This window comes from Lithobates pipiens, unplaced genomic scaffold (genome assembly GCF_037356315.1).
Source record: "Lithobates pipiens isolate NorthernLeopardFrog02 unplaced genomic scaffold, aLitPip1_a1.2 Scaffold_22, whole genome shotgun sequence".
In the NCBI taxonomy this organism is placed as follows: domain Eukaryota; kingdom Metazoa; phylum Chordata; class Amphibia; order Anura; family Ranidae; genus Lithobates; species Lithobates pipiens.
Window position 1 is genome coordinate 325,945,538 of NW_027507784.1, and position 72,089 is coordinate 326,017,626.

Below are 72,089 nucleotides of genomic sequence, written 5' to 3' on the forward strand. Positions count from 1 at the left end.
GACTACCAATGTAAGGAGCATTCTTCCCACTGACTACCAATGTAAGGAGCATTCTTCCCACTGATCACCAATGTAAGGAGCATTCTTCCCACTGATCACCAATGTAGGGAAAATTCTTCCTACTGACCACCAATGTAAGGAACATTCTTCCCAGTGACTACCAATGTAAGGGGCATTCTTCCCAATGTCCACCAATGTAAGGAACATTCTTCCTACTGACCACCAATGTAAGGAGCATTCTTTCCACTGATCACCAATGTAAAGAGCATTTTTTCCCACCGACCACCATTGTAAGGAGCATTCTTCTCACTGATCACCAATGTAAGGAGCATTCTTCTCAGTGACCACCAATGTAAGGGGCATTCTTCCCACTGATCACCAATGTAAGGAACATTCTTCACAGTGAACACCAATGTAAGGAGCATTATTCCCACCGACCACCATTGTAAGGAGCATTATTCCCACTGACCACCAATGTAAGGAACATTCTTCCCAGTGAACACCAATGTAAGGAGCATTCTTCCCACTGATCACCAATGTAAGGAGCATTCTTCCCGCTGTCCACCAATGTAAGGAGCATTCTTCCTACTGATCACCAATGTAAGGAGCATTCTTCCCACTGACCACCAATGTAAGGAGCATTCTTTCCACTGATCACCAATGTAAAGAGCATTTTTTCCCACCGACCACCATTGTAAGGAGCATTCTTCTCACTGATCACCAATGTAAGGAGCATTCTTCTCAGTGACCACCAATGTAAGGGGCATTCTTCCCACTGATCACCAATGTAAGGAACATTCTTCCCAGTGAACACCAATGTAAGGAGCATTATTCCCACCGACCACCATTGTAAGGAGCATTATTCCCACTGACCACCAATGTAAGGAACATTCTTCCCAGTGAACACCAATGTAAGGAGCATTCTTCCCACTGATCACCAATGTAAGGAGCATTCTTCCCACTGATCACCAATGTAAGGGGCATTCTTCCTACTGATCACCAATGTAAGGGGCATTCTTCTCACTGATCCCCAATGTAAGGGGCATTCTTCCCACTGATCACCAATGTAAGGAGCATTCTTCCCACTGATCACCAATGTAAGGAGCATTCTTCCCAGTGATCACCAATGTAAGGAGCATTCTTCCCACTGATCCCCAATGTAAGGGGCATTCTTCCCACTGATCACCAATGTAAGGGGCATTCTCCCCACTGATCACCAATGTAAGGAGCATTCTTCCCAGTGATCACCAATGTAAGGAGCATTCTTCCCACTGATCCCCAATGTACGGGGCATTCTCCCCACTGATCACCAATGTAAGGAGCATTCTTCTCACTGATCACTAATGTAATAAATAATATGAATTATATGTTTAATATATACATGTTTATTTTATTATAATAATAACAATTATTAATAATTTATACACTTCTATTGATTTTTTGTTTTATTATAATATCAATGATGGTACAAAGAATAATAATAATTGTATTCATTTATATACATTTTAATATAATAATAATAATAATAATTTACATACAATTTTTATTTTCTCTTGTTACATTTTGTCAGGGATGGTGCCCCATGAACAGAATTCCTCTGTAGAAGGCATATACAATATATGAATGATCTTTTTAGTAAGGAGCAGATCTTCAGCTTCCCATTTTATTTTTATTTTTTCCTTTACGAATCCCTGCCTATCAATACTTCCGAATATTTCTTCCTGATAGAAGAGGACTGAGCTGCACTAATTACACACCATCTAAACCCCTCTTCCCTCTCTCCCCTCCATCCTCTGACTCTCCCACCACCTTCATTATAGGAGAAATGTCAGAGCAATAAAAAAAGAGTCAGCCTGGCAGGAGGAACAAAATTCCTCTCCAATTCCACAATCCCACTTCAATGCTGCTGAACATCTGGACAAGGATACTTGTAACATGTTTCACCCCCTCTCTCTCTCTCTCCCTGCTTTGCTCTTTAATTGCATTGTTCTCTGGTTACCCCTGTGAAGGGGGATGGGACCGAAACTTCTGCACTCTCTCCTTCACTTCTGATTGGCCAGACTGCTGCTTTGCTCTGGTTGGCCGCCTGCAAATTCCACACTACCCCCTCTATGGTTACTTTTCAAACCCCCCCTCTACTCTGAATGTCCTGTCCAAGGATTTCCCAGAGCTAGGACTAGAGTGAAGGTATTCTGGACATGTAGGGGGTCCCATCACTCTAGGAACTGGATTTTCCCATGGCTGGTGGACATTTAAAGGGACTGTTTAGAGGAAAGTCAAACTAAGTCACCAGAACTGCTGGCCATGAGCTTCATCTACTGAGCTAGGAGAAGTTTTGAAGATGCTCAACCTTCTTCTGTGGATCTCCTTACTTGGGACCCTCAACTCTGTCCACTGCAACCCCCCTGAGAATCAGTGTAACTGGAGAGGGAGGTAAGTCACTGCCATTAACTGACTTACCCTACTAACTGGCTAAGCCAGAGACAGAAAGAAAGAACTAGGTGTAAATTATACTGTTATTTTTTATTTTTAAAGTGTGTGTATATATATATATATATATATATATATATATATATATATATATATATACCTTATAACAATGTTTTTTGCTGTTTTTTGGGGGGCTTTGTTTGTGTTCAACTGCGTTTAAAATAATTACATATAGTATTATGTTACTGCTGTTAAGTTATGTGTAGGGATTAAGTTACTTGTTGTTGCTTTTGCTTGTTGTCAGTAACAGTTTATTTACACACACACACACACACACACACACATATATATTATAGCTTTTTTTTTTTTTTATCTTTCTTGCTTTCTGTTTGTAACTTTTTTGCCAACTTGATTGATTTGTTGCTACTTTTTTTTGTTAAAAATAAATAAATTGATATATATATCTATCTATACATATACATATATATACATACATATATATATACGTGTGTGTGAGAGAGAGAGAGAAAAAAAAAATATATATATATATATATATATCTCAATTTATTTATTTGTTATGTTTACTTTGCTAAAGATAGCTTTTACATTGGTTTGTAACTTTCTAGTTTCTAACTTTCTCTATTTTCATGTTTCATTATTTGTTGCTGCATCATTTCTTTTTTTTTTTTTTTTTTTTTTTTTTTTTTTACTGTATCGTTTTTTTTTTAAATTCTTTAGAGTTTCAGAACTCTGCTTAACAACGAGTTACTTTTTACAAGCTTTTTATTTGTTACTTTTTTCTTAATTTACTTGTTATTGTTGTCTAAAGTGTTTGCTGTATATTACACAGGGCAGATGCTTTTTCTTCCTTGCTGTATAAGCAGTTATTTTTGTTGTTGTTGTTGTTGTTATGGCTGTATAAAATGCGGTTTTGTTTTGCAACAAAACATTTTTGAAGTTTATTGAAGACCACAGTCTTGGGGGGGTCTTTTCTGTGGTTGGCCAATTGGCACAGTTTAGTTAACACAAAACATTCCAGTGATTTATTTATTTTTTAGTTACATACATTTTACAAAAGCTGTGTCTGAATTTTTGTTTTTTGACATCTGTCTTTGGAAATGAACACATTTTTGGACTTATTGTTTTGAAACAGATTTTTTGTGGCTTTTGGGTGCATTTTTTCTTTTTTATTATTATTATTTTTGATCTGCAATACATGCAGGATTCTGCATCTTTAAATGCTGATTGCTGTAGTATGTTTTGGAAACATACTGACCTTTTTTTTGTTGTTGGTTTGCTATTGATGTATTTTTTTTTTTTTTTTAAGTTGCAGTGATTTTATTTTTTTTTTTTCTTACTTTCAGGAAAGGGTGAGTTAAATTGCATTGCTATCTGGAAGCCAAGTTGTCTGACTCAATAGCCACCTAATGACCTTCTGTAGAACTTTTAAGACTGTAATACATCACTAGAGACAGGCAGACTCCCAGCATGCATCTCTCTGCTGGCCTGTTAACCCTTTCAGTCATGTGATCAGCTGATGCAGAGCTGGATAGTGTGGGCGCAATTCTGTTGAAGCAAGCTGTGTGAACTTTTTATGTTATTGTCCTTTTTTTTTTCTTTTTTTTTTTTTCTGTTAAGCACTATTTTACACCTAAGATGGTCAGACAATGTATTTCAGTTACAGCTTTAGTTACCATTCCTTTTTTTTTTTTGTTTAGCATAAACCATTTTAGAATAATGTGTATATATTTTTTTAATTATATTATATTTAAATAATATTTTTTACTTTTTGTTTTTTTTTAAATATATACTTAAACAATATATTTATCTAAGCAGAGTTAAGAACGGGCAACAATATAGACTAGATAATAATAATAATAATAATAATAACAATAATAATAATTTGTAAAAAAAAAAAAATATATATATATATATATATATATATATATATATATATATATATATATATATAATATATATATAAAATTATTATCTAGTCTATATCTTTGCCTGGAATTCCGTGTTAACTCTGCTTTATAGAAATATATTATATATATATATATGTATGTATAAATATAAATATATATATTGAACAGAACTCCAGGCAAAGATATAGACTAGATAATAATAATTATATATATATCTATGTGTATATATACACTAAGTTTTTTTTAAACACTGAGAAGCTACACTTTGGCATATCCGTACACATAACAACTATGGTGGCGCCAGAGGGGGCGGAGCCTAAACAAATTGGCACTATAGTTCCTCATTAGGGCTTGATCACACAAAATCATGCTGTCTTCTGCAGACTTGCATTCATTCTTGACGGCACCCCCACGCATCTGGCAAATGTGGGTGCATTTGCAGCCGCCAAAACGCATGGTCAGATAGTAGTGCCGTGCGATTTGGTGCAGCGCCATTATAAAAAGAAAAAATGCTCCTGCCCTACTTTTTTTTTTTTTCATGTTCCCCTGCATTTGGAAGTCTATTGAAATTCATGGGCTGCCCTAAATGCGTCGTGCAGAAAACAAGCAAAAAAGCGCAACCTCAGACGCACCTTTATGGTGTGGACGAGCTCTTAAGGTGGACTACAGAACACCTCCCCTATGTTCTGGAGAACAGAATAGGGGAGGTGCTCTGCAGTTCTAGCAAACTTCCTGTTCCAGGGGTGACAACGCTGTTCCTCCAAAGATACAGGGTGAGTGAGCGTTGTCACGCTAGGGCAGGAAGTGTGATACTGGCAGGATCACCAGGTGAAAATAAAGGAGAAAAATCTGAAATAAAGCCTAAAAATAAAGCTTATAGCAGACCTAGAGCTCAGTATGATGGTACTCACTAGTCCGGGGTGCAGGGATGGGGCAAGGCAAGTGCAGAACTGCAGTCTATGAAAGGCGTTGTCGCCCCCCTACAGCCATATAGCAGTGCAGCCGTGGGTGCATTGGCGGGTAAAGCAGTCCCTGTATTTGGTGTCAGTTTGGCTGGAGTTGTCCTTTATTAGTCCATCAGACAGATCCCTCTTTCCGGAGCAGGAAGCAGAATGTCATCAATAACTCCTGTTGGAGGAACTGAAGACACTGGATGAGGCCCGGGGCCCCTGAGCTGATCTCACTCAGGAAGTCATAAGCGGCTGTTATATCATTTATACATCCCGGAGTTTGTTATTTTATCTTCCAGAAAATGGGATGGAGCCATGACGGAGGACGCGTCTGCTGCCTGTGGGACAATAACCGGAGACCTACTGGCCCCCTGCGTCCAAACTATTGCCCGTAGCATCCCCGCATCTCATGGGGGCACCTTTTTTCGGGCTTCTTTACAAATGCATATTTTCTGCACATAAAGCAATTTCTTGCTGGCGGAAGATCCCGTGTAAAATATGCATCCGGGCGCTTTCAGACACGTACAGTGTTTCGATGTGCGCAATACTTTTTTTCAATTAAATGAATGGCTATGCATTTCCGTGCGTACACATTTAGTGACTCCAAGGGTATTCAAACCCAAGAATAAAAATGTAATACTACATTTCAGCTTACCAGTCCTTAGGTGTGTTGGCGGCACCATTATTAGGTGTGGTGGCAGCACCATTATTATTTATTTATTAATTTTTTCAGTTTTGTTTTTAGGTTCACCTGGTGATCCTGCCAATATCACACTTCCTGTTATAGGGTAATGAAGTTAGAGAGAAAATTTTCCAGCAGCAAATTTTGCCTTTTATTCAAAAAACAGGATCACAATATACAGGCCACAGCAGGGCAGTCAGTAGAGGTGACGCGTTTCACACTACAAACAGTGCTTACTCATATTGCTTTGGGTAAGCACTGTTTGTAGTTACATAGTTACATAGTTACATAGTTATTAAGGTTGAATAAAGACACCAGTCCATCCAGTTCAACCTGAGTGAGTGTCTACAATTGTCCCTATCCCTTTACATTGCACACTCACATTGGACCCTACCCTCAAGGAGCCCACAATCCAAGATCCCCATTCGTATACTAGGGCCAATTTTAGACAGAAGCCAATTAACCTACCTGCATGTCTTTGGAGTGTGGGAGGAAACCGGAGTACCCGGAGGAAACCCACGCAGGCACAGGGAGAACATGCAAACTCTAGGCAGGTAGTGTCATGGTTGGGATTTGAACCAGTGACGCTCTTTACTGCTAGGCGAGAGTGCTAACCACTACACCACTGTGCCGCCCCAAACGCATCAGCTCTACTGTCCGCCCTGCTGTGGCCTGTATTTTGTGATCCTGTCTTTTGAATAAAAGGCAACATTTCTTTTTGAGTGCGGCTGTCCAGAATTTCCTCTCTATCTTCATTGCTACATGCATTGCCAGCACCTATGGGTTCTAATACTGGAGGAGAAGTTTCAGTTTCGGCCGACCTACCTGGAGCGGTGGTGTTTCTTTCTCTATCTTGATCTCCTGTTATAGTGTGACAGCGCAAACTCACTGTAATGTAAGGAAGAGCAGCGTTGTCACCCTGGGACAGAAAAATTTAGCTAGAACTAAAAAAAAACACCTCTGAAAACATAAGAGGGGGGTGTAGCCCACAGCATAGGCATGCGCACAGGGTATGCCGGGTGGGCCTGGGCACACCCTAATCACCTAATGCGCATTAGTATTATCACTCTGTGCATGGGAAAGATCTCCCTCTTACCGGCTTACCATAAGTGAAGTGCTTACATACTTCTTTCACTGTGTAGGCAGGGAAATCAATGTGTCGGGGTCATATATATAGACACAAACATGCGCATGCGAGTTTGAGTTTGGGGTGCACACCCTAATGCAAAAGGCTGCACACACCTATAGTCCACAGACATAGCTTGGAACAATGTTGACTGATGTACTGATAAGAATGCAGCCCAGCTAAAGAGTTTACAGGAAGGTATCAGTTCACAAGATTTCTGGCAGGATCAACTACTATTTTTTTTTGTTTTCGTTTTTGCACTTATCGAACAGATATAAAAAAACGTTTTTTATTTAACAGATTAAAAGGGATCACTATGACGCATGACGCCAGGCATTGTGCATATGCTTTTTTTTTTTTGCGCACTTTCATGCTTGGGCAACCCTGTGGCCGCTGTTTGGTTGCTTTGGATAATGTTATGGATACCTAAAGTCATCAGTTTGTTTGGAAATGAATAGTGGTACCTACAGATAACTGTTGCAGTATACTGAGGGAAACAATCTTGGCCACACACCAGTCTGAAGACCCATAAGTTTACCATACATGGTACAATGGGTTAGTACAATCTCCTTCAGATCTACCTACAAATATTTAGAGCAAGAGCTTGCCTGATCAAATACACATTAAAGGGATTGTTCGAAAAGTCTTTTGCTGGTTAATAAATCTAATTGCGATTGTACAGAGATTATACAATCAAATTGTAATCTCTACGGGAAGCTTTGATTGTGGTCTGTTTCATTGGCTTTCAACCACTGGGCCATGGCCCATTGCCAGGTCATGGCCTCTCTTCTCCTGGGTCAACAGTGAGCTGCAGATCCCCTACCCTACCACAGTGCCTCCCAACTTCCATAGTGCCACCCAACCTCTCACAGTGGTCCGCAGTGCCCCCAACCTCACACAGTGCCCCTAGGCCCCCTAAGAGCCCTTAGTTCCCTCAGTGTCACCCAACCTCTCAGTGCTCTGCAGTGCTTCTTAACTTCACACAGTGCCCCTAGACCCCCTTAAGAGTCCTCAGTCCCCTCCGTGCCACCCAACCTCCAATAGTGGTCCGCAGTACTCTTCAACCTCACACAGTGTCCCTAGGCCCCCGAACAGCCCTCAATACCACCCAACCTCCCATAGCGACCCACAGTGACCCTCAAACTCACACAGTGTTTATAGGCCCCCAAAACATCCCTCAGTTCTCTTAGTGACACCCAACTTTCCATAGTGGCCTGCAAGGCCTCTCAACCTCACACTATGCCCCCAGGTTCCTCAAGAGCCTTCAGTCCCCGCAGTGCCTACCAGCCACCCACAGTACCCCTAAGCTCTCTAAAGTGCCCCACCCCCCCTTCATAGTGATAGTGCCCCAACAGTGTCTCACAGTCTCCCACATTGCCCCTGCAAAACCCTCACCCACCTGGAGACATCCCAAGCCCCCTCCAGAGATCCCATACCCCCACGGTTGCCACTAGTTCCTTCCAGAAACCTCAACCCCTACAGGGGCACCAAGTCCACTGTAAAGTCCTCTAACCCCCTTCAGATATCCCATTCCCCACAGTTGTCTCCAGGTTCCGTCAGAAAATGCAAGCCATTCAGGGCCACAAATCTGCTGCAAAGTTTCCCAGCCCTCTCTAGTTTTCCCATTTCCCACAGTTGCCCCCAGATCTGTCCAGAAACCTCCACCCCTAAAGGGCCACCAAGTCATTACTCTTTTTGTTACTGCTGGGGCATGGAAAGTTTTTGAAGAAATTATTGGGGCAACGGTCTCCTTGAGGTTGATAACCACAGGTCTATGCTACCAGTAAAGTCAGCCATGCGTATCAGCGGGCATACCGGATGCCACCATGATTTACAAAATAACTGATAGGGCACGGTCGGTTGCAGAATTATTATTTTTTTTAAATCAACCAATCAGATTCCAGAGGCCATTTTGGATCTGTTGCTAGGGGTAATGTGTTTGTGGTCTTTAGCAGCAGTCTCTATCACTGGGACCTATTGCCTCTTTTAAAGTAGATCTGCCATGAAGAAATACGGGGGTTGCCTCAACTGGCCCTTTAAAAAAAAAGAAAAATGCTTCTTGCCTGGCTCTTACACTCAGCCGCTGCTTTGACTCAGAATAAATATGCAAATCAGTCAGGGAAAAGTCAGGAATACTTATTGTTTGAGGGGTCAGTAATGAAACTAGAGGTTTGGAATGGCAGCCAGCCAGTTGGCATTTTCTGGAAAGCAATGGTAGCATCCGCACTTCTCAGATGGCCAATTTTGTTTAATGCAGCATGTTGACACCAGTGGTTATTTTCTCCTTAGTTAATGTTTTCACACACAGCTAAAGCCTTTCACCCTAAATCAACTCCAACATCTGTCACGCTGCACCTTTAAGGATGTTGCCAGCTGCTGTGCATGTCTTTCATTGAAGACTGCGGCCAATTTCTGAGCTGACAACTCTGCGGGCCCTGGGTTACACGCCAAGGGTCAATTGCTTTTCCCAGAACGCCAGGCAGCTCATCAGTAACCCCTTAGCGGCTAAAACCGCCCGCAGCTGTGAAAGCGATCGCAATATATATAGTATATATAAAAAACAATACAAGTTTCCCTTCGGGCCCATTCACTCTGTGGCCCTTTGGGGCATATACACTATATTGTCAAAAGTATTGAGACACCCGCATGAGCTTTAATGGCATCCCAGTCTTAGTCCGTAGGGTTCAATATTGGGTTGGTCCATCCTTTGCAGCTATAACAGTTTCAACTCTTCAGTGAAGGCTGTCCACAAGGTTTAGTAGTGTGTCTATGGGAATTTTGACTATTCTTCCAGAAGCACATTTGTGAGGTCAGGCACTGATGTGGACAAGAAGGGCTGGCTCACAGTCTGCGCTCTAATTCAACCCAAAGGTGTTCTGTTGGGTTGAGGTCAGGACAGTTAAGTTCCTCCACCCCAAACTCTCTCATGCATGTCTTTATGGACCTTGCTTTGTGCTCGGATCCAAATCATTTGGTGGAGGGGGGATTATGGTATGGGTTTTTTCTTTTCCCGGGATTGGGCTTGGCCCCTTAGTTCCAGTGAAGGGAACCCTTATGCCGTGTATACACGATCGGACTATCCAGCGGACAATCCAACGGACTTTGCAGCTGAGGCCTGCCGGACTTTCAAGCAAACGGACTTGGCTACACACGATCACTCCAAAAGTCCAACGGATTCGAACGTGATGACGTAGAATAAAGAAGCTCATAGCCAGAAGCCAATAGCTGCCCTAGCGTCGGTTTTAGTCCGTGGGACTAGCACACAGATGAACGAATTGTCCGCTAAAACGTGAGCCCAGCGGACAATTTTGAAGTAAGTCTTATTTCTAGGTCTGCTGGACTTTTGGGAAGAAAGAGCCCACACATGATCGAATTGTCCAGCGGAAAGTCTGATCGTGTGTACGCGGCATTAAGGGTATCAGCATACCAAGACATTTTGGACAATTTCATGCTCCCAACTTTGTGGGATCCATTTGGGGATGGCCCCTTTGTGCACTGGTGTGCAGTCATGTTGGAACAGGAAGGGGACATCCCCAAACTGTTCCCACAAAGTTGGGAACATGAAATTGTCCAAAATGTCTTGGTATGCTGCCGCCTTAAGAGTTCCCTTCACTGGAACTAAGGGGCCAAGCCCAACCCCTGAAAAACAACCCCACACCATAATCCCCCCTCCACCAAATGATTCAGACCCGAGCACACGCAAGGTTCATAAAGACATGGATGAGCCTCCCAATACTTTTGACAATATAGTGTATGTAAGGCAGTGAATCTGACATTCACCAAACATTAAGAGCCCATTAGTGCATGTGCGTAGAGGTGCATTATTTGTAGCATTGGTGGGTGCACTGTCAAAGTGCCTTTTCTTTCTTACATTGACATGCCTTGTTGATGCATGTTGACACAACGTACAAAAACGCAAATAAAAAGATATTTTTCAGAACATACTACACTGCAACAGAGAGATAGGAGCAGGCACTATTTTTACTTTAGGGAACCTGGGCATATGGACTTCTGGATTCCCATCTTTACATTTTTGCTTGATGGGTTTTCCATTGACGCACAACGGGAAGTGAGAGGGAATCTCTCTAAAAGGCCACAGGAACAAATGTCCCCATTGGAAGGTTTCTTTCATTCCATTGACAACTCAGATTTAGGATTTTCCATCATGGAGACAAGAACAAAGAGTAAATCTTCCTAATGATGACAGAGACAGCAATAGAAACCTAGTAGAGATTGTAACCCTTTCCTACCCCATCCAAAAATATAAAAAATGGTTTAGATAGACTTTAAAGGTCAATAAGTAATGAATGAATAGCTCCAACGCAACATGTGTCTATTTTAAAGACACATGCCTATGTGGAAATGGGTCCAAAGGTGTTCAGCTCTTTTTTTTTTTTTTTTTAATCTTCCATTTATTTTATACTGTAATGAAGGCAACGGGAGTTTAAAAAAAAATTCCCCCTGTAGTAAAAAAAAAAAAAAGCTGGGCTGACCCATTGGGACTTTATGAAGCAGAGAAGCCCACCAACCTCCTCCCAGACCCCAGTGTTGACTGACCCATTGATGTAGGATTGCTGCAAACATCATTTAGGCCATCATTTCTCAACCTTTTTACCCCAGAGGAGCCTTTGAAATCATTTTCAGATCTTGAAGAAACCTTGCTAAAACGAATTCTTTGGGGATCAGTGGGAAAACACATTTGTGGTCAATGATTTATTTTATTTCAGGTACTTATATAGCGCTGTCTATTTACGCAGTGATTTACATATACAGTGTACATTCACATCACTCCCTAACCTCAAGCAGCTTACAACCTAAGGTCCCTAACACACATTCATACATATACTAGGGCCAATTTAGACAAGTTCCGATTAACCTACCAGCATGTCTGTAGAGTGTGGGAGGAAACCGGAATAACCGTAGGAAACCCACACAGGCACAGGGAGAAAATGAAAACTCCAGGCATATGATGTTGTGGTTGGGATGATAAGAATGTTCCTTGTATTGGAGGTCAATGGGAAGATTGTCACCCTTACATTGGTGATCAGTGGGAAGAATGCCCCTTAAATTGGTAATCAGTGAGAAGAGAGCTCCTTAAATTGGGGATCAGTGGGAAGAATGCCCCTTAAATTGGTGATCAGTGAGAAGAGAGCTACTTACATTGGTGATCAGTGAGAAGAGTACTCTTTACATTGGTGATCAGTGAGAAGAGTACTCTTTACATTGGTGATCAGTGGGAAAAATGCCCCTTACATCGGTGGTCAGTGGGAAGAATGCTCCTTACATTGGTGATCAGTGGGACGAATGCTCCTTACATTGGTGATCAGTGGGAAGAATGCCCCTTACATTGGTGATCAGTGGGAAGAATGCCCCTTACATTGGTGATCAGTGGGAAGAATGCCCCTTACATTGGTGATCAGTGGGAAGAATGCCCCTTACATTGGTGATCAGTGGGAAGAATGCCCCTTACATTGGTGGTCAGTGGGAAGAATGCTCCTTACATTGGTGATCTGTGGGAAGAGCACTCTTTACATTGGTGATCAGTGAGAAGAGCGCTCCTTACATTGGTGATCAGTGGGAAGAATGCCCCTTACATTGGTGATCAGTGGGAAGAATGCCCCTTACATTGGTGATCAGTGGGAAGAATGCCCCTTACATTGGGGATCAGTGGGAAGAGTACTCTTTACATTGGTGATCAGTGAGAAGAGAGCTACTTACATTGGTGATCAGTGAGAAGAGTACTCTTTACATTGGTGATCAGTGAGAAGAGCGCTCCTTACATTGGTGATCAGTGGGAAGAATGCCCCTTACATTGGTGATCAGTGGGAAGAATGCTCCTTACATTGGTGATCAGTGGGAAGAATGCCCCTTACATTGGTGATCAGTGGGAAGAATGCCCCTTACATTGGTGATCAGTGGGAAGAATGCCCCTTACATTGGTGATCAGTGGGAAGAATGCCCCTTACATTGGTGATCAGTGGGAAGAATGCCCCTTACATTGGTGATCAGTGGGAAGAATGCCCCTTACATTGGTGATCAGTGGGAAGAATGCTCCTTACATTGGTGGTCAGTGGGAAGAATGCTCCTTACATTGGTGGTCATCGGGAAGAATGCTCCTTACATTGGTGGTCATCGGGAAGAATGCTCCTTACATTGGTGATCAGTGGGAAGAATGTTCCTTACATTGGTGATCAGTGGGAAGAGTGCTCCTTACATTGGTGATCAGTGGGAAGAGTGCTCCTTACATTGGTGATCAGTGGGAAGAGTGCTCCTTACATTGATGGTCAGTGGCAAGAATACACCAATTTTCATGGTGGTTAGAATGACACTCTTACAGGCAGCTAAAAAGATACAGTAGGTGTCATGCTGCTGGCTCTACCAAGCAGTGTTGGCTCTGGAACTATGCAGGTACCATCAGATGGGAGGCCAAATAGCCACTGCTATGGAAACACTAACAACATTGGAGTAACACTGGTGACTGATTTAGGATAATGTCTGCACCAATTTCCATAACACCCATAGCATTTGACATTGTAGTTACAATACATCTGCTTGTAAGCTAGGCTGAGGTTACTGTTCTATGTTATTAGCAATTTGGGACTCAAGGAGGCTCAACACAGAATGCCTCTGGTCAGTGGTATTGATCATTGCGGGGAAGTCTTCTATGTTTGAGAAAATATCTTTTTCTGTGGCACAAATATTTTTGTATGCTCTTATATACTGCTAAAATCCTCCTCATGATAATTGCTCTAGCACAAAAACACAGTTTAAGTCAGTCTGCATTGTTTCTTGACAGAATTGGTCAAACACGTATTTAGTTGGACAAAAAGTATCCTTTGCTAATTTTATGATCACATTAATTATCACATATCAAGAATGAAAATGAAAAAAAAATCTAAATTACTCAACTCTTTCTAGTACAATAATGTCCACTTTAGATTGGCTTGTGTCCTTTTTTTAGGGAAAACACTTTCTTCTATTTTCCCTATCAGTGTTTCCTCCTGTCCCCTATTACTCTATTACTTGCCCCTAGGTAGAAAGAAGGTCAATGTTTTCATACACAAAGACTGAAGAGCACACAAGGATGCTTGTGTGTCTGATAAATAGAAAGCTTCTCCTTTTGTTTCTGATCCCCTAGACATGGGGTGCATTTCAGAGGTAGTAACTGTAGGCTTGAGACCTGGTACGCTTGGCTGGAGACCTGGGACACTTGGCTAGAGACCCAGGGCACTTGGCAGGAGACCTAGGGTTCTTGGTTGGAGAACTAGGGCACATGGCTGGAGACCTTGGGCACTTGGATGTAGACCTAAGGTACGTGGCTGAAGACCTGGGGCCATTGCTCCAAATGCAATGGCTTAGCGAAGTCCCTTGCATATGATTACCATGGCAACATCATTCTCAGGTTGTCATTGACAAAATGAATCCCTCTCCCAGATATTTCATTTTGCCAGTTGCTTTGTTTTATGGTAATTAGTCTACCCTTTGCATTTCAGAGGTAGTAACTATAGGCGTGAGACCTGGTACACCTGGCTTGAGACCTAGTACGCTTGGTTGGAGACCTTGGTCTCCTGGGGCACTTTATATTATTCTTTATTTTTGCCAGTTGCTTTGTTTTATGGTAACCAGTCAACCCTTTGCATTAGACAGTAGGATGATGATATAAGGGCTATGCTATGTCATCTTTATGAAACAGTAAATGAAGCAGAAAGTGATTTAGTTTGGGACAATGATGATCATCAATTCAAACTCTTATGCTTTTCCATCTTCTTTTATCTACAGTGGTCTGTCCTTGGAACCCAGATCTGTGGAGCAAGTCTTATTGCGCTGTGCAGAGGGAACAGTGGAATGGTTGTACCCAACAGGAGCTCTACGCCTCAGTCTGGAACCCCGCCAGCCCTTGGGCTCTCCAGGGTCTGGGCCCAGCCGCTTCACAGCCTGTATAAAACCGGTAGCCACGTTCCGAGGGGCACAGCTATACTTGGAAAAAGAAGGCATACTAAAACTACTGCTATCAGAGAAAGGCCCTTCTCCACATTCCAAGGTCCATTGCTTCAGTTGGCATCCCCACCAGAAGGTAGCGCTATTTCTGCAAGCCACCCCTCACCAGGACATTAGCCGACGCATCGCTTCTTTCCGATATGAGCTTAGAAGTGACTGGGATGGACAGTTAGCTCTACCTCTTAACAAGCTGAGCATGGAAGGTGAGTTGAGTGTTAACTTCTTCCTCTCTGCATTCTTTCCGTTTGCAATATATTATGGATTAAAGCGTATATAAACCCTAGAAGAAAAAGGTAATCTATTGCAAGCTTTTTGGCCCCTTTCACACAGATGGACCCTTCGTCTGTTTTTCATCCATCCGTTAAAAAAAAAAACAGATCGGACAAAAATGCATGTAAACGGATGAACGGTCCGTTTTTGCATGAAAAAATGCCTCAGGGACTCAAGTGGTTGAGGACTCTAGCAGATGTAAAAAAAAAACAGATGAAAAACTGATGTTAACTTCATTCGTTTTTTCTTTGAAAAAAATTGACTGAACTGATCAAACGAACGGTCTGTCTGTGTGAAAGGACCCTTAAGCTTATTTCTTTTGTTTTAACCTGGTGATCTTACCAGTAACACACTTCCTGTCCTAGGGTGACAACGCTCATTCACTGTATCATCTGTAAAGAAACAGCGTTGTCAGCCTAGGACAGCAGTATAGAACACTTGCCTCTCTACTCTTCTAAAGAAATGTGTGTGTGTTGGGGGTCGGGGTGTCCTGTGGTTCACAGAGATTGCTGGGAATAATGTAAGGCTGGTCATACACTCCTAGATTTATCATCATTCCCTCCATCCACACTAAACAGTACAAATGGCTGAATCTCACCCACACATAGATGAATGGGGACTTTGGGTTTGCATACGTTTTAAAGGTCAACCTCACGCAAAACTCAAATTTCAGTTTTGCGTGGGTGTTGGTAATCTAAACCACATACTGAGTTCTGATAGCTCTTGGGACCCCAGTGGTGAAATATTCCTAGCTATGCATGGGACAGCAACAATAATTCACACAGTCGGGTGCAATGCAAAACTTGTATTGAATTAATGTAGAAATAGATCACAAAAAATCCAGCGGGAAGGCTACCCAGCCAGGTGCACTCACAGTTTCTACGTGAAGGAGCAGATTTCAGCCATACTGACAACGTCTGTTGAGTGGGAGCAGAATGCGGCCTGGCCAGTTGTGCCCAATCGGGAAGGTGTCCAGAAGAGATGGGAACCTATGCTTTCCCTCCTCATCGGGAACCTTTCCCTAGCGCTAATACTGTCCCTACTTTACCAACTCACTAAATGCTTGCCAAACCTGGAAGTCAGGACCTTAGAAAGGCTCTGCCCCAACCCAAGACTGTCGCCAGAGTCACATGAAATGGCAGCATCCAATCGGATTGCTTCCCCAGTGACCCAGTAAACCATAAAGGAACCATGTTTCTCCTAACTTCCTCTCTAACTGCAATACCACTGCGGATAGAGCTATCTGCAGTTGAGAAAGTAGACTGAACCTGTCTACATGCGTAACTGAGGCAGCCATAGCAAAAGGAGCGGAACCAAGAACCTTAGGAAAATTTCAGCACTGATGACTTTGGCCAGAACTAAAATATGATATACATTTTCAAGAAAATAATTTATATTATGATTATTTGAGTCTAAGTGGCTAATATGGGCCTACCAATGCTCCAGGAAGACTCTTGAGACTTTCCAAGCATGGGTGCTAAGTAAAGAACATAACCAAGAAGAAGATACAAAGTTTGCATTCTGCCCCCATACAGCAGCGTAATCCTTTACCGATACCGGCATCCTGGGGTGCGACTCTCACTAACATTAGTAATGCAAATTTATCACCGCTTAGTGAATAGGTTTGGGCTTTAACAGCAGTCTGCCAAGTGAAGCCATCACAGCCTGGTGGGGGGAGGTAGAAGTGTTTTGAAGTTTCTTCCCTTCCCCTCCCCCTTTTGCTCTCTAAACAACAGGGCAGTGTCCTGCTGGGCCTAAGGATATAACCATTAACCCCATTAATTAGCCAGATAAGAAGCAGAGCAAGGGGCGTGCTACCATGACAACTGACAGGTCTTTTGATTTCCAGCACAGATACTTATTCAGTCCTAAAATTAGCCAACATGCAAACCTTTGTTTGAACATACAAACCCACTCTGGTGTGTAAATGGAAGCTCAAGGGTTGACTAAAAATGTAATGTTTTGGCTCGGCATGTCAATGCAATATGGTGTCCGTCATATCAAAAGTGAGGACCACTGAAAGCTGAATCACGGACGCTCCTCCAACATCAGTGTAACATTTTATGAGAACCCCCGAGCTATCAGTCCCTTATTGTTTTAGAATCTCCAAAATGTGTAGAACCATGTAAAATATATGGATGGTTTTAATGTAAGGAGTGAAGACCACAATGCATTTACTTTACTATTACTTTACTGAAGCCAGAAAAGTAGGCTGGATTTTTATTGACTGATGTGCTTTGCTTCTTGTTTCTTGGTTTACTGGGTAAATGATCCAGAATTCCCAAAAAAGGGCCCCCAGTTGGTGTCCTGACTATCAGGTTCGGCCCCTAGATGGCCATGAGGCCTTGAGTCCTTCAATGAGGTCACTTTACACCAGAAAGTTGCCAGTATTGTTTATCGTTGCCCTAAAATTGATCCACAGGAACAGGCAAGTAAAAAATAAGAGTGTTGAATTACGCAAAAAAATAATTTATTATAATAATAATAATAATAGTAATAGTAATACTGTGCACCATACAGTCATTTATCCAAAATGTATCCAAAAACAGAAAAAATATTTGAAGTATTTAAAGCCCAACTCAAGACTATGGGCTAAATTAACAAAAGATTTATTTATGGCATGCAAAATCCAGATAACCACGTCTATGTACCTTCCTTTATCTAGATGGCAGCTCACCTCCCTCATAGAAGGTTTGGCAAGAATGATTCTTCATGAATCCATGCTGATTACTGCTAATAATACCCTTTTTATTACTAAAATCTTGAATATAGTCCCTTATCATCCCCTCCAAGAGCTTGTAAACTATTGATGTAAGGCTAACTGGTATACCAGGGATATATATTGGCCCTTTTTAAATATCAGGGCTACGCTGGCTTTTTTCCAGTCAACTGGTACCATTCCAGTCAGTAGACTGTTTGTAAAAATTATTAGGAACAATGGTCTGGCAATCACTTGTCTGAGTTCCTTAAGGACAGTCCAGTGTGAGCCATCTGGTCCCGGTGACTTATTAATCTTAAGTTTTTCAAGTCTTTTTCTAATTCTATCCTCTTTTAGCCATGAGGTTTCTTCCTGTGATGTGTCATGAGGACCTCATGCAACACTGAACATTTCATTTCACTATCCCTTAATGCTGTACTTACCTCAAAAAGCAAAAACACTGGGCAAATACCACATAATACAGTATTAAAGTCAATTCACTTAAGCAAATAATTAAATGCATGCATTAAATAAATAATGGTCCAGGCATGCGAAACTTAAATGTATACAATTTCAGGTGGTTGTTAAGGAGCCGGCACCCGCCACGTCCTTAACAACCAGCTATTCACTGGTTGTTAAGGAAACCAGCAGTTGCCACTAATAATGTACTGTCGGTTTATAATAGAACATGCAGTATTTTAGTAGCGTTTATTTATTTTTTATTTTTTAGTAAATGGCAAAAAAACTTTGAGAAACCCAATGAGCTATTTTACCGCTGATCTTAAAGCAATAGATACCATTTCATGAATTGAGCCCACTTATGTTTTATTTCAAACCTGTTTACTGCTTAGTGCTAACACTTGTTATATCATGCATTAGGGTGCATTGAATAGGCATTAAATGGATGGCCAATGCACCCTAATGCCGCATACACACGATCGGAATTCTCATCGGAAAAAGCTCTGATGGTTTTCCCGATGGAATTCCGACGGAATTCGGCTCAAGCTGTATTGCCTACACACGGTCACATCAAATTCCGATTTATAACGCAGTGACGTACAACACGTAGGACGGGACTAGAAAAAGGAAGTTCAATAGCCAGTAGCCAATAGCTTCTGTCTCGTAGTTGAATCTGAGCATGCGTGATTTTTGGCATCTCGGAATTGCATACACACGATTGGAATTACCGATAGAAAGTTTTTCCATCGGGAAAATTGAGAACATGCTATCAATATTTGGCTGGCGGAAATTCGGACAGCTAAATTCCGATGGAGCATACACACGGTCGCATTTTCCGATGAAAAGCTCTCATCTGTCTTTTTCTGGCCGGAATTCCGATTGTGTGTACACGGCATTACGTGCCTAACAGTGCAAATTACCATTTTTTTGTAATGCATCACATTACTATGCCATACAAAACGAATGGCAATACAATGCATGTTACCACAATGCCAAACTGTGAATCCGAGCTTATTGTTGGATGGGGCTGGAGAGGGGGTTAGGGCCTCTGCATGACTTTATAGCCATCTTTATCCCTATTGGGAATGGTCTGTGCTGAGACAAAAATCTTAAAAAAAACAAAAACACAAAGACAAAACAATCAAAAACACAAAGGGCAGATTCTATGGACTACTTAGTCTTCTGCTGTTACTCTTCTATGTTCCTAATTCACCCTCACTTTATGCCAGGACAGGAAGTGACGGGAAACCTCTCTAATGGGGACACAGAAGAAGAAGAAGATTATTTTTTTGGTAAAGCAGAGAAGTGTTACTCCTTTTTTATTGCTGTCCATGCCTTCTTGTCATGTTCACAAGTGCTCTCCCCACTTTCTGTACATGTGTCGCAAGAACAGTATGTGGGGAAAGATCTTCCTAATGGGGTCACAGAGATATAAAAACCTGGCAGTAAGGTTAACTCTTCCCCCGCTCTATCCATAACCAAAAATAAATAGGTTAAAGAAAAACAACCTATGACCTCCCAGAAAACTTCAGTTTGTTATGTCTGCTCTAGAACAATGGGTGGCACAGCCAGACTATTGTAAATGGAGTTTGTTCTCTTACACATCAGCTCCCATTGGACATGGGAGTTGTTTATTGTGAAGTGGGTGGAAGCAACTGCATTTGTGTGCTTTTGAATTGTAAAGCCTCATGCACACGAGACGCAGTTAAACGCGCGTTCAGATGCAGTTGGACAGTTTTTTCAACTGCACCTGAACTCATTCAATGTTATCCTATGTGTCCATGCACACAGTCTCGTTTTTTTCCGTTTATATGCAGTTGCGTTTAATCTCGTTTTTCCAGAAGCAAAAAAATGCGTTCAGAAACAAAAATTTCTGCGTTTCAGACGCAAAACGCGGCAAAACGCGGCAAAACGCCGCTACCGCGTTTAGCCGCGTTTGCGTTTATATGCGTTTTTAAAGGTGACCTTTTTTTTTACATTAAAAATCTCAAAAATGATTGCAAATGATGAAAAACCATTAGAAAAATATTTTAAACAATTGCAATTGCAAGTGGACAATCCACAACTTGTGGCAAGTGACGTGGCAAGTGGACAATCCACAACTTGTGGCAAGTGACATGGCAGGTGCCAAGTGATGTGGCAAGTGGACAATCCACAACTTGTGGCAAGTGACGTGGCAGGTGAAGTGGCAAGTGACGTGGAAAGTGGACAATAGACAACTTGTGGCAGGTGACGTGGCAAGTGACCTGGCAGGTGACGCGGCAAGTGACTTGGCAGGTGACGTGGCAAGTGGAAAATCAACAACTTGTCGCAGGTGACTGGCATGTGACGTGGCAAGTGGACAATCCATAACTTGTGGCAGGTGACGTGGCAAGTGACGTGGCAAGTGGACAATCCACTTGTGGCAGGGGACGTGGCAAGTGGACAATCCACAACTTGTGGCAGGTGATGTGGCAAGTTATGTGGCAGGTGATGTGACAAGTGGATAATCCACATCTTGTGGCAAGTGACGTGGCAGCTGACGTGGCAAGTGACGTGGCAGGTGACGTGGCAGGTGATGTGGCAAGTGACGTGGCAAGTGGACAATCCACAACTTGTGGCAGGTGACATGGCAGGTGATGTGGCAAGTGACGTGGCAGCTGACGTGGCAAGTGGACAATCCAAAACTTGTGGCAGGTGACGTGGCAGGTGACGTGGCAAGTGATGTGGCAAGTGGACAATCCACAGCTTGTGGCAAGTGACGTGGCAAGTGGACAATCCACAACTTGTGGCAGGTGGCGTGGCAGGTGACGTGGCAGGTGAAGTGGCAAGTGACGCGGCAAGTAGACAATCCACAACTTGTGGCAGGTGATGTGGCAAGTGACGTGGCAGGTGATGTGGCAAGTCATGTGGCAAGTGGACAATCCACAACTTGTGGCAGGTGATGTGGCTGGTGACGTGTCAAGTGGACAATCCACAGCTTGTGGCAGGTGGCATGGCAGATGACGTGGAAAGTGGACAATCCACATCTCGTGGCAAGTGACGTGGCAGCTGACATGGCAAGTGACGTGGCAAGTGGACAATCCAAAACTTGTGGCAGGTGACGTGGCAGGTGACGTGGCAAGTGACGTGGCAGGTGACGTGGCAAGTGACGTGGCAAGTGGACAATCCACAATTTGTGGCAGGTGACGTGGCAGGTGATGTGGCAAGTGGACAATCCACAACTTGTGGCAGGTGATGTGGCAAGTGATGTGGCAGGTGATGTGACAAGTGGACAATCCACATCTTGTGGCAAGTGACGTGGCAGCTGACGTGGCAAGTGACGTGGCAGGTGACGTGGCAGGTGACGTGGCAAGTGACATGGCAAGTGGACAATCCACATCTCGTGGCAAGTGACGTGGCAGGTGATGTGGCAAGTGACGTGGCAAGTGGACAATCCACAACTTGTGGCAGGTGACGTGGCAGGTGATGTGGCAAGTGACGTGGCAGCTGACGTGGCAAGTGGACAATCCAAAACTTGTGGCAGGTGACGTGGAAAGTGACGTGGCAGGTGACGTGGCAAGTGATGTGGCAAGTGGACAATCCACAGCATGTGGCAAGTGACATGGCAAGTGGACAATCCACAACTTGTGGCAGGTGACGTGGCAGGTGATGTGGCAAGTGAACAATCCACAACTTGTGGCAGGTGACGTGGCAAGTGACGTGGCAGGTGAAGTGGCAAGTGACGCGGCAAGTAGACAATCCACAACTTGTGGCAGGTGATGTGGCAAGTGACGTGGCAGGTGATGTGGCAAGTCACGTGGCAAGTGGACAATCCACAACTTGTGGCAGGTGATGTGGCTGGTGACGTGTCAAGTGGACAATCCACAGCTTGTGGCAGGTGGCATGGCAGATGACGTGGAAAGTGGACAATCCACATCTCGTGGCAAGTGACGTGGCAGCTGACGTGGCAAGTGACGTGGCAAGTGGACAATCCAAAACTTGTGGCAGGTGACGTGGCAAGTGATGTGGCAGGTGACGTGGCAAGTGATGTGGCAAGTGGACAATCCACAGCTTGTGGCAAGTGACGTGGCAAGTGGACAATCCACAACTTGTGGCAGGTGACGTGGCAGGTGACGTGGCAAGTGAACAATCCACAACTTGTGGCAGGTGACGTGGCAGGTGATGTGGCAAGTGACGTGGCAGCTGACGTGGCAAGTGGACAATCCAAAACTTGTGGCAGGTGACGTGGAAAGTGACGTGGCAGGTGACGTGGCAAGTGATGTGGCAAGTGGACAATCCACAGCTTGTGGCAAGTGACGTGGCAAGTGGACAATCCACAACTTGTGGCAGGTGACGTGGCAGGTGACGTGGCAAGTGAACAATCCACAACTTGTGGCAGGTGACATGGCAAGTGACGTGGCAGGTGATGTGGCAAGTGACGCGGCAAGTAGACAATCCACAACTTGTGGCAGGTGATGTGGCTGGTGACGTGGCAAGTGGACAATCCACAGCTTGTGGCAGGTGGCATGGCAGATGACGTGGAAAGTGGACAATCCACATCTCGTGGCAAGTGACGTGGCAGGTGATGTGGCAAGTGACGTGGCAAGTGGACAATCCACAATTTGTGGCAGGTGACGTGGCAGGTGATGTGGCAAGTGGACAATCCCCAACTTGTGGCAAGTGACGTGGCAAGTGGACAATCCACAACTTGTGGCAGGTGCCGTGGCAAGTGACACGGCAAATGCAAGTGTACAACTGCTCTCTATGCTGCTGCTGCTCACTCTGATCAAAATAGCAGAAATAGTTAAAAAAAATGCTTTGAGAGCTTGGGGAGGGTCTACATGATGTTATCTTTATAAACGCGTCTAAACGCAAACGCGTCTAAACGCGTCTAAACGCGTCTAAACGCGACATGCAAACGCGGCAAAACGCGCGTTTCTAAACGCGCGTTTCAGCTTTTTTTTAACAGAGGTTTCATCTGCGTCTCGTGTGCATGAGGCCTAAGAGGAGATCATAAGTCAGACGAAGCCCCTGGAAGCTAAAAATCTATAATTAAACACGCAACTCGTTTTACTCTGTATCCTGGACTTAATGTCTATTAAACTCTTTTTTTCTTTACATTTTTGTATAGGTGCCTGTCGACCCTGCAACGACACGGAAATCCTAATGGCTGTCTGCACTAGTGACTTTGGTGAGTAAATATCAAGTTCACTTCTTGCATAGTTTCAAAGTAAACCTGGGATTGGCCCATACTAAGATAAGATACAGGTGCCCTTTACAGGAGGGGTCATAAAGACATACGTTTACCTACTCACCACCTCGTTCTGCTGTCAACCTAACTAACATTGCTGTGTTCTGATTTGATTAGAAAGTTGAAACTTGGGGCCTTCTGACTGGCCACTCTAGCACCAAGCGCTATATTATGGGAGGACATTTTTTCCCATCAGGTATTGTTCATCCAGTCTAGGGGCCAATTGAGGTGGTGTGGAGAATAAACTCCTTATGGTTCCTCCTGTAATATAATACTTTGCCTAGTCGTATGTTTCTCTAATACAGTAGAATTTGGGGGCTACAGTGTTGGCCAAAACTAAAAGATTTAGTGGTGCTTTTTCCAAATTATGGCAAAATGAGCAAACAATGTGACAGTGGAAAATAGTGAAAACCTAACGGTGGGCAAAGCAAATATAATTCTGAGGTGCATCGCTTGAGGGGTCACCAGCAGGAGGAAGGAGGCCCTATTTCTCCTTTATAGATCTTCAGTTATCACTAGAGTGGTCACCAGCAGAGGAAGGAGGCCCTGATTTTCCAATACAGACCTTTAGTTACCACTAGAAAGATCACCAGCAGGAGGAATCGGGTCCTAGTTCCCCTAAACAGAACTTTATATCACTAAAAGAGTCACCAGCAGGAGGAAGGAGGTTCTAATGCCTCTAAACAGATCTTTAGCTATCACTAGAGGGGCCACTAACAGGATGAAGAAGGTCCTCCCCTAAACCAGGGGTCTCAAACTGGTGGCCCTCCAGCTGTTGCCAAACTACAAGTCCCATCATGCCTCTGCCTGTGGGAGTCATGCTTGTAATGGTCAGCCTTGCAATGCCTCATGGGACTTGTAGTTTTGCAACAGCTGGAAGGCCGCAAGTTTGAGACCCCTGCCCTAAACAGATCTTTAGATATCACTAGAAGGATCACCAGCAGGAGGAAGGCGGTCATGATACCCCTATATAGATCTTTACTTATCACTTGAGGGATCATCAGCAGGAGGGAGAAGGTCCTGATTCCTTTTTATAGATCCTTTGCTATCACTAGAGGGATCAATACTAAACTATTGTGTTCTAACTGTCCCCCTTGAGAACACACCGGTCAGCTCAGTGCTCTCAGCCATTGGTTGCCAGAGCGGATCGGATGCCGATCAGCAGATATTTTTCAACTCTGGCCCTTCAACAGAAGCTGGACGTTTAGGCAGCTTTTGTCAGACAGGCTGCCGTACACACAAGCAGAATGTCGGGTAGTTTTTGAACCGGCGGATACCGGCCGATATTCAGCCCATGTGTATAGGGCTTTAGAATACTGTGTGCAGTTCTGGAGACCTCAATTACAAAAACTGGAGAGAGAGACTGGAGGAACATCACATGTATGGCCTTGAAGAAAGAAGGAAAAGGAGGGGGGCGTAAAACCTTTGATTGCAGGAAGGGTGTAAATAAGATTTAGAAGATCCGAATTTTCAATATGGAGCTAAGATCATGGACATTGAGACATGACCACAAACTAGCAGGAGTAGAGTTCAAAAGTATTAGAATTATCAAAAGAGTCTTAAAAAGTATTATTTTACAGAAAAAATAATAAATCATTCAACAGTTAGAGAATTTAAACATGCTTGGACATTCATAGATCTATACTCGGACATAAAGGTTAGAGAGCACTTGGTCCTTTTCTGCTGTCACTCTTCTATGGTTCTATGTTCAGTTTAAGCCAAGTTTTTATAACATAATGAAATTATTTTGGCCACTAAGCGTAAAAAAATGTTGGATGCATCACTTGACAGGAACAAAGAGTATTGCCACCATTCTCTCATGATATCCTGCATACTTTTTTAATACCACAAATACCGAATGAGCGATTTTTAAGAATCTCTACAAATTAGCTACAAAGCAAGTTGTCCTTTAATGTCAGTAAAGCCTTGAACGCCAACTTTTTAGCTGTTATCTCATCTCCAATCTCATACTGTGCTGTCGTCCACTTAAAAATAGATTTAACATTAGTTGTTAGGCATTTTTTGACAAAACCCTCCAGCATGAGTAGCATATTTTGTAGTCTTAACTGATGGGCTTGGCTTGGCTTGACTCAGTGGAATGCAATAATGACTTAGTCAAGCGTTCAGTCCATCCCCAACCCCCTATCGCCTATTTTCTTCTGAGCTCTTACCTAAGCCTCCTTTGCCCCCTGCTGAATCCTAATAAAGAGTGAAGAGAGATTGTCTGTGCAGAAGGGGGGTATCTGCAGAGATCTAGTTTCCTTGGCAATGCCGGCCTGAGGCTTAAACCTTCTGTGTAGGCCTCAGGTCTAGAATGTATAGGGATGGTGATGCTAAGAAGTCTAAAAAATAGATTTTCTGATTTGTTTATTAGTTAGGACAGACAAGAGAAAGCAATATTATTCTTTTTTTATTTTCTTTAAAGTAGATCTAAACTCATTCTCTAAAATCTCATACAAGCCTTGATATCTTAATATAATTTCAAAGGAGATGATAATCTTATTATTATATATGCATACCTGATTTTATGTTGAACTATGAAAGCAACAGCAGCAATCTGTTGAATATTTCAAAAGCTTGTAATTGATGTGCTCACTTTGTTTACTTCTTTTCACAGTTGTGCGTGGCAACATCCGAACGGTGCTCAATGACATGGACATGCAAGAATCTGTGATCGCAGTCAGTGTCACAAGGGTCTATCGCCAGAAGTTCACATTATTTCAGCCCCGAGGACACTCTGTAAAATCTCTCGGAGATATTAGGACACCTCTCAGCTGCGGGGTCCGACCGGGACCAGGCACTTTTTTGTTTATGGGATGGGTACACTTTGGTGACGCCTGGTTAGGCTGCGCGCCACGTTACAAGGATTTCAAAAAGGTATATGAAACAGCCACGGAGACCCACGAAAACCCATGTGAGATAGCACTAGAATGAGGTTACAATGAAAATTTGGAGCATTGTCTAATCTCTACAGAAAAGGAAGGAGTCTATTGTATGGCTGGATAGAATGTTGGCCATCAACTTAATCTTCAGAAGCTTGCAAGAACTTCACAGCTTTCATGAATCCAAGGCTAACACCCCCCCGCCCCCCCCCCTGTTAGCTGAAGTATGACTCTTCAGGTCTTTGGACATTACCCCTACTACACAAGTCTTGAAAGACTGGATAGTTTATCAAGACAGCCTTCAAAGTCATGCTATATTGTGATTCAAAGTTTTTCAGAGTGACTCCAGCTACTATGAAAATATGACCTCTGGATCATTTTCTGGGCTTAAACCAACCAGAAGAATTTATTTAAAGCCTAGAAAGAAATGAAGGACTTTGAAAGGTCTTATTTCTCTGAATTCACAAGTGGTGGAGAAGCCATGAACACGGAGTCTTCTTCAGGACCAACTGATTTCCTTCTCACAATTTGCACTCCTAAAGAGACGTTAGAGAGAACTGAGCCAGTTCTTATATTCCCTTTATTTGTTAGGGAGTACTTTATTGCTTATAGCCACATGCGTCCACCTCCAAGATGGTGGAATGGCATGTATCTCTTCGAAGAAACCTAATGGCAGCTTAAAACGAACACTGAACATATTGTGGGTGCCGAAGCCCTCAGTATCTATGTAGCACTCTCTTTTTTATTTTTTTTATTTTTTGTGATTCAACCAGTATTAAATGAAAGCTAAAAGGGAAAATAAAATACTAGAGTGTGGACAGGCCCCTGGTTGGCAGGGCATTCTGGGAATTCAGAATTGGTAGCATAACTGGGATATCGAGCAATATTATTCCCACTGCTTTAAACTGGAGTTTCTGTGGCAGTGGAGTGAAGGGGATAGTTTTATATTCCCACCTTTCTTTTTTCTAATAACGTATCATACAAATATCAGCATGTGACTGCTTCAGCTTTAAATAAACAGATGACCAGTCATTTACGATCGTCTGACTTGCTAAATAATGAATTGTTTTTTTACAAGAGAAGCTCATTTTAACTGCCCATTTTACAGTAATCAGTCTTATATTATTATTGAGCATTAATTGACTAATGGTGGAAAGATCAATATTAAGAATATCTGGCCTTTGTTGGAGACTGCCCTGGACTGAATGGATTAGTCACTGGTCGTGGGTGGATATTTGCATGGCCAAATAGGAAGAAATCCCTTCCAGTGGGTTGTGCCTGATGATGGTGATGGACGCTCTTAGGGCTTGGACCTTTTCTGTATGACCTGATGGTTGTTTCAGCATGTAGACTTGGATAAGAAGGGAGGAGCACCCAGTGTCTATAGAAATTAAAATTCCAAAGTATAGTTCAAAGGCGTTTATTAAAAGTAGCAATATGTACATCAAATCAACACGTTTTGGGGGAAAGGAGTCCTTTCCCCCCCAAATGCGTTGGCTTGATGGAAAATGGGCTACTTTTCATAAACACCTACGAATCATACTTTAGCTATGAATCATACTTTATTATGTTTAGGCTGTGGCAATAAGCCACAGCTTAAGCAACCTCTCGAGGAACCCTTGGGTTTCACGGAACCTTGGTTGAGAATGGCTGGTCTAGCCTAATATAACGATCATAATTCATTACTGTATTGCTCAGCAAACAAAAAAACTGCTTGTTGAACATGTAGGGCTCAAAATATCAGGAAAACCAGTACTGGTTTTATAAGTAAAAAGAAAATTGAAATTTACCATTGGCATTTAGGACACAATTCTTCAAACACCATGTTAAAAACAGTTGTATTTAAAAAATTATTTTTTTTTTTTAACAAATGCATTATATTTACCGTGCTTTTGTGCACAGGGCAGCTTCAAACCTCCTCTTCTGCCCCCCCCCCCCCCCCCCGGGACTCTAGGCTCCTCCTCTTCTTGGTGCGCCACCATAGGAAGCTGCTTCCTATGGTGGTGCACCTAAGGGCAGCTTCTGAGCTGGGATGTGTGTGTCCATTGCCCCACCCCCTCCTTAAATGATTTGACTGCCAGCAGCAGAGCTAATGCCCCCCACTGCCCCAGCAAAGCCTATAAGAGTGGGGTTAGGGGAGAGATAAGCTACAGATGGGCAGCTGCATTAAATGAGGACTCGAGTTGGGGGGAGGCAATACTATTGCTGGGACATTTTTTACCTTAATGCAGGGAATGCATTAAAAGAGAACTATGGACTTCTTGTTTTTTTTTTTTTTTGCTGAATCATACTTATCTAGGTGGAAGCTGCATCTGTCGCCCACTGGCTCTAACACTGAGAACCAAGACAACTTCCAGAGCAGAGAGCTACTGCTCTGCCCCAACATGCTCACTGAAGCACTAGGTTGTGGAGGGCCCTGAAAGGCAGAGCTGGGTGCCGATCCAGGCACGTGGGTGGATCCCGACTTTATTGTCGTGATCTTGCCCGAGCCTGGACTGGCTCTGTGACATCAGCCGACAGCAGGCTTCAGCCTGCTGTCTGCTGAAAACGGGTTCCAGGAGTGCAGAACGAGAGAAGTACAGCAAATGAGCTTTGGCTGTACTTCTCTTTTAAGGTGGACACTGCCTAGTCTTTAGAATCACTTTAATGAGGCTCAGTATGAATAATTCATGTAGTAAGATTGGTCAGGGAATGAATTAGCATATGTAAAATTCTTGACATTATTTTTAATTTTCACGATTTTTATTTCCAGAATGAAATATTTTCTGTGAGATTGATACCTCCCGAAACTTTCATGAGCAAAACTGGGACACTAGGAAGTCAGAGTACACTGCCGTCTTGCTGAAATGGGCACAGTTGGGAGGTTACAAATCACACAACCCTTTTAGGGTGGCTTTGGGTATTTCTAAATCTGACAGTCACTTTTGCAGAAATAAATCCCATATCTCAAAAAAAAAAAAAAAGAAAAAAAGATTGATACCATCCTTGGCTCGGTACATTTTTATGCTACAGAGCAAAATCTCAAAGAGGTTATTTTTTTATAAATGCATTTTTATTTATTTTCTTTTATTTTTGTTTCTTTTTCTAAATTCGAAAGTGCACTAAAAGAGTTCTTTTTTTTCTTTATTTTTTTTTTTTTAACAATACCAAAATTTGTGTTTTTGTAAAGCAGATTCACAGTCATCTTTTTGTATTTATGTCTTTTATGATTTTTTTTTCTTGTTTTGTTGCCTTTTGCATTATAAATGTTAAACAGGGGCATTATACCATGCCAATAAGAGGCTTTTCTTATAATAATGAATAAGAGGTTCTTTTGTTTTGATAAGTCTCTTTTGCATTGTGGAACCCTCTTGAAAACACCGGTCATCTCTTTACTGTACATTATGATGGATCTGCTGGAAAAAAAAAATGTATATTTGTAACAAAAAAATAGTTTTTTGATACTGCTGCAATGAAAGCTAGGTCACTGCCAGACTTGATTCCATGGCCCTCCCATGCACCACATTGACAGCAAAGCCTTGTGGGGGCACAGAGGGTGGTCATAGGTAATCCAGTCACGTAGCCTGCAATATATATGAAGAACCAATGTAAATAATTGTTCAAAAGACAGAACTTTATGTAAATGGTTTGTACATTTTAAATGTGATTTTTATATGTTCCTTCATACATGCTTTGTGATATGCGTTTTATATATATAAAAAAAAAAAAAGTCTCTCTTGTTTTTATTTTTTATATTTTCACTCTAATATTTTTCAGTTACAAAACAGTATTTTGAAAAAAAAAAAAAAAAAAGCTTTACTCTTTATAGAGATTTTTTTTATCTGCCTTCAATGACATGTTTAAACTTCCTAGAAAATTTGATTACTCCAAAAAAATTATTTTCTAGCATGCAAGATGGCTTCCATCTTGCATGCCATAGCCCTAAATTTATTTTTTATTTATTAAAACTTTTTTTAATTCATATATACAGTATCTCACAAAAGTGAGTACATCCCTCGCATTTTTGTAAATATTTTATTCTATCTTTTCATGTGACAACACTGAAGAAATGACACTTTGCTACAATGTGAAGTAGTGAGTGTACAGCTTGTATAACAGTAACGCACAGCCATTAATGTCTAAACCGCTGGTAACAAAAGTCAGTACATCCCTAAGTGAAAATGTCCAAATCGGGCCCAATTAGCCATTTTCCCACCACGGTGTCATGTGACTCGTTAGTGTTACAAGGTCTCAGGTGTGAATGGTGAGAAGGTGTGTTAAATTTGGTGTTATCCCACTCTCACTCTCTCATACTGGTCACTGGAAGTTCAACATGGCACCTCCATGGCAACTCTCTGAGGATCTGAAAAAAAGAATTGCTCTACATAAAGATGACCTAGGCTATAAGAAGATTGCCAAGACCCTGAAACTGAGTTGCAGCACAGTGTACTCACTTTTGTGAGATACTATCTATCTATCTATATATATATATATATATATATATATATATATATATATACACAATTAGAAAAGATTACAATATGAAACAAACCACAAAAAAATACGATAAAGATATAAATACAAAACAATACACATTAAACCCGACATTACATAAACAAATACAAAACAATACACATTTTCATTCATCCAGTCCCATCCCTCTGGTCCAAGGAAACAAAAAGGGAATATCTCATTTTTATCTGTGCTGGCACAGCTCTGCCCCCCCCTTCCTCCACCGCCCTTATTGGATGCGTTTCATCTAATCAGACCTCATTAGAGATGCCCCTGACGACGTCTGATTGGACAAAATGCGTTGGGTAGAGCCTGGACATGACACTGCTGTATTCATGGACCGCGCCCATTTTATAGGTTGGAAACATCCTAAGCTTTTGTACATGACATGCTTAACTTTCACCATTATTATGTGAGTATTCTGGATTTGTTTTGATACATTTTTGAATATTACTGACCTTATACACTATGAGGAGGTTTCTGTTCTTACTTTTGGCACATCTAACCTGTGGAGAAACGCTCTGAGAGGGGACAGCTGGATTTTAGTTTGGTGCATTATCTGGTGAACAGGAGTGAGCCTGAGAAGTGTTGTCAGACCACCTATAATCTAGTGGTCCACGCTTGAGGGTAAGAGGCCTGGTGTGCTGTGGTGTCGGTAGAGGAATATTATCTCACCAACAACTGTATACATGTGAACACAATTTGGGTGTTCTATCAGATTTATGGACTGTATTAGAATGAACTATAAGCACTGAATAAGTACAGGAAAATACCTCTGCCTGAAATCCGCTCAGCTCTTAAGTCCTGTTGTGGACTGAAAACACTTTTTTTGTGTGGAATAAGTGGTGTCAGCCCTGCCCAATTTTTTTTTGGATGAACTACTCTGACCCATCCTCTTCCATTTCCACAGCTAAAAGCTAATCCTTCTGTAGTCCCAAGGTAAAAATAAGGAGGGACTAATTACTATCCTTGAGATAACACAGGGAGTGTAGGCAGGTGCAGTTAGCTTGTATTTCACTAGATGGCTCTGTTCACACTATAGTATGGTAAGGGAAACTTGTAAGTGGATGTTAGGTCCCCTTTCAGTCTCACCTATAGTGATTTCATGGGTGTAGTTAGTGCCCAAAAAAATTCCAGTTGTAGGAGGAGCCTAGTGGTAGTCGGGGCATGGAAACCAAACACGCCAGCGCTGATGAGATACAGTCCCCATACAGAGTGGGTAACAAGGGTCCTTTGCAGGGCTGAAGTCTCAGGCGCGGTGGTCCAGTACTCAGTAGGAGCAGCTGTAGTCGAACTGTCTACCCTGACCTTCTTCTGCAGGTCCTGCAGTGGGGTTCATAAGACCTTGGAGGCCAGGCAAGAGTCCTCTGATGTGAGTAGTAGTGAAGCCTTCTGTGCCATCTGGGAGCGTGCGTGGCTGGACAGAGCTATGGAAGAGATGGGTATACTAATGAGGGCACCAAATTCATGGTGCTCTCAAGGAGAGTAAGTACAAAGGGAAGATGTCATTTTTGTGCAGAATACATCATTTTACGCCAACTACAGATTGCCTATCCCTGTGTATGGCGTTTTGCACTGAAAAATGTTGCTAGTATGTCAGTGTGATGTCACCGAAATCTTTTGAAGCTACAATAAAGTGTGGAAAGTGCAATTTATATGTGGACATTTGCTTTATTCTTACATATTAAAGCCTATGGTCGGGAGCAAGGGCTTGCTAGGTCTGCAAAAGATCTGGGGCTAGAGCCCATAGCAGCGGTCGCCAACTTGCTTGCAGGCCCGGGGGGGGGGGGGGGGGGTTAGTAATATTTCATGGGAAAAGGAAGGCTGCTGTTGGCGTTTCAATCATCATGGCACCATGGTTGATATGGTTCATTTTTTCTATTGTTACATTCTAATATATAATGAAGTGGTTCAACTCACCACAATGCAGAATCAGTGGGAGGCCTGGGTGTGTCACTTGGCACGTCACCTGCCACCAGATGCATCATGTCATGTGCCACCATCACCTGTCACCAGTTGCAACTTTTTAACTTGCCACTAGATGTGGACTGTCACTTGCCACATCACCTGCCACCGTTTGCAGATTGTCACTTGCCACCGTCACCTGCCACCATTTGCAGATTGTCACTTGCCACATCACCTGCCACTAGATGTGGGTTGTCACTTGCCATGCCAGCCATTGACACCAAATGTGCATTGTCGCTGCATTGGTGGCAGGCTGGCAGCACTGGTCCATCTAGTGAGGACAGGAGAGCAGAGATGCGGGGCGGGCAGTGAGAGATAATGTAATCACTCTGCTCCCCGCCGCACATCGCTCCCACATTGAAGTGGCCCAGCTGTGAGGGCGGAAGAGTGGTGACATGCGGACGGAGGGAGATAATGTCATCTCTGCTCTTCCGTCCGCTCATCTCTCTCCTCCATCGCCAATGCAGCCCGCCTGCCACCGCCACGACCCGCTGGTTAGGCAGGGTTGCCAGAGACTCTTGGCTATGGGCTCCAGATTCGGGGCTGCAGCCTCGATAGCCACCTCCTGGCGATGCCTATGGTCGGGAGTATTGCACAATATGGCACCATCACTACAGGAGGTTTGCTGTCCTATTCAAGAAGTGGAATGGGGGCTTACTCAGTTTGGCACCAACACCTGCCCACTTGTAGCCCCCCTTATATGTGCACAGGACACAGGGCAGCTCTGAATTTCTCAGCAGTTTTTTTTTTTCATTGTTAGAGTTTACATACACTTTATGTCAAATCTGTCCACACGTCTCCCCCCTTTAACCGAGTACATACACATGTTCACAATTGCTCTAAAAATATACATTGTTTTCAAATCCGTCCTTCAAAGTGAAATGCTTCTGACACGTGGAATGTACACTTTGTTCTGCGATTGCTTCATAGAAGCTTTTCTGCTTCATAGCATGTTGTTTAAAACAACATCTCCTGGTAAAATGTCTCCTCCATTTATTTCCATCACTGTCACTCGTAGAATGTACCAGCAGCACATGCATACCTGTAAACGCATCCCTCGCAGACTCAAGGCCAGAACCATGCAGATGGTCTACATAAAGTATAAGCTGACAGAAATAAAAACACTCAATTGTATACCCCGATATAAAGCAAAGTTCTTAAACATTTATAAATATATTGTACAAGGTTATACATAGATTCTCTACAAATACATCACACCAAACTCTTGTATATGTAAATTTTAAACCAACATATTTTCTGGAGTGACTCCACACCTTGAAGGATGCCCATGCAGTCCAGAGTACTCAGAGTGAGCCTTGGTCTTATTTGGCTGTATGCAGTATATAAATTTGCGGTGACCCAGCATGGCGCCCATGCCCCAGAAGACGTCCCCTATGATGAAATGCATAGGGTGGAACTACGTGCTGACATCATCGCACAGCCAGACGTGGGTTCCAAAAGGGAGTTTATGTCGACTGGAATTATTTTTTGCTGCGCAGCTATCTACATTTTAATTGTAGCTGCATTAATGTGTATTAATACATTTCAGTCCTCAGATCTTACATTACGTGGAGCCTTTATTTTTTAATTCTTCTCCGACCATACAGTATTTTGTGTGGTGGAAGTGCACACTCTGGGGGTCCTTTTACTTGCAGACCTTTGAGGATTCTGATGGGAGGAATTGGAGTCTATACCTGTGGCTGATTGCTAACATTGACTTATTTATAACATAGAAGTCATGATCCTCCAGTAAGCTTTCATTTTTAGCTATCTGGTGGTGGAGATCCTCTGGCGTGGAAACACACATTTGTTCTCTGCGTGATCTTTAACAATAACTCATGGGACTTTTGCACATTTTGGTTGTTCATACTTTTTTTCTTTTGATAACTGACTATAGTGCAACACAGTGTTTATATATTATTTGGTTATTATGATAGATATCTTTGTAGCGGCTATAACCCTCGATAGGGCGGCCTTGACTTTTGGGCTTGCCGGTTACCTCCGCTTGGCTTGTTCTTCCATGTCTAGGGGTTCCCAGGGTTGGTACCCAACAACTTTGGATGCTGACACCATAAAAGTCCTTTAGAAAGGTTTTTATTTGCAGGGGTAACATCCAACAAACACAGTCTTGTATGGGAACAGAGGGCAAGGGTGAATAAACTCAGGCACCTTGAACTGCTAACCACCAGAAAGTCTCTAATACGACCCAGAGAGTAGCCACTCACAGCTGGGCGCTTCAAGGCTGAACAAATCTCTAGCCAGAGATTATGGCAGTCAGCACTCTGATCCAGAATTTACAAAGTCTTTGACCTGGGATGCCAGCTTGTTGGCCCTTCTCCGAAGAGTCCTCCCCCCAATCACTTACACGGGCTGTGGTGCCCCTCCAAGTTGAGAGCACACCCGGACACCTTGAATCCTCCTTCAGTTACTGCGCCTCGGACCAGCCGGTTCTGAGACTCGGGAACAGATGGATCCTTACCCCAGACCTTGCGGGTCTAATGGGGCTAGTCACACCGACCATGTTGCGGGGCGGCACGCGCTCCGGTGACCTGGACCCCTCGCGGGGCTACCCCGGTCCAGCTCCAGGAACAGGCAGCTATGGCCTCACGAACGAACTTTGAACACATGACTTCAACATCTTAAGTACCCTTCCCCAGACTCCTCAGCGGAGCCAGATGCACCCACTGATTGGCTCCGGGGAACGCTGATACCTAAAATGTCCAACCAGGCCTGGTTCTGGGCCTGTCATGTGCACCTAACTGTACACATGGCTAGGCAGAACTAACACAGCCCAGCCAAACTGATGACAAAGTTAAACCTACATAATCAGCCCTCAGAACCCCTTTACTGTTCTGAGGAAAAAAACTAAATTTGTACATGGCAGACACCTTGTCCAAAGTGTCGCCGCTACATATTATAGTGTGGTTGCAGCCTCCATTTTTTCTTTTTTGTTGTTCAAAGCACAAGCACAGTTTATTTTCTTTTTTTAACACACGTTTAGATGATAAAAACAATCTTGTAACTTGGATCATGTTGATTATATTACATCCAAAGCACCTTACTAAATACAGTATATAGAGCAGCCATTTTCAACTAGGGTTCCTCCAAAGGTTACTTTGGGTTTCTTGAGCTGTAGCTGATTGGCCACCCAACTGATGGCCCCACATATTCCTGGCTCCAATGCCTCTTGGCAAAGCCAGAGGATCAAAATATTTTTTTTAGCTGTCTGTAAGGGTGGCATTCCTACCACTGACCACCAGTGGAAGGGAACTTCCTCCCAATGACCACCAATGAATTAATTTTAGCAAGGGCTCCCTAAGACCTGAAAATGATTTCAAGGCTTCCTCTGGTCTAAACATGTTGGGAAAAGGCTGTAGAGTATCAATCCCAACCCCCTTCTTTGGACAATGGTGCTAGTTCTGAGGAATCGATCCAGCACAGGAAATGTATAAGAAGTTCTTAGGGTGGATTGTCCATAAGTGGAGCCATTCCACCCAGTTTCCAAGTTTGCCCAGTATAATGCCGTGTACACACGACCGGACTTTTCGAGGGACTAGGTCTGGCGGTCTTTCCGACTGAGTTTTGGCGGAGTTCCGACGGACTTTCCGAATGAACGGACTTGGCCACACACAATCACACCAAAGTCCGACGGATTCTAAGGTGATGACGTACGACTGGACTAGAATAAGGAAGTTCATAGCCAGTAGCCAATAACTGCCCTAGCGTCAGTTTTTATCCGTCGCACTAGCATACACACGAACGGATTTCTCAGTCCAGCGGAGTTCCGGTGGAAAAATTTAAAACATGTTCTATTTCTAAAGTCTGCCGGATTTTTGGCAAGCAAAGATCCGATGGAGCCCACACAAGATCGAATTATACGATGGACTCGTTCCGTCAGACCTTTGCTGTCAGAAAGTCCGGTCGTGTGTACACGGCATAAGACATACTTTGTATATCAAAGTCTGTTTTTAGCGCCATGTTCTCAACTTTCACTTTCCCTTTCATGTAGGTCACCAGTCACTTTGAACCCAAAGTACACTTCTTGAAGGATGCATGTGCAGTTCGGATGATAAAAATAATCTTGTAAATAGGCTCATGCTGATTATATTACATCCAAAGCACCGCTACCAAATATATAGAGCAGCCATTTCAACTAGGGCTCTTCCAAAGGTTGAAGGGGGTTCCTTGAGCTGTAGCCAATTGACCTGATTGGTCCTACATATTTCTGGCTCCAATGCCACTTGGCAAAGCCAGCGGAATTACATACATTTTTTTTAGCTGTCTGGAATTAAAGGGGTTGTAAACACGCATGTTTTCTCACCTTAATGCATCCTATGCAAAAAAAACACTGGGCAGTCATCGGCCCCCAGCCCCCCATTTTACTTACCTGAGCCTCTTCATCTCTTCGTCGGGGATGCGCTGTCCCTCTCTCCACGGGATCCTGGCTCTTGATTGGATAGATTGATAGAAGCGCAGCCATTGCCTCCCGCTGCTGTCAATCAAATCCAATGTCGCGGGTGTTGGGGGCAGGGCCGAGTCATTCGAGTCGAGGCATTCGTGTCTATGGACGCCGAATGCTGGACTCGGGAGCGTGCCTGCAAGGTAACACCCTCGGGAGAGTGCTTCTCCTAGGGGGTTATCTGATGTGGGGATGAGCCACGAGAGCCAGTGAGGGACCCCAGAAGAGGCTGATCGGGGCCACTCTGTGCAAAACGAGATGCACAGTAGAGGTAAGTATAACATGTTTGCTATTTAAAAAAAAAAAACAATCCTTTACAATCACTTAAATATTAGTAAGCATTCCCCCGAGACCTTAAAATTATTTAAAGAGCTCCTCTGGGGAAAACATGTTGGGAAAGGCTGTAGCATATAAAAAAAAACATTCTCTTCGGGCAATGGCACTGGATCTGGGGAAAAGATGCAGCATAAGAAATGTAGAGAGGTCTTTGGGTGTATTCCTCATATTCTTCATATTCCTCATTTTCGAATAAATTACATTTTAGAGAATTAAATGTATGTATAAGCAAAATGCCTGAAAAGTCCCATCCAAACATAGTAAGGTATAAGCCTCCTCCTATAAAGTCATAACGACTCCCAATTTATTTGGCATGTGATCCAGTATTAAAAAACTGAAATGTGGGTTTTGAGTGGAGAAGACGATCGAGCCCGCCGCTGTCATTAGCGCCGTCCTCCTAAGAGGAAGTGACTTTTTAATTACGACGTTATGTGTTAAATACTTTTCCTTCCCTGTGATCCCTTAATCCTATTATACTGCTGTCATAACTCAAACCGCACATCAAAGGGACATTTCTCAGAGCCTTATTGCTATGGGGATTAGTGTGGGACGAGGGCTCTTGTGGCTCTGTACATTTATTGCTGAAACGTGCTCGACCAACCGGTGGAGCGACCACATAATGTTATTTAATCTAAGCCGACTTAAAGTGGACCTGTCATCTAAGTCTAAGAACGCATTTTTCAAAATAGGGATTTGTTCGCTCTTGTGTTAAATACCAAAGGGAATGTTTGTAATTACAGCTTAAAGGAAGGTAAGGGAGGGGGGGGGGGGGGGGTCGATGGTCTTCTGCAATTTTAGAGATGGAGGATTATTATTTTTTAAAGTTTGTCCAAACAGAGGTGGACTTTGGTCCTAGTAGTCTGCCGGAACCGCTGTCCACTGTTCCCTTAGTCCATATTGAATGTATAGACACGGGCGGGAGTGCACGCTCAATGCATATCCAGGTGCATTACCAGCGACCATAATGGTGAGACATACCTCCCAACTGTCCCTGATTTGGAGGGACTGTCCCTGATTTGGAGCAATGTCCCTCTGTTCTAGGGTTGCCACCTTTTCTTCAAGTCAAACCCGAACACTTTAGCGATGTACAGCAATCTTTTTAATTTTATGAACTATACATATATTTTGCAATTAAATAACATTTCTAATCAAATTAAAGTGGAGGGCCACTCTAAAAAAAAATAGCATAAAAATGTTCTTAAAAAATTGGGGGGAAAAATAAAAATGTTTTAATTTACCAGAAATGCCTGTTGCTAGGCAGATCATCCTAATCTGCCTCTTCCTATTCCGCGGTGATCTTCAGTCTTCTCCTCCTCACGTCGTCTTCTGGGGAATGGGGCACGGCGTGTTCTGGGAACTGTGTGTGTCCCAGAACACAGCGCGCCCCATTCACAAAGTGCTGCGAGACTCGCGCATGCGCAGTAGGAAATGGGCAGTGAAGCCGCAAGGCTCCACTGCCTGTTTCCCTTAGTTGGAATGGGGGCGCCGGGACCCGAGAGTCGAGGGATGGTCGGCCTCAGGTGGCCGACATCGTGGGCACCCTGGACAGGTAAGTGTGCTTATTAAAAGTCAGAAGCTACAGTGTTTGTAGCTGCTGACTTTTATTTATTTTTTTCCCGGCTGGCCCTCCCCTTTAAGTTAATCAAAAGAGTCCTCCTTCACATCCGAGTCCACAGAGTTCCTCTTTTACATCTGCACTCGCAGAGTTCACTTACACTGTAAAGGGGGGACTCTGCAGACTCGGATGTAAGGGAGAACTCTGGGGACTCAGATCAGGGTTCCCAGAGCATCCCTTATGTCAAAGGAGGAACATTGAGAATTCTGATGTACGGAGAAGACTCTGATGTAAGGGGGAACACTGTGGCCTCTGGTGTAAAGGGGAACTCTGATGTAAGGGATGCTCCGAGAACCCTGATTTACCTTAGTGTGCTCACTCAGAGGCAGGAGAGAGAAGTAGAGAGACCTTAGTCACAGACAGGGATGGATGGTGAGCTCATTCACCCCTTGGCAGTCAGCACCTCTTATCCAGATGTAGCTGAGGTTGCTGGAATATAGGTAGACACAGAGTTGTAGGGGCAGGAGGAAGAGGAGCAGATCAAGCCCCTTCTCCTCTCCTGTCTGTGTGTGTGTGTGTGTGTGGGGGGGGGGGGGGTAATTGTTAGTGTTGGCTTTGGGCAGTGTGAAAGAGAGTGTAACAGACACTCTCGGCTTGTACAACTGCAGCCAGCAACCCTGCTGGGAAGCCATGGTCTGGTGTTGAAACCCAAACGCATGATTCCAAACCCGAACCGTCCGGTTGAATCCCGGACAGGTGGCAACCCTACTCTGTCCTCATTTGTCCCTCATTTTGGTCTGATCTATATAGTTGTATATAAAATGCACTTTTTATCTATCAAAAATTGTTTCCCAGTGCTAAACCTGTCATCTGATTTCTAAATTGCTGCATTTGTAAATTCCAAAAGCCAATATAAAGGAATAGTAGTGGTAAAAAAAGCACTTGTGGGTTTAACCAATATTGTTTTTCTGTACAATTCTCCTTTAAGGGGGGCGTGGCAAGGGGGTGTGTCCTATGCCTGCATACTTTTACTGATAGGTGTCCCTCATTCCCATCTCAAAAAGTTGGAAGGTGTGGCTAAGATAATGTAAATCATAGTCCTAGTATAATAATACCAGTGCACCACAACGATAAAACAAAAATGGAACCTGCTAATATTTTGACTCCTCTTTTCTCGCCTCGTCAGCATGCTGATGACATTTTTAAAATAAACTCCCTGTCTTCATTACATACCTTATTTTAGACCCAGTGATGTCATCAATGGATCTCTGTGGTTTTCTATACAATGCAGGCAGATCATAGCTGGTGGACGGGGTCAGTGGGTTGCTGTACATATCTTCTTGTTATACCCTGCCTCAGGACTCCTCTTAAAGTGGAGCTCCACCCAAAAGAGGAAGCTCCGCTTGTTCGCTCCCTCTCCTCCTCCACTGTAATGTTAGGCACTTTATGGGGGGGGGGGGGGAGTGGGTACCTGTTTTTGAACCCCTCCAACCCCCCCCCCCCCCCCCCCCGCTGCCTTCTGGAACACACACAGGTCAAAGAAGACTACAGGACCATTCAGAAAAAATAGTGCAACTCGCGCATGTGCTGTAGCAAACCGTCAGTGAAGTCGATTTCCCTTACTTACAATGCCCGCACCTGCACCCGAAACTGATTGACTAATCGGCTCAGGGTGCCGACATTACAGGATCCCTGGGCAAGTAACTGTCCTTGTATTAAAAGTCAGCAGCTACAGTATTTGTAGCAGCTGACTTTTATTACATTTTTTTCAGGCTGGAGCTCGTCTTTTAGACCCCTTTCACACTGGGGCGCTTTTCAGGCGATACAGAGCTAAAAATAGCGCCTGCAAAGCCCCCCAAAAGAGCCGCTGCTGTGTCTCAAATGTGGAAGCCCTGAGGGCTCTCACACTGGAGCGGTGCACTGGCAGGACGCTAAAAAAAAGTCCTGCAAGCCGCATCATTGGAGCGGTGAAGGAGAAAATTGAAATCAATGGGGCAGCGTGGCTATACCGCTGGCAAAGCGCTGTTGCAGTGGTTTTAACCCTTTCTCGGGCGCTAGCAGGTGGCTAATGCCGTCCCGCTAGTGACCGAATACCGCCGCTAAAACAACGGTAAAGCGTGATAAAAATAGCACCGTTTTACTACTGACGCCGCTCCCAGTGTGAAAGGGGCCTAAGAGCCCTCATCCCTGATGCAAGTTCTGGGTTGGCTCTCGGGGAGGAGTTATGCAAATATTAAAATGTCTTGGGCTGGGATAAGGGGTGGGCACGAGGGACAGCTGCCCTGGGCACTGTGGTATCATGTGAGGTGGAGGGGCACCACAAGGAGGTTGGGGGGGGGGGGAGAATTTGTGTTGGGAGTGGAATTTGGTGGAGCGGCAGGGGATAAGAATTGTTCTAGGAGGGTTCATTTGGGAAGGTGTGCTAGGAGTGGTGATTTGAGGGGATTTATGTTATTGGGGGGGGGAATGGGGGGAAGAAGATTTGTACTAGGAGGTGGAATATTGAGAGGTTTGTGCTAGAAAAGGTAATATGGTGGAGGATTTGAGTGGTAAAGGATTTGTACTAGGAGGGGGGAATGTATTTCAGGGGGGTGGATTTGTGCTGGGGCATATGGGGAACGAGTGGATTTGAGCTGGGGGGGCAACGATTGCTGGGAAGGGGATTTCAGCAGGGGGCAGATTTTAACTGGGAGGGGGGATTTATTCTTAGGGGGATTCGTGCTCAATTCTTTTTTTTGGGGGGATGGGGTGGATTTTTGCTGATACATATTGCTCATACATCTTTGGGGGGGCGCTATTTGGCATGTTCGCCCCAGGCTCTAGAGGACCTTGTCCCGGCACTAGTCTTGATAGGCAGATGTCTGGAGGAGTGTAGGCAGGTGGAGAGTGCAGTATATCCTCCAACCTGAAGGTGGCACTGTGCTGTTCCTTCAGGCTTGGCAGGAGCCCATTGAGGACTAGTTGTTCCCTGCTATGGGCTCAAAGCATTAGACAACTCATGTAGGGTTGCCACTTTTTCTTTTACTTTTAGCATACACTAGAGCAGTGATGGAGAGCCTTGGCACCCCAGATGTTTTGGAACTACATTTCCCATGATGCTCATGCACTCTGCAGTGTAATTGATCATCATGGGAAATGTAGTTCCAACACATCTGGGGTGCCAAGGTTTGCCATCACTCCACTATAGGATTGTAACAGACCTGGGACACCTTTGGGCGCTCCAAAGAGAATAGTAATGCGGCGCATATAGTGCCCCCTCACCCTCCTGTCAGGCCCTGTTCCCAGCCACATTCCTGTCTGAATATTGTGTCCGGGGTTCAGGCGGACTGAAACCTGGACACACGATTCAAAACTCAGACTGTCTGGGTAATTCCCGGACAGTTCGGGTGAATCCCGGACAAGTGGCAACCCTAAACTCATGTGTTGCTGAGCCTCCATGAGTGAAAGAAATGAAATACAATATGTAAAAGGGGAGGACAAGGGACAGTCAGGCTGTGTTCAAATGAAATGTGATATTCTAACTAATAAGCTTGAAAGCAAAAGGCAGTGAATAGGTGCACTTGACCTGCTTTGCCTGCAGTGCCAACGCCTCTCAATAGGAACGGCCACAACCAAAGAAACGCAAAGAAGACGCAGCCTTGGAATTGTCATGCACACAACACAGCTGAAGTCAATTGAAATCAACTGTGAAACTACCAGTGGTGGTCGGTGTATTAGGGGCACAGGAGCGCCGCCCCCCTAATCCATGCGCTAGCCCCCTATTCTACATGTAGGGCGCCGGACGCATGGATTTCAATGTGTTTTTTTTTTCTTTGAAACACGTGATTAGAGCCGGATGCTCTAATTGGCTTTAAAAAAGGTTAGGCTTGGGGTGTAGAGCGCTGTGCCCCGAGTCCACCCACTTGTGTAACGTTAGCTAATTAGTATTTGCTAATGTCTTCCTGCTTTTCCTCCCGGCAAATCAGGTAGCGGCTCCTGAGACCCGATTAGCTGAGAATTTTAGGACGGGTCTTAGGACCTGCCTCCTGTTTTGCTGGGAGGAGAAGCATCGGCCCTGTCACTGGAAGCAGTCTCTCCAAGAACCCCACCCCGGATTGATTCAGTAGTGCACCACCAACTCGCGTCCTCCTCTCCGCACCTCTCGCTGTATAAGGTAAGGAGGCCATGGATCACATGGGGGGTGGCAGTAGTACAAGGATCGCCGCCTATCAAGCCAAGTGGTGGTGTGTGGTGCGAGTAGATCGCCTCTGTAATCGACCGCGAGCCACGCGGGGGGGGGGGGGGTTCTAGTGCGAATGAGGGGGCCAGGTCTGTTTGCCAAACCCACCCGATACAATTTTGACCACCAGCCACCACTGCAAACTACTGAACTGCTGTCTACTGCCCCAGGGTCAATGGGACCACTGGGCAACCACAAACCAAACCCTTGAGCGACATTTCAATCCAAAACCCAACTTCGGCTGAAAAACAAAAAAGAAGCAATTCTGGTGGCAGGATCTCCTCCTGAACGCCTGGTAGCCATTGCTCTACTGCCGCCTGCAAAGCGCTCCACTGCAGAACGCTTTTTGGTGGGGGGGTAGAGTTTGCCACCCATCTAAACAAAGATAGGAGATAGTGGAGCAGAGAGAGATTTGACGGCCAAAACAAAAACGAGAAGTTCAGTTCACCAGGTGATAGCGATCGTTACAACACGCATTACACATGTACTGTAGCTTAGTGAATTGAGCCTGACATCCAAGCTCCCTGTCTCCAGTGCTGCTCTTCTATCAGCTGTACGGTCAGCCCATCTGGCCGACCTTGGCATGAGCAAGAACGATGAATGCTCCCGGGGAGGTTGGCTGGATATTCCCACTGAGGCTGTCACACATAATCCCCGTCCAACAGCCCAAACCAAAACATCCCATTGTGCTGAGCCGGCCCTGCATACTTTCCCAGCTATACAGCCACAGCAACCCACTGCAGAACCTGGCGGGGGCACAATGATATCCTTGGCATGTAACCCTCCGGGACCTTGCCTTAACCCCTTCCACCACAGAGCTGCTTTGATGACTGGCGGGCATTGTGTGCCAACGTTTTGCAGAGGGCGACCTCGGGGAACGGCGACCCATGCTTGGAACGCGGGCTGAAAAATTTCCAACGCATTCTTAAAAGAATTTATTTATTTTCAGATACATGAAAAGTCACACTTTTAATTTTACTTTTAGATAAATATGTGAATGTAGTTTAGTGTAAATTATTATTTAAACTGTTTTTATTATAAATAATTTTTTTAAGCATTTGTCTTTACAGTTTGTTTTTATTGTGCTTGTGTGGGTGTTTTACTACTGTATTTGGTTTTAACATCTTTATTATCCAAACAATGTCAAACTATACCAAAATATATATAAAAAACAAGACAAAAAAACCCAAAAACAAATCAAAAGCAAGCAAAAAAGATATATTTTTTCTTGATTTTGGTATATTGTTATATTATTTGGATAATAAAGTTGTTGTGATTGAATATTTCTGAATACTATATATGAAGAGGTGTAAGGTGTACAGGTATAAAGGTTCATGTCTACTGCTCTAGACCAGTGGTCTTCAAAGTGCAGCCTGGGGGCCGGATGTGGCCCTTTGCTTGCCTTTATCCGGCCCTTGGGACACAATTTCTCCCACTGATACAAGCCACTATTTCTTCTACGCCAACAATGGGGCACTATTCCTCCCAATGACACCAATGATGGGGCACTATTCCTCCCACTGACATCAATGATGGGGCACTATTCCTCCCACTGACACCAATGATGGGGCCCTATTCTTCCCACTAACACCAATGATGGGGCCCTATTCTTTCCACTGACGCCAATGATTGGGCCCTATTCTTCCCACTGACACCAATGATTGGGCCCTATTCTTCCCACTGACACCAATGATGGGGCACTGTTCCTCCCAATTACACCAATGATGGGGCACTATACCTCCCACTGATACCATTGATGAGGCACTATTCCTTCTACTGACACCAATGATAGGGCCCTATTCTTCCCATTTATTCCAATGCTGGAGTACTATTTCTCCCGCTGACATTAATGATGGGGCACTATTCCTCCCAATGACAGCAATGATGGGGCACTATTCCTCCCAATGATTGGGGCACTATTTCTCCTACTGACACTAATGATGGGGTCCTACTCTTCCCACTGACACCAATGATGGGGCACTATTTCTCCCAATGACACCAATGACGGGGCACTATTTCTCCCACTGACACCAATGATGGAGCCCTATTCTTCCCACTGACACCAATGATGGGACACATTCCTCCCACTGATACCAATGCCGGGGCTCTATTCTTTCTACTGACACCAATGATGGGACCCTATTTTTCCCACCGATACCAATGATGGGGTACTGTTCCTCCCACTGATATCAATGATGGGGCACTACTTCTCCCACTGACACCAATGTTGGGCACTATTCCTCGCAATGACACCAATGGTGGGCAGTATTCCTCCCAATGCACTATTCCTCTCACTGATAGTTAAGATGGGGCACTACTTTTCCCACTGATACCAATGATGGGGCACTATTCCTCCCACTGACACCAATAATGGGGTACTACCTTTCCCACTGATACCAATGATGGGGTACTATTTCTCCCATTGATACTACTATTCCTTTCCCTGACACCAATGGTGGAGCACCGTTCCTCTCAATAATGCCTTTCAATAATGCCAATGATGGGGCACTATTCCTCCAGCTGATAATTAAGATGGGGCACTACTTCTCCCACTGATATCAATGATGGGGCACTATTTCTCCCACTGACACCAATAATGGGGCACTATCTCTCCCACTGATGCCAATGATGGGGCACTATTCCTCCCACTGATACCAATGATAGGGCACTATTCCTCCCACTGATACCAATGATGGGGCACAATTTATTCCCCTAATACCAACAATGGGGCAATATTCTTCCCACTAATATCATTGATGGGGCATTATGCCAGGGCATTTTCTGATATACTGGCCACAGTCCGACCCTTCAAAGTCTGAAGGACAGTATACTGGTCTTTTGTTCAGAAAGTTTTGAGACCCCTGCTCTAGGCAAAAAGCAATTTGTTCTATTTGTGATCCCCTTGGGGTGACACCCATACAATAAATAGGGGGAGATGGTTGTCACTGGAACAGGAAAGAACAGACAGGAGTAAAAGCATTGTTGGAAATGTTAACCCTTCCTCTGTCACATGTCATTTGCTTTTGGCTGTGACTCCATTTGAGAGATTTCCCACCAATTCCTGCTTGGAGGAAGGGAAAGCAAATTTCTCCTATAGGCACACAGAAAAAAAAAAATAACGAAGGTGCTAATCCTTCCCTACTTTATCCAAAACGAAATAGTGTCTTGAGTTGGGTTTTACTGAACCAGATTCAAGCTCTGCTTGTGCTTTAGTAATAATGCACAATGATTGTGTCTAATAAGGAAAAACAACAAGGTGTTAAAAATGTGAAAATCAGGTTATAAGAAACCATGTCAGATAAACACCAGTATTTCATAAAAATAATAAGAGTGAATGTGAAGAGCCTCTGGAAGCTCTCTGTACAGAGGGGGTTATCCAGGACCCCGACCCTGACCTCACTCTGGTGGATGAACCCAAATCATCCATGACCATGGTAGACATGGCAGCTCCTGTGGACACCTACCTCTCTGAGAAGATGGACAAGTATCGGCAAATGTATCCAGTTGTGCTGCTTCACTTCCTGCCCACCGTAAAAACGATTGATTCTATCGCATTCAGTGGGCAGTATGCCTGCCGAACGCAACCTATTCAAGTGGATAGGAAATCGCCGCGAACATGCCCACGAGAACGTGCAATGCAGGGCCGTCTTTAAGGCAGGGCAAAAGGGGCAGCTGCCCTAGGCCCTGTCATTGTTTTGGGGCCCAAAGCAGCTGCCTCATACTTGTCAACTATCCCAGTTTAAATTCCCTTGTCCCTTGACATTTTAGTCCTGTGCTGTGTCCCGATATCTCAGTGTGAAGTGCTTCTACTAATGCTGCCCAGCTCTGCCCTATTGTTGTGTACAGGTGACTGACCTGCAGACCCTGTGTTTACATGTAAATAACCAGCATTCATATGTAAATAGCGGCAGCATTTTTATGTAAATAACTGAGGCCGGCGGCATTGATACAGTATGTAAATAAAGGCGGCATTCATATGTATATCATGCCCCTCTGCAGTGAGGAGATGATGTGCTGTAACCTCTAGCAACCAATCAGTGAGCAGTATTACTACACAGTAATCTCTAGCAACCAATCAACAAGCAGAAATCATGTGCTGTAACCTCTAGCAACCAGTCAGCAAGTGGTAATGATACGCTGTAACCTCTGGCAACCCATCACAATCGCTGCCTGATCTCATCTGATACAGTAAATTGATTTTAAGTCTAGCTGATATTTATTGTATGTCTCAGAGCAGGTGGAGAGTGAAATTGCATGGGGGGGGGGCAAGAAATGTTTTGCCCAGGGTCCAATCAATATTAAAGGCGGCTCTGGTGCAATGCATGCAGTTGCAGCATGTTGGTGCAGCAATTTCTGGGTCAAACAGGCAGTGAGGATGTGGAAACTAAAGTTAACTTTAAGGTTACAGGGAACGTAAGTGTTAGGGTTACAAAAACAGTGTTATGGTTACAGGTAGGGTTAGTGTTACAAGACTAGTTAGTGTCGGGTTACAGGAAGGGTTAGTGTTAAGGTCACAGGGGCAGTTAGTGTTACAGTTACAGGGAAGGATTGTGTTAGGGTTAAGAGAATGGTTACAAGGACAGTTAGGGTTAATATTACAGGGAGGATTAGTGTTGGGGTTACAGTAAAGGATAGTGTAAGGGTTACATGAAGGGTTAATGTTGGGGTTACGGGGGGTTAATGTTGGGTTTACAAGGACAGTTAGTGTTGCAATTACAGGTCAGGTTAGTGTTAAGGCTGTTACAGGGAAGGATAGTGTTAGGGTTACAGAAAAAGACTAGTGTTAGACTTACAGGGACAGTTAGTGATAGGGTTACAGGTAGGGTTAATGTTAAGGTTACAAGAAGGATTAGTATTGGGATTACAGTGGAAGTTAGTGCTACAGTTAAAGGGAGGGTTAGTGTTGGGGTTACATCGGACAGTTAGTGTTCGTGTGTATGGGCCTTAACCCTATCAGATTTTATGCTGATTTTTTTCCTTCAGATTTACCAAAACCATATAATATGAGGCCAAACCTTAGGAGTTTCAATGTGTATGCAATCAGGTAGGCCCTTCTACTACATGGTTTTGGTAAATCTGAAGACAAGAATCAGCAGAAAATCTGATAGTGTGTATGGGGCTTTACAGAGAAGGATAGTGTTAAGGTTACATGGAGGGATGGTTAGGGCCGGTTCACACAGCGAGGCGATGCGAGGCGACACGACTCGCCTCGCCTCGCTCCCGCAAGTCGCCCCCGTTCTGTACAATGGAACCGTTCTGAGAGGAGCGACTCGAGTCGCTCCGACTCAGAAAAAAGGTTCCTGTACTACTTCTGGGCGACTTCGGGGGCGACTTGCATTGACTTCTATACAGAAGTCCTCTGCAAGTCGCCGCTGAGGTCCCCGCAGGTCGCGGCGAGGCAAGTCGGAGACGCCTCGCCGCGCCTCGCTGTGTGAACCGGCCCTAAGTGTTGTGGTTACAGGGACAATTAGTGTTATGGCTACAGGGGAGGTTAGTGATAGGGAAGATTAGTATAAGGCTCGGTTCACACAGGGGGCGATGCGAGGCGACACGACTTGCCGCGCCGCGACCTGCCGCGACCTCAGCGGCGACTTGCAAATGACTTCTGTATAGAAGTCAATGCAAGTCGCCCCGAGGTCGCCCAAAAGTAGTACAGGAACCTTTTTTCTAAGTCGGAGCGACTCGAGTCGCTCCTCTTAGAACGGTTCCGTAGTACAGAACGGGGGCGACTTGTCAGGCCGCGGCACGGCAAGTCGTGTCGCCTCGCGTCGCCCCCTGTGTGAACCGAGCCTTAGGGTTACAGGGAAGAATATTGTTATGGCTACAGGGAAGGTTAGTGATAGGGAGGATTAGTGTTAGGTTTACATGAAAAATAGTGTTAAGGTTTCAAGGAGGGTTCGTTTTGGGGCTACAGGGGAAGATAGTGCTATAGTTACAGGAAGCGTTAGTGTTGGAGTTAAAGGGAGGGTTGGTGTTGGGGTTACAGGGACAGTTAGTGTTAGGGTTACAGGAAGGGTTAGTGTTATGGTTATAGGGAGAGGTAGTGTTGGGGTTACAGGGAGGATTAGTGCTAGGGTTGCAGGGAGAGTTAGTGTTAGGGTTACAGGGAAGGGTAGTATTAGGGTCATATGGAGGGATGGTTAGTGTTGGGGTTACAGGGAGGATTAGTGTTAGGGTTACAGGGAGGAACAGTTAGTTTTAGGGTTACAGGAAGGATTAGTGTAGGGGTTACAGGTAGGGTTAGTGTTAGGGTTACAGAAAGGGTTAGTGTTAGGGTTACAGGGAAGGATAGTGTTAGAATTACATGTAGATATGGTTAGTGTTGGGGTTACAGGGACAGTTAGTGTTAAGGTTACAGGGAAGGTTAGCGATAGGGAGGATTAGTGTTAGGGTTACAGGGAAGAATAATGTTAAGGTTACAAGGAGGGTTAGTTTTGGGGTTACAGGGGAAGTTAGTGCTATAGTTACAGGAAGCATTAGTGTTGGAGTTAAAGGGACAGTTAGTGTTAGGGTTACAGGTAGGATTAGTGTTATTGTTATAGGGAGAGCTAGTGTTGGGGTTACAGGGAGGATTAGTGCTAGGGTTGCAGGGAGAGTTAGTGTTGGGTTTACAGGGGCAGTTAGTGCTACAGTTACAGGGAGGGTTAGTGTTGGAGTTAAAGAGAGAGTTAGTGTTGGGGTTACAGGGGCAGTTAGTGCTTGGATTACAGGGAGGGTTAGTGTTGGAGTTAAAGAGAGAGCTAGTGTTGGGGTTACAGGGACAGTTAGTGTTAGGGTTACAGGGAAGGGTAGTATTAGGGTTATATGGAGGGATAGTTAGTGTTGGGGTTACAGGTAGGATTAGTGTTATGGTTATAGGGAGAGCTAGTGTTGGGGTTACAGGGAGGATTAGTGCTAGGGTTGCAGGGAGAGTTAGTGTTGGGGTTACAGGGGCAGTTAGTGCTACAGTTACAGGGAGGGTTAGTGTTGGAGTTAAAGAGAGGGTTGGTGTTGGGGTTACAGGGACAGTTAGTGTTAGGGTTACAGGGAAGGGTAGTATTAGGGTTATATGGAGGGATGGTTAGTGTTGGGGTTACAGGTAGGATTAGGGTTAGGGTTACAGGGAGGGACAGTTAGTTTTAGGGCTACAGGAAGGATTTGTTTTAGGGATACAGGAAGGTTTAGTGTTAGGATTACAGGGAGGATTAGTGGTATGTTTTTCCAAGTTTAAAAAGATACAAAAATGTTTTGGCAAAAACTGCTCTTCAAATGTACAGAGTCTTTATTCTTCTGAAAGCTGCCGTTAGGCATGGGTGCTTACTTCACTCTCTGATTTAAAAAGAAAATAGTTACTATGCAAAAGAAGCTCCATCTCTGTGTAATAAACATCTTCCTGCCGATGTAACACAACAAACATGTAAAAAGTTAAAGTTTTACATAAAACGAGGCCAATTTAACAATAATAGCAGAAGATGTGCATTGGCCGGGAGTGCGGTATAATTGGCGTTCAGCGCGATTTTCCTGTAATGAGTCGGGGAAATGACAGCGCACAGATTGCTCGCTTTCTCTGAACACACAGGCAATGTCATTTTCTGCTTCATCCAAAACATCTGGCACTTTGCAAACTTTCTCAAATATAAAAATGTCATTTCAGTCTATGCGGGAGGTGAAGACTTTCCTGTGATGGGCGGAAAAAAAAAAAAAGTAAGCCCTGGAGGTGATCTGTGATGGGGCAATTTAATGTTTGTTGGGCTCTTCGCTTTCCCAAGTCCTCTCAGCGTAAAACCACATTTTCACGCATCAATTTTTATGATTTGTGTAAAAAAAAAAAAAAAAAAAAAATTGCTCTCGCTGGCCTCCCTGGAACTTGTTTCCCATGAAATCCGAATCCATCGTCTTCCTCTGTGCTGGAATGCCTCTCACTGCTGGATCCATCCATGGAGGAAAAATTGATTTTAACCGTTCAGCTGCCACAATCCTTTGAGAATTGTCATTTCTGCTGAGTTAGGAGAACATTGGCCGTTTTGTCGTTCCCATACAATCTAATTATTCAATCTCTGTACACTCTGCTTTAGATCCATCAAAACGACTGTATGTAATAGGAGGCCAAACCTAAACAATCTATTCAATTAGTATCAAATCAGACAGGCCCTTGGCCTACATAGTTGGTGTGCAATCAGACTGTATAGTGCATGGTCAGCCATATAATTGTACTGTATATTATAATATAATATGTACATTTATATATATATATATATATATATATATATATATATATATATATATATATATATATATACATATATATATATATATATATATAGGCATACCCCACTTTTAAGTACGCAATGGGGTTTATTTACTAAAGCTGGAAAGTGCAAAATCAGGCTCACTTCTGTATAGAAGCCAATGAGCTTCTAACCTCGGCTTATTCAATTAAGCTTTGGTAATAAAACCTGGAAGCTCATTGGTTTCTCTTAAAATTAAAGTTGATTCAATTTGTGATGAAATTTCCAATCTATAGATACACCCCCCATTTAACACCCCATGTCCACAGGTACAATCCACACTCCCCTTTTTCAATCCTAGAACTATACACAAGGTTGTTAAACTTATTTCTAATGACCACCTGTCCCCTGGACCCTATCCTTAACACTAGTGATGGCCGAACGGTTCGCCCGGCGGTCGTTTCGCGGCGAATTTCCGACTTTCGCCGTCCGCGGGTTCGAACGCCTTTTTCCGTCGTTCGCCCCGGCGGACTTACGTGTTTAATGTATACAAGAACTTTAACCTTTCGTGACACGTTTATCATGTGTTACAGGACAACCAATTGAGACATGACAGCTCATGGACACTTGGACATTCCCCCTAACCTATAAATACACCCGATCCGGTGGCCATTTTACATTCTTTCTTCTGTCACTGTAGGGAAAGGATCCTGTGTGGAGTAGGGACAGAGAAAACGCTAGCTATTTGGTACACAAAAGTTCTTTTCAGGACTGGTATAGGTGTTAGGTCAGCAGCCTGAGTTTCTTTTGTCAGTTTAGATAAAGGGACAGAGCGCTGTATGCTGCTATTTTAGGGACAGCTCAGCCAGATTAGTCTTTCTTCATCATCATCATCATCATCATCATTAGCTGTTACTATCAGGTCCACAAAAGAGCTGTTCCAGCTAATCGTTCCAGCCTACTCTTTTTTGCCAATTTGTATAGGGACAGGCAGGAAGCAGTGTGTCAGGCAGTGAGGATAATTTTAAAGACTTGCTGTTACTATTAGTTCCACAAAGGTTCTTTTCAGGACTGGTATCAGTGGTACGGTAATAGGCTTGTACACGTATAATATTCTTTCTTCCAAATATAGAAAGAATATTATACTTGACTGCTGCCCTTCTGCTGCAGTCTGCTAATCATTCACAACTCACTTGTTCCACAAAGCTCTTTATCAGGACTGGTAACTTGGTCTGTCTAGGGTGCTACGGTACATAGGCTTGGGTGCGGTACAGTCTGCTGTTCTGTAAGGACCGCTATCGGTCCACAATACATAGGGTTGCCGTGCACTACTGCTGACCGCTGCCCTATACTGCAGCAGTCCTTCAGCGGTATAGGGACTGACGCACAGTCTGCTAAACACTAATACACAACCTGCTTGGTCCACAAAAGTTCTTATAAGGACTGGTAACTTGGTATAGGGTGCTACGGTACATAGGCCTGAGTGCAGTACAGTCTGCTGTTCTGTAAGGACCGCTATCGGTCCACAATACATAGGGTTGCCGTGCACTACTGCTGACCGCTGCCCTATACTGCAGCAGTCCTTCATTGGTATAGGGACTGACGTACAGTCTGCTAATCACTAACACACAACCTGCTTGGTCCACAAAAGTTCTTATAAGGACTGGTAACTTGGTATAGGGTGCTACGGTACATAGGCCTGAGTGCAGTACAGTCTGCTGTTCTGTAAGGACCGCTATCGGTCCACAATACATAGGGTTGCCGTGCACTACTGCTGACCGCTGCCCTATACTGCAGCAGTCCTTCATTGGTATAGGGACTGACGTACAGTCTGCTAATCACTAACACACAACCTGCTTGGTCCACAAAAGTTCTTATAAGGACTGGTAACTTGGTATAGGGTGCTACGGTACATAGGCCTGAGTGCGTTACAGTCTGCTGTTCTGTAAGGACCGCTATCGGTCCACAATACATAGGGTTGCCGTGCACTACTGCTGACCGCTGCCCTATACTGCAGCAGTCCTTCAGCGGTATAGGGACTGACGCACAGTCTGCTAAACACTAACACACAACCTGCTTGGTCCACAAAAGTTTTTATAAGGACTGGTAACTTGGTATAGGGTGCTACGGTACATAGGCCTGAGTGCAGTACAGTCTGCTGTTCTGTAAGGACCGCTATCGGTCCACAATACATAGGGTTGCCGTGCACTACTGCTGACCGCTGCCCTATACTGCAGCAGTCCTTCATTGGTATAGGGACTGACGTACAGTCTGCTAATCACTAACACACAACCTGCTTGGTCCACAAAAGTTCTTATAAGGACTGGTAACTTGGTATAGGGTGCTACGGTACATAGGCCTGAGTGCGTTACAGTCTGCTGTTCTGTAAGGACCGCTATCGGTCCACAATACATAGGGTTGCCGTGCACTACTGCTGACCGCTGCCCTATACTGCAGCAGTCCTTCATTGGTATAGGGACTGACGTACAGTCTGCTAATCACTAACACACAACCTGCTTGGTCCACAAAAGTTCTTATAAGGACTGGTAACTTGGTATAGGGTGCTACGGTACATAGGCCTGAGTGCGTTACAGTCTGCTGTTCTGTAAGGACCGCTATCGGTCCACAATACATAGGGTTGCCGTGCACTACTGCTGACCGCTGCCCTATACTGCAGCAGTCCTTCATTGGTATAGGGACTGACGTACAGTCTGCTAATCACTAACACACAACCTGCTTGGTCCACAAAAGTTCTTATAAGGACTGGTAACTTGGTATAGGGTGCTACGGTACATAGGCCTGAGTGCGTTACAGTCTGCTGTTCTGTAAGGACCGCTATCGGTCCACAATACATAGGGTTGCCGTGCACTACTGCTGACCGCTGCCCTATACTGCAGCAGTCCTTCAGCGGTATAGGGACTGACGCACAGTCTGCTAAACACTAACACACAACCTGCTTGGTCCACAAAAGTTTTTATAAGGACTGGTAACTTGGTATAGGGTGCTACGGTACATAGGCCTGAGTGCGTTACAGTCTGCTGTTCTGTAAGGACCGCTATCGGTCCACAATACATAGGGTTGCCGTGCACTACTGCTGACCGCTGCCCTATACTGCAGCAGTCCTTCATTGGTATAGGGACTGACGTACAGTCTGCTAATCACTAACACACAACCTGCTTGGTCCACAAAAGTTCTTATAAGGACTGGTAACTTGGTATAGGGTGCTACGGTACATAGGCCTGAGTGCGTTACAGTCTGCTGTTCTGTAAGGACCGCTATCGGTCCACAATACATAGGGTTGCCGTGCACTACTGCTGACCGCTGCCCTATACTGCAGCAGTCCTTCAGCGGTATAGGGACTGACGCACAGTCTGCTAAACACTAACACACAACCTGCTTGGTCCACAAAAGTTTTTATAAGGACTGGTAACTTGGTATAGGGTGCTACGGTACATAGGCTTGAGTGCGGTACAGTCTGCTGTTCTGTAAGGACCGCTATCGGTCCACAATAGATAGGGTTGACGTGCACCACTGCTGACCGCTGCCCTATACTGCAGCAGTCCTTCAGCGGTATAGGGACTGACGTACAGTCTGCTAATCACTAACACACAACCTGCTTGTTCCACAAAAGTTCTTATAAGGACTGGTAACTTGGTATAGGGTGCTACGGTACATAGGCTTGAGTGCGGTACAGTCTGCTGTTCTGTAAGGACCGCTATCGGTCCACAATAGATAGGGTTGACGTGCACCACTGCTGACCGCTGCCCTATACTGCAGCAGTCCTTCAGCGGTATAGGGACTGACGTACAGTCTGCTAAACACTAATACACAACCTGCTTGGTCCACAAAAGTTCTTATAAGGACTGGTAACTTGGTATAGGGTGCTACGGTACATAGGCCTGAGTGCGTTACAGTCTGCTGTTCTGTAAGGACCGCTATCGGTCCACAATACATAGGGTTGCCGTGCACTACTGCTGACCGCTGCCCTATACTGCAGCAGTCCTTCATTGGTATAGGGACTGACGTACAGTCTGCTAATCACTAACACACAACCTGCTTGTTCCACAAAAGTTCTTATAAGGACTGGTAACTTGGTATAGGGTGCTACGGTACATAGGCTTGAGTGCGGTACAGTCTGCTGTTCTGTAAGGACCGCTATCGGTCCACAATAGATAGGGTTGACGTGCACCACTGCTGACCGCTGCCCTATACTGCAGCAGTCCTTCAGCGGTATAGGGACTGACGTACAGTCTGCTAAACACTAATACACAACCTGCTTGGTCCACAAAAGTTCTTATAAGGACTGGTAACTTGGTATAGGGTGCTACGGTACATAGGCTTGAGTGCGGTACAGTCTGCTGTTCTGTAAGGACCGCTATCGGTCCACAATAGATAGGGTTGACGTGCACCACTGCTGACCGCTGCCCTATACTGCAGCAGTCCTTCAGCGGTATAGGGACTGACGTACAGTCTGCTAAACACTAATACACAACCTGCTTGGTCCACAAAAGTTCTTATAAGGACTGGTAACTTGGTATAGGGTGCTACGGTACATAGGCTTGAGTGCGGTACAGTCTGCTGTTCTGTAAGGACCGCTATCGGTCCACAATAGATAGGGTTGACGTGCACCACTGCTGACCGCTCACCTATACTGCAGCAGTCCTTCAGCGGTATAGGGACTGACGTACAGTCTGCTAATCACTAACACACAACCTGCTTGTTCCACAAAAGTTCTTATAAGGACTGGTAACTTGGTATAGGGTGCTACGGTACATAGGCTTGAGTGCGGTACAGTCTGCTGTTCTGTAAGGACCGCTATCGGTCCACAATAGATAGGGTTGACGTGCACCACTGCTGACCGCTGCCCTATACTGCAGCAGTCCTTCAGCGGTATAGGGACTGACGTACAGTCTGCTAAACACTAATACACAACCTGCTTGGTCCACAAAAGTTCTTATAAGGACTGGTAACTTGGTATAGGGTGCTACGGTACATAGGCTTGAGTGCGGTACAGTCTGCTGTTCTGTAAGGACCGCTATCGGTCCACAATAGATAGGGTTGACGTGCACCACTGCTGACCGCTGCCCTATACTGCAGCAGTCCTTCAGCGGTATAGGGACTGACGTACAGTCTGCTAAACACTAATACACAACCTGCTTGGTCCACAAAAGTTCTTATAAGGACTGGTAACTTGGTATAGGGTGCTACGGTACATAGGCTTGAGTGCGGTACAGTCTGCTGTTCTGTAAGGACCGCTATAGGTCCACAATAGATAGGGTTGACGTGCACCACTGCTGACCGCTCACCTATACTGCAGCAGTCCTTCAGCGGTATAGGGACTAAGAGTTTTGTCACAGGGTCATTTAAAAAATGACATGCAGAGGAAGAGGCAGGCCCTTCCGCAGGGGTGGTAGGGGTAGGGCAGGAGCAACAGGCTTGAGCCAAAGTGGGAAGTTGCAGAAGGTGCGTTCAATTACTTTAAAGGATGCACCAGACTTGGTTGAGTGGCTCGCTCAGCCTTACTCTTCTGCACCCTCCTCATCCTCTCGATCTGCACCCTCTTCTTCACTCTCTGCTATGTGCACCCCCAAAGACACTACCACCAACAACACGACCACCACCACCACCACCACATACCTTCCGCTTGAGTCACTGGAATTATTTTCCGATCCATATCAAGAGGACATTTCTGATGCGCAGCCACTCTTGGTATTGGATCAGGAAGAGGAGGTAGCAACAAGCGCTACTCAGCAGTCTGACGCCAGTACCCAGATCAGCCCAAGGAGGAGGTTGGTCCCCGGTGTTGCTGCCTACTCTACTTATAGCGGTGGGGAAGGTGACGTTGATGATGACGTGTCTAGTGATGTCACGTGGGTGCCCACAAGAGAGGAAGAGGAGGGGAGTTCAGAGGGAGATATGGACCAGCAGATAGGGAGGAGAAGCAGCAATGACTTACATTGCACAGCAGGGACAAAGCAGACTGCAAATGTATCAGGAGCGAGTCATCGACCATGTACGGTCACATCTGGCGCTCCCAGGACACCGGCACATGGCTCCGCAGTGTGGGCTTTTTTTAACGTGTCCGCTGCTGACAATAGCGTTGCCATCTGCAATCTTTGCAGTCAACGCGTTAGTCGCGGTAAGCCCAATACTCACCTAGGGACGACCGCCTTAAGAAGGCACATGAGCAGCCATCACCGAGCCCAGTGGGAGCAACGGAACACACAAAGCCACACTGCAGGCTCTCACCGTCCAGCCTCGTCTTCTACTTCTCCTTCTCCTCTCTCCTCACAATTGTCCTCCACTCCACCTTCCATCACGCCAAGCTCACATTTTTCTGCAAAAAGGCAGGCTTCCGTGGGCCTAATGTTTGAGCGTAAAAAAATGATGACGCCGGATAACCCTCTTGCCCAACGGTTGGCGGCTGGCTTGTCAGAACTCATAGCCCGCCAACTACTGCCATATAAACTGGTGGACTCGGAGGCCTTTCGCAAATTTGTGGCCATTGGAACACCACAATGGAAGGTCCCAGGAAGGAAGTATTTCTCAGAGAAGGGCATCCCAGAGCTATATGGCCATGTTCAGCGGCAAGTGAATGTATCTCTGGCACACAGTGTCGGTGCCAAGATACATCTGACCACAGACACGTGGTCTAGCAAACACGGGCAGGGAAGGTATATCAGTTTTACTGCCCACTGGGTGAACCTTCTGACGGCCGTCAAGCATGTAACCCGTGGCACCCGTGTAGATTTGGTTTTACCGCCACGGATTGCATGCAGGCCTGACTCTTCTTCTCCTCCTCCTACTCCATCCTCCTCCCTCTCCTCCTCAGCTGCCTCCTCCTTTTCCGCTGCTAGCGTCTCTTCCACTGCACCGCCCAAGCTCCCCAGAACCTATTCCACATGCCAGGTGAGACGTTGCCATGCCGTGCTGCGTCTGTTGTGCCTGGAAGCAAAGAGCCACACTGGCCCGGCACTCCTTTCAGCTTTGCGTTCACAGGCAGATGAGTGGCTAACACCGCTCAATTTGACAGTTGGTAAAGTGGTGTGTGACAACGGTGCCAATCTGCTTAGCGCATTGAAACAGGGCAAAATCACGCACGTGCCGTGCATGGCACACGTCTTAAACTTGGTCGTGCAGCGATTCCTTGTCAAATACCCTGGGGTCCAGGACATCTTGCGGCAGGCAAGGAAAATCTCGGCCCATTTCAGAAGATCTTACACGGCCATGGCTCGCCTTGCTGACATTCAGCGGCGACACCATCTGCCGGTCAGACGTCTTATTTGCGATTGCCCGACGCGATGGAACTCAACCTTCTATATGCTTGATAGGCTGCTCCAGCAGAAACGTGCAGTTAACGTCTACCTGTATGAACTCTGCGAAAGAAACGGTTCTGGGGAGCTGGGTTTTTTTTCACCGCGCCAGTGGCTGCTCATGCGCGACACATGCAGACTTCTGCGGCCATTTGAGGAGATCACCAAACTGGTCAGTCGCAGCCATGGCGCCATCAGTGACATGGTACCTTATGCCTTCTTTCTGGAGCGTGCATTGCGTCGTGTCATTGATCAGGCTGTGGAGGAGCAGGAGCGGGAAGATGAGGAAGTCGCAATGCTGGATGAATTCCCAGGGGGGGCTACTCTATCTGAGACAAGTCAACAACAGGAGTCTGATGAGGAGTCAGAGGAGGATGGTGCCGGGGCGGATGAGCAGGAGCAAGAAGAGCATGCTTTAAACCTTTCTGGGATCCCTGTTGTGCGAGGATGGGGAGAGGAGAATGAAGAGGACGACATTATCCTGGATGATGAGCAGGAGCCAGGCCACCACACCGCTTCCACTTTAGTGCAAATGGGGGCCTTCATGCTCCAGTGTTTTAATAGGGACCCCCGTATAAAAAGCATGAGGGTCAAGGACCAGTACTGGGTGGCAACGTACTTAGACCCCCGGTACAAACACAAAATGGCGGAAATGTTACCGCCGTCGCAGAGGGCTGTCAGAATGCAGCACTTCCAGGCCTTGCTTCGAGAAATGCTGCATTCTGCTTTTGCGTGCGCTGGCAGAGGAGCAATTCCCACTCCCAGAGAAGGATTTGCGGGTACCAATCCAACAGCGCCTGCAAGAAGAGGCCGGTTTGAAGATGTGTTGGTGACTTCGGATATGAGGTCATTCTTTCAGCCGACCCATCGACAGGTGTCATCCGGATCCAGCATCAGGGAACGCCTAGACCGTCAGGTGTCCGACTACATTGGGTTAACGGCCGATGTGGACGCTCTGAGGAGTGATGAACCCCTAGACTACTGGGTGGGCAGGCTTGACCTCTGGCCAGAGCTTGCCCAATTTGCAATCGAACTGTTGGCTTGCCCCTCATCCAGTGTCCTGTCCGAAAGGACGTTCAGCGCAGCAGGGGGGATTGTGACCGATAAGCGTACTCGCCTAGCTCACCACAGTGTTAACTACCTCACATTTCTAAAAATGAATGAGGCATGGATCTCGGAGGAATTCAACACATGTGATCAGTAGACCATGTATATGTCTATAAACAATTTTTGGAATCAAGCACACAGACCTTCTTAATTCATTTGGCTCACTTCCCTGACCCAAAAAAGCACACCGTACTATATGCCCCTACCCTCCTCTTTGAAGAGGTTGAGCGGTGTCATATTTCTACTGGGGCTGCTTATTATGAGGGGTTCCCACCATCCCTGTGCTGTGCTGACTTCCTCCTGGGTGTTCTTATTATGAGGGGCTCCCACCATCCCTGTGCTGTGCTGACTTCCTCCTGGGGGTTCTTATTATGAGGGGATCACACCATCCCTGTGCTGTGCTGACTTCCTCCTGGGGCTGCTTACGGTGCTGCTGTCAGCGCTGTATGTCACGGAGCTGCTGTCAGCGCTGTATGTCACGGAGCTGCTGTCAGCGCTGTATGTCACGGAGCTGCTGTCAGCGCTGTATGTCACGGAGCTGCTGTCAGCGCTGTATGTCACGGAGCTGCTGTCAGCGCTGTATGTCACGGAGCTGCTGTCAGCGCTGTATGTCACGGAGCTGCTGTCAGCGCTGTATGTCACGGAGCTGCTGTCAGCGCTGTATGTCACGGAGCTGCTGTCAGCGCTGTATGTCACGGAGCTGCTGTCAGCGCTGTATGTCACGGTGCTGCTGTCAGCGCTGTATGTCACGGAGCTGCTGTCAGCGCTGTATGTCACGGAGCTGCTGTCAGTGCTGTATGTCACGGAGCTGCTGTCAGCGCTGTATGTCACGGAGCTGCTGTCAGCGCTGTATGTCACGGAGCTGCTGTCAGCGCTGTATGTCACGGTGCTGCTGTCAGCGCTGTATGTCACGGAGCTGCTGTCAGCGCTGTATGTCACGGAGCTGCTGTCAGCGCTGTATGTCACGGAGCTGCTGTCAGCGCTGTATGTCACGGAGCTGCTGTCAGCGCTGTATGTCACGGAGCTGCTGTCAGCGCTGTATGTCACGGTGCTGATGTCAGTGCTCTGTATTACGGTGCTGCTGTCAGTGCTCTGTATCTCCTGCACCCTCTTGTTTGCCTACCCTGGTCCCTGACCTTCCCTCTCCTCCATTGCCTTCATTAGCTCCATAGTCCTGAATTGTCAGAACAATTTCCCAAATAAAAAAAAAATGCTTGTAGTTATCGATCCCAAATTCACCTCATACATGTATTATGCTATTGTCCAGGTGGTGGGACTACGTGCTACCCCCTAATAATTACCCCGTGGCCGCAAATTCGACCTAAAGGTTTGCGAAATTCGCCTCCCATTGAAGTCAATGGAGCCCGCGGCGAACGGTCGTTTTCGCGAACGTTTGTGTCCGTTCGCGTTTCGCGTTCGCGAAACGTCCCGTCGGAAGTTCGTCCATCACTACTTAACACCTGTCCCCTGGACCCTATCCTTACCACCTGTGCCCTGGACCCTATCCTTACCACCTGTCCCCTGGACCCTATCCTTAACACCTGTCCCCTGGACCCTATCCTTACCACCTGTCCCCTGGACCCTATTCCCTCTCAAATACTGCGGTCACCCTCTGATTCTATCCTACACTCTCTGACCCACCTCCTCAATCTCTCCCTCTCTTCTGGCATCTTCCCCAGCTATCTAAAACATGCACCTTTCACCCCCATACTTAAAAAGCCTTCCTTGGACCCCACCAATCTTAACAACCTACACCCCCATCTCCTGGCTTCCCTTTTCCTCCAAACTCCTTGATTGCTTGGTCTACAACCAACTGAGTGACCACCTCACTGTCAATAACCTTCTTGATCAGCTTCAGTCTGGATTTCGTCCTCAACACTCCACAGAAACTGCTCTCATAAAACTCACAAACAACTTACCAAGAGCAAAAACGAATGGACACTATTCTGTACTCCTACTTCTGGACCTATCGGCTGCTTTTGATATGGTTGACCACCCCCTCCTCCAAAAAATAACTTTACTCCTTTGGTTTTCATGACTGCTCTTTGTCGGCTCTCATCCTACCTATGTCAGTGTCACTTACAACTTTACTTCCTCCTCTTCCTTTCTCTGTCGGGGTCCCCCAAGGTTCTGTTCTTGAACCTTTCCAATTCTCAATCTACACTTTCTCCCTGGGTCATCTGATAGCTTCCCATGACTTCCAATACCATTTCTATGCTGATGACATCCAAATCTATCTCTCTACCCCTTAGCTTACAACATCAATCTCCTCACGCATCATTAATTTACTGACCGACATATCAGTCTGGATGTCACATCACTTCCTCAAACTCAATCTATTCAAAACTGAGCTCATAATATTTTCTCCCCCATGCGCTCCTTCCCCTGACTTCTCTGTCAAGATCAATGGCACAACTGTCAATCCACCCGGACATGCCCGGGTGCTAGGTGTTATGTTGGCCCCACATCCAATCCTTGCCCAATGCTTGCCTCAACCTCTACCACATCTGCAAAATACACCTCTTTCTAACCAATGACATTACAGAGCTCCTAATTCACTCCCTGGTCATCTCTCAGCTTGACTACTGCAACTCCCTCCTCATTGGATTGCCTTTGCATAGGTTATTCTCTATTCAGTCCATCATGATTGCTGCTACCAGGCTCATCCACCATACAAACCATTTAGTCTCTGCTACTCCTCTCTGTCAATCCTTCCATTGGCTTCCACTCACCCAATGGATTTAATTCAAAATACTAACAATAAATACCCCCCAACTACATCACTGACCTAGTCCCAAAATACCATGCTGTGATCACTTGTTTGTAATCGACCCTGGCCCTTCTTCCAGAGACAATCACTCGCATGTGATCGCTGCTTGAGCAATTACATGTGAGTGGACACTATTAGCTCTGAGAGCCAGCTGCCATTCATTGCTTTCAGTGGGGCTGCCGCTTGCATCTAGTCAGGGGACTCCCTCCCAGAGGTTCTCGCATGAAATCACTGGAAGGAGGCATTTGCGAATGTGAATGCACCCTAAGTCAAAGACCAAGCAATCGAGGCCAGAGATGCTTGTCCACAGTAAGCCCTTGTACACATGGTTGGACATTCCGACCACAAAATCCGTCAGATTTTTTCAGACGGATTTTGTCCGAAACTGGTGTTGCATACACACGGTCGGACAAAGTTGTTGGAAAATCCGATCATTCGGAATGTGATGACGTTCGTTACGAGGGGACTACCTTCAGGCTAGTAGCCAATAGCTTTGGTCTCGTAATTTGATCTGATTGGAATTCTCTACAAACGATCGGAAAAAGTCCGATCGGATAATGTTGTGGGAAAATTTTATATCCAGCTCTCAAACTTTGTTGGTCGGACATTCCGACAGAAAAAAAGTCAGATGGAGCCCACACACGGTCGGATTATCTGACAACCCGGTGTGTACAAGGGCTAAGAGTAGACCCGTGTGACACAAAATGAAGGCAGCATTTCTGGAGAAGAACCTCATACCACCCTTGAAGCATGGTGGTGAAGATGTTATGGTTTGGGGTTGATTTGCTGCTTCATGGCCCGAACAGCTCACAGTTATCACATCAACTATGAATTCTACTTTATATCAAGGTGGACTTCATAACATGAGGCCATTTGTCCAAAAGCTGACGTTGAACTTGAATTGAGTCTTTCAACACAATATTGATCAAACAAATCCACCAACAAATGGCATAAAAAGAAAAAATGAAGGGTTATGGACCACCCTAGCCAAAGACCTGGTTTGAATCCCATTTAAATTGTGTGGCATGACTGAAAAATGTCAGATCATGTTAAGAAAATCCACAAATATTTTGCAACTGATGGAATGTTGCACGAGGTGTGATCAAAAATTCACCAAGTTGATGCCTACAAGAAGTCATTTCTGCTAAAAGAGGCAATACTGCGTTCTGATATGTGCATCAGTCCCGCGTGAACGTACAATTGGAGACATGCTTGGAGATCCATGCCGGTCCATGTATGGAACACCTGTGCATCCCAGGGAGGTGAAGACGGCCCGGAGCCTTATGTGGCTAATTTGGATAAAAGCCATTTAAGCTCTCAGGATGTTTTTGGACAGCGGGAGGACAATAAAGCAAAGACATTAAGCACACCTGGTAAGAACTGAACTGAAAATTTCTGCCTCTTATCCACCCACTGGTGGAACTCCAAACAGAACATTTACTGCCAATGTTACATGAGTTTTATTGTCTGATTGATTCCTTTTCACTTCCTCTCAAGCCAATGAAAAAATGTAAAAAAAAAAGAAATAATGGCACCGCAAGCTGATCACGCGGTTTAGCACATTTTTTTGCACATGTGCAGAAACGCGTTTTGCAATGCACGTGTTTACACTTTTTTTTGTGTGTTCTGTTTCATGGAAAAAACATGTAACTACTACCCACATTAGGGGTGTCATTAAGAAATAATGGCACTACAAGCGCATCGAGCATTTTTGTGAATTTTAGTGTTTTTTGTGTGTTTGCCGAAACAGGCAGAATTGCTTTTCCATGCAACATTTTTTTGTTGTGCGTTTTGTTGCACGTAAAGTGTTCGCCAAACACATGACTGCTACCTAAGTTTGGAATGCCATTTTGAAATAATGGCACCCGCAAGCGCGTCACGCGTTTTAGCTAATTTTTTTGCATGTTCGCAACAAACATAGGCAGAACGCGTTTTACTTGGCACGCTTTTGCACAATTTTCGTGTGTTTTGTCATGTGGAAGTTGTCTGCCAAACACGTGACTGCTACCCACGTTTGGGGTACCGTTAGGAAATAATGGCACCGCAAGCATGTTGTGCCGTTTAGTGCGTTTTTTGCGTGTTTTTACTACGCCCAGGTGTGAATGAGGCCTCAAGGACAGGGAGGCTTATATAAACTTTAACATACTAGTGTCATTTAATTTTTTATCTTTTTATATTACTATATCTGCAGCTTTTAATATAATAATCCTTGGAGATCCTGCCATGGCATCATTGTTCAGGCACTTCCTGTTATGGAGTGACACGGCTTTGTCCCTGTGCTCACCATGACATGGGCATCCAACGTCGACGTCGACTACAAGTGGCCATTTCCTACACATGATGGGAAGAAATGTCACCAGCACATCAAGGATTCCTTAAGCGGGTCCAAAGTTATATTTTCTGGTCACATGGTACATACAAAGGCAGCGTTTCGGAACCACGCAGGGCCCCTTCGTCAGGTAGGCGAAGAGATGGACTATTTTCTGGTACCTGTACAGAATTAGAGACATTCCCCAACAAATCCATTATTCTTCTGGCTCTGTCATTGGTGACATTGTTTCAAAACAGATGTTTTTTGTTCTGGATACATAATACTCTTTATATAAATATGAACACTAAATTAGCTACATTGTTTCTAAGCTGATCTGTTTAAACTATTCTGTCTGATTTCTGTTCTGATTCACACCAGAGCGCAGTGTGGGAAAGGAAACCCACGTTCCCTAAACATTTCCCGCACTGCATTCCAAACGCACTGTACACACAATATCAGGTTAATGACACCCCAAACGCAGGTCACAAGAACACTGAATCTGCCTGCAGCGGATCTGTACCCTGCGATCCAGTTGCTCTTTTTTAAAGTAGTACATGCATTCATTTTGCTGCGGTCCAAATTCAAAATGAACGGGGCTCAAATCGCGCCAAACTGAAACACATGTGAATTGCACAGGAACCTAGAATGTGTTCCTGTGCGATTCCTGGTTTTAATCGCTGTGCTTCTGCTGTGATTCCAAATCGCAGGAAAACACGCAGTGTAATTCTGCCGGTGATTGTCACGGGACAGAATCATGTGGCAATTGTGGCAAAACACACATTTAAAAGTCACGCTAAGCTTGTTACCCAAAAAGAAGCCGGAGCTTCTTTTGGGTGACAAATGCGCATAAGGCAGCCCATTGAAGCGAATGGAGGGTAAGTGTTATGTGGCGTACACACGAGCGGAATTTCTGTCTGAAAAATCTTGAATGGTTTTACCAACGGAATTCCGCTCAAGCTTGGCTTGCATACACACGGTCACACAAAGGTTCGCAGAAATTTCAACCGTCAAGAACGCGGTGACGTACAACACTACGACGAGCCGAGAAAATTAAGTTCAATGCTTCCGAGCATGCGTAGGAATTTTGCCCGTCGGAATTGGTACAGACGATCGGAATTTCTGATCGGAACTTTTTCCAACTGAAAAATTGAGAACCTGCTCTCAATCTTTTGCTGGTGGAAATTCCGCCAGCAAAAGTCCGATGGAGCATACACACGGTCGGAATCTCCGACCAAAAGCTCACATTGGACATTTACTGGCGGAATTTCCGATCGTGTGTACGAGGCACAGTGAAAGTTAGTGTTAGCCCTTGTACACATGGTCGGACATTCCGACGGAAAATGTCAGATTGGACCGTGTTGTCGGATAATCCGACCGTGTGTGGGCTCCATCGGACTGTTTCCGTCGGAATATCCGACCAACAACGTTTTAGAGCTGGGCTATAAAATTTTCCGACAACATGATCCGACTTTGTCCAATCGTTTGTAGAGAATTCCGATCGGACAAAGTGCCACGCATGCTCAGATCAAATTCCGAGACCAAAGCTATTGGCTACTAGCCTGAATGTAGTCTTGTTGTAACGAAATGACATCATCACATTGTGAACGATCTGATTTTCCGACAATTTTGTCCGACCGTGTTTATGCAACACCAGTTTCGGACAAAATCCGATGGATTTTGTTGTCAGAATGTCCGACCGTGTGCACAAGGGCTTAGGGTTACAGGGAGAGTAAATGTTTGGGTTAATGTTGGGGGTTACAGGATGGGTAAGTGTTGAGCCCTGTACACATGATTGGACTTTCCGCCAACAAAACCATGGAATTTTGTTCAAAGGTCGTTGGCTCCAACTTGTCTTGCACACACACGGTCACACAAATGTTGGCGAACAATTATGAACGTGAGAACACTGTGACATACAAGATGTACGGCGAGCCGAGAAAAAGGAAGTTCAATAGCCAGTGCGGCTCCTTCTGCTTGATTCCGAGCATGCGTGAACTTTTGTGCGTCGGACTTGTGTACACACGATCAGACTTTCCGACAACAAAAGTTTTTTGGTGGGAAAATTTGAGAACCAGCTAAGTAACATCTGTTGGCGGAAAGGCCAAGCTCACATCCAACATTTCCCGTCAGAAAATCTGACCGCGTGTGCACACAATTAGGGTTAATGTCGGGGGTAATAGGAAGGGTAAGTGTTATGCCACGTACACACGACCAGTTTTCCCATTGGAATAAACTCTGAAGGTTTTTCCGACGGAGTTCCGATGGCGTTTCGCTGAAACTGTCTTGCGTACACACGATCACACCAAAGTCCGAACGTTAAGAAGGCGGTGATGTACAACACGTACGACGGGACTAGAAAAAGGAAGTTCAATAGCCAGTAGCCAGTAGCTTCTGTCTCGTACTTTCTTCAGAGCATACGTAATCTTTGGTCCATCGGAACAGCATACAGACAAGCGGTTTTCCCGTTAGGAATTGGTTCCGTTGGAAATATTTAAAACATGTTCTATTTCTAGGTCCGTCAGAATTTTCGTAAAAAAAGTCAGATGAGGCATACACACGATCGGAATATATGATGAAAAGATTCCGTCTGACTTTTTCAGTCGGACATTCCGCTCATGTGTACGCGGCATTAGGTTTACAGAGAGGGTAAGCATTGGGGTTACAGGGAGGGAAAGTGTTAGGGTTACAGAGAGGGGTAGTGTTGGGGTTACACTGAGGGAAAGTGTTGGGGTTACAGAGAGGGGTAGTGTTGGGGTTACAGAGAGGGGTAGTGTTGGGGTTACAGGGAGGGGTAGTGTTGGGGTTACAGTGAGGGTAAGCATTGGGGTTACATGGAGGGAAAGTGTTGGGGTTACAGGGAGGGGTAGTGTTAGGGTTACAGGGAGGGTAAGCATTGGGGTTACAAGGAGGGAAAGCATTGGGGTTACAGGGAGGGGTAGTGTTAGGGTTACAGGGAGGGTAAGCATTGGGGTTACAAGGAGGGAAAGCATTGGGGTTACAGAGAGGGGTAGTGTTGGGGTTACAGGGAGGGGTAGTGTTGGGGTTACATGGAGGGAAAGTGTTGGGGTTACATGGAGGGAAAGTGTTGGGGTTACAGGGAGGGGTAGTGTTAGGGTTACAGGGAGGGTAAGCATTGGGGTTACATGGAGGGAAAGTGTTGGGGTTACAGGGAAGGGTAGTGTTAGGCTTTTAGGGAGGGTAAGTGTTTGAGTTACAGGGAGGGTTAATCAGTGTGTATCGCACTTAAGGCTAGTAGGGGTTGAAACATTAGATGCTGGTTTGGGCATAGAGGCCCTAAATCTGTATCCAGGTCCTCAAGTTCTCAGAGTCTGTGTGTTTCCAGGACACATGGACTTGAATCCAAAGTAAAACTACTCCAAAGGTCCTCCAGGCACACCCCTCCCAAGAATAGAGCCCCCTTAAAAGCCAGGGCCCATAGTCAGTAGGCAAGAGGCTACCTTGCAGTCTCCTCCAAATACCCCTGTCCTGGTTGGGCATAATAATAATTGCATTTTTAGATTTTTATTTTTTATTTTTATAATATGCATTTTATATATATTTATTTTTCAAATGAATGTATATTGTATATTTTCTTGTGTTTGCCCTGATAACTGAGTGTGTGAACCTCTGAAATGTGGTGGATTCCTTCCTGTTGGCGATTAAATAAAACATCAATTTGAAAAAAAATAAAAGAATAAAACATAAATAGTTGGATGTTTCTGTAGGTAACAGTTTCCTGCAGGACAGGAAGTCCACTGTGTGATGGAAAATATTCCTTTCCATTATATCTATATATTTTACAGGAAATAATCCTGGAGACTGTCACTGCTGACCTCCTATGCTGGTCATTACTTCAAGGCATTCGTAGTCACTTCTGAGGTGCACGCTTGTCCTAGAGCACTTGTCGTGCCTTCTATTACCCCTATTATTAGGGCCGTCTTTTCGCATGGGCACACTGTGCAGTTGCCCGGGGGCCCCACTTGCCTGGGGGGCCTCACCTGCCCAGCAACCCCAGCCAGGGCCAGACTGGCCTACCGGGATCCCGGGAAATTTCCGGTAAGCCGCCTGCCTTGGGGCCGCTTTGAGTTGCAGCTGCAGCGCTCCGCTCTTTCCTTCTCTCCTCCTCCTCCTGTGTATCACGGAGCTGGCTGGGTCTGTGTTCGGCGGCCACGATATAACAAGATCCTGCCCCCCTAAACAAACTTGTGTAATAATAGATTGAATCAGTGTTCCGCCTATGACACAAGCTGGTCTAGGGGGACGGGACCTTGTTACAGCACGGGTGCCGAACACAGACCCAGCCAGCTCCGTGATACACAGGAGGAGATGTCCGCTGTGTGTGTTACCAGGTGATGGTGAGTCTGTATTAATTGGCACAGTGATGAAATGGTGGGCACAGTGAAGCTGCAATGGTGGGCACAGTGAGGCTGCATTCACGGGCACAGTGAGGCTGCATTCACAGGCACAGTGAGGCTGCAATGGTGGGCACAGTGATGCCTCATTCATGGGCACAGTGAGGGTGCAGATGTGGGCACAGTGAGACTGCATTAATGGGCACAGTGAAGGTGCAATGGTGGGCACAGTGAAACTGCAATGGTGGGCACAGTGAGGCTGCATTCACAGGCACAGTGAGGCTGCAATGGTGGGCACAGTGAGGCTGCATTCATGGGCACAGTGAGGCTTAATTCACAGGCACAGTGAGGCTGCAATGGTGGGCACAGTGAGGCTGCATTCATGGGCACAGTGAGGCTTAATTCACAGGCACAGTGAGGCTGCAATGATGGGCACAGTGAGGCTGCAATGGTGGGTACAGTGAGGCTGCAATGGTGGGCAAAGTGAGGCTGCATTCACAGGCACAGTGAGGCTGCAATGGTGGGCACAGTGAGGCTGCAATGGTGGGCACAGTGAGGCTGCAATGGTGGGTACAGTGAGGCTGCATTCACAGGCACAGTGAGGCTGCAATGGGGGGCACAGTGAGGCTGCAATGGTGGGCACAGTGAGGCTGCATTCACAGGCACAGTGAGGCTGCAATGGTGGGCACAGTGAGGCTGCAATGGTGGGCACAGTGAGGCTGCAATGGGGGGCACAGTGAGGCTGCAATGGTGGGCACAGTGAGGCTGCATTCACAGGCACAGTGAGGCTGCAATGGTGGGCACAGTGAGGCTGCAATGGTGGGCACAGTGAGGCTGCATTCACAGGCACAGTGAGGCTGCAATGGTGGGCACAATGAGGCTGCATTCATGGATACATTGTGGCTGCATTTAATAGGCACAGTGAGGCTGCATTCACGGGCACAGTAAAGCTGCATTTGATGGGTAATTGTGCGTGATTGTGTAGACAGGGCCCCAGTGCACATAATGCTCTTAAGATGGCACTGCCTATTATTGCTGCAATCTTCATTTGATTGTTGGATCCACAGCAATTGATTTTGATACACAGTTATCTTTTATACCCCTGTTTTATACCATTTATAGCAGCAATGGTCCAGTTCTGGTGGTTGACCACACTATGCTCCACCATGTTTGAGTCCTCGTAGTGAAGCAAGCCCTGGTTCTTCCATATGGTTTGGTTGCCTGGTGGATTTGGAGTATGCATGCCCCAATGACCAAAGAGTTTTCCTGACCAAGTCAATTCCTTCAGATATTTGCTTTATGTGAATTGTTTGCCATGTAAGTAATCTAGTTCATGTTCTATATCCCATGTTGTGTTAATATATTGCATGGTTTGCTATTTAGCTGAACAATCATGGATATTATGACTTCCGTTTTTGTAGAGATTTTATACCCATCTGAATCAATAACATAAAACCTCTGAAGAAGGGCTTTGTAAGGCGTTCTATACACTGTGACGATCGCCACCAGTCCTTTGCACCAGGATGGTGACTTATCTATACCATTGTATCAATCAGGGTATTAGATATGGCTTGTGTGCTCTATATGTATTGTCTGTACATGTATATTATTGATATTTTGTAATAAAATGTATATTTTTATACATTCGGTTTGATCTGTCTATTAATGTCCCCAAGGGGTCCCTCACTGTTCTTCTGGTACTAGGGGTTTTCTCTATGCCTTCTATTACCCCTGGTATCAGCTTATACCATAGGGTATAGTGACAGGTTCTCTTTAGCCTCATATGGTACCTACATAAGAGCAACAAGCTGAACAGAAAAGTTACATAAACGTCAGTTATTGCCTTGTCTGTCCAGGTGTGTTTACATTCACACGGACATTAGTGAATGGTCTTTATTGCTTTTTCTGGGTTTACTAGTCTGTTGAAATACCGTATGTATACAAAATGTCAACTGAAATGTCCCCCCCCCCCCCCCATCATTACATTCTGGAGTCATCCCTTCAAGCGGAATTAAACCAAAAAGCAAACATTTATTATATTGCAGCTTACCAATTCTTAAATATAATGGCGGCATTCGTTTTCTTTTTCTAGGCTTTTTTTTTTTTTTCTTATTTCACCTGGTGATCCAGCCAGCAAGTCTGTTGTGTTTCAAAAGAACAAGCTCTCTAGTAGAATGTAGCAGTTAGAGAGATGAGACAAACCATTTAACCACATGCCGACCGGGCTATAGCCGAGGACCCGGTGCATCACGGATCATGGTAAACAGCCGCCGATATCGGCCATTTTACCAAGTGATCGCTCCGTCAAATGACGGAGCGATCACATGTAAACAAACCGGCGTCATGTCATGACGCCGGTTCCTCCCTCC

General features: G+C 45.1%; 1 protein-coding gene across 1 annotated transcript; it reads left to right on the forward strand.

The window, feature by feature from the left end:
• Positions 1–1,968: 1,968 nt before the first annotated feature.
• METRN (meteorin, glial cell differentiation regulator) lies at positions 1,969–30,334 on the forward strand. Its single transcript, XM_077449560.1, has 4 exons — positions 1,969–2,433; positions 14,896–15,317; positions 23,634–23,693; positions 26,371–30,334. Exons 1-4 carry the CDS (start codon positions 2,342–2,344, stop codon positions 26,685–26,687), a joined length of 891 nt encoding a protein of 296 aa, XP_077305686.1. The 5' UTR covers positions 1,969–2,341; the 3' UTR covers positions 26,688–30,334.
• Positions 30,335–72,089: the final 41,755 nt, after the last annotated feature.

What these genes read in the sequence shown, in the direction of transcription:
- METRN (XM_077449560.1), top strand. Translation starts at nt 2,342, where the DNA reads ATGCTCAACCTTCTTCTGTGGATCTCCTTACTTGGGACCCTCAACTCT. An exon ending in CAGTGTAACTGGAGAGGGAG is followed by an intron (nt 2,434 to 14,895) that starts GTAAGTCACTGC and finishes TTTTATCTACAG; the next exon opens with TGGTCTGTCCTTGGAACCCA. An exon ending in TAACAAGCTGAGCATGGAAG is followed by an intron (nt 15,318 to 23,633) that starts GTGAGTTGAGTG and finishes ATTTTTGTATAG; the next exon opens with GTGCCTGTCGACCCTGCAAC.